A 72,089-nucleotide genomic window follows, 5' to 3' on the forward strand; every position below is an offset into this window, starting at 1 on the left:
CTGTGTCGCCTTGTTCTGTTGCTGGCTGTCTGGGAGAAGAGACCAACCCCCACCTGGCTACAGCCTCCCTTCAGGTAGTTGTAGACAGCAATGAGGTCAAATCCCCTAGAAAGACTTAAATAAAAAAAACCCAACACTTTCAAGATGCAATTAATGATGTCAGAAAACTAGCCTAGTGGTCAGTCATTATTTTACCTTAGAGAAAGCTGTACCCACAAGAGAAGAAAAGAAAAATCGCTCTTCTGGAAAAGTACAAAAGAACATTACATATGTATGTCCTTTATTTTCTTTCTGGAAGCAGTGACAGCTGAGAGTAACTTTTTTTCAGAATTTTTTGCAAGGACCTCTTATGTCTAAAATGTATGGATTTTTTTTTTTTTTGTCATCATAACTCTTAGATTATGTTCTTTTTGAGCTTTTCCTGCCTGTCAAAGAGTCAGTCTTTTTAATTTGTAGTCACAGGAGCACCTGTTGCTGATTTCCTCTGCAATATCTTCCTTTTGATTGCAGCTATGCATGGCTCTGTGAGAAGACAGGGTACAGCTGACCCCCTCTAACTAAAAATAATCTGTCTAGGTAAGAAACAAAACCCTCTCTGTATTCAGATGCATGTTTATGAGAGAAGCACTGCTAGAGATTAATTTCCTACTCACTATCTAGGATTTAGAGAGCACCAAGCAAGTTAGGCCCATGCTTCAGAGAAGTACAAAAGAGACCCCAAACTTGAAACTTATTTGGAGCGTTGGCCCTTTCCTGCTTAACTGGCTTAGGGTAAACAGTATCCTACTTGTAACACCAACTAGTAGTCATCCATACCACTCAGTAGGTCTACATTTTGCACCACAGGGAGTATTCATGTGGTTAGATTCAGACTATTTAGATCCCCTTGGCAATTTCTGAAGGTGACTTCAGACCTTAGGTGTTTCCGAAGCCTGACTCTCCATGTCCTAAAGCAAGCACTTCGCCTACTGAATATGTAAGAGCTCAGTTCACCCAGCATGTAAGACTAGTTCAAAGTTGTTGTGTCCCAGGAACAATCACATCTTTCAGATGATGCTAAAGACAGTCCAAGGAGTGCCTGTCCAAGGTAGGCATATGAAGCTGCATGTGACAAACCTCTCCCCTTCTGCACCCAGAGGCGCAGAGCACACCTTAGCATTCACATATGAGTGGAGAAACAAACACAGGAAAAAGACTCAGGACACGTTTGAGGAGAAAACACTGCCTAGGAAATTCTGTGCATGTGCTAGTCAGATCAAATACCTGTACCATTTGTAAATCCAATGCTTTATTCCATTGGAACACGCCCAAGGGATTGAAGCGTGCTGTGAGGCCTGTTAAATCCATGCTGACACAGTAACGTTGTGAAGTGATGCAACTTCTACTGCTAAAATGTCTTGCTGAAATGGCTCGATTAGCTACATCATGGGGACAGATGAGATGTCACACGTGTGTTACATCATAGCACCACGTCATACGAAGTGGTACTAGGCCAGTCCACAGAGTGGGAGATGTGGCAGAACAGGCCTTTAGTATTACACTAAAGTGTTAGTGAAATGCTGAGCCACAAAAATCAGTAAAGCTGAGGCACAGATGATGTACACAAACATATAGACCAGTGCCTGCATCTAATCCAGCCTTGATGAAATATTAAGCAATATCCTCCTGATATTTATGTCCTAACAGCCTGGGAAACTCAAGACAGAAATACAAAAGATGTAGCTGAGCAAGACAATGTTGTTGAAGCACAAAAACCAGAATCAGCTACCACATTAGACCTAGCAGTAGCACCAGAACTGCTAAGAGGAAAAGTGTTATCCCCTGTGGCAATTATAAGAATTCTAGGAAAGGCAGAGAGAAAAGGTCTCACAGGAGAAAATACTGAAGAAGGCAAGAAGCTGGTCCATCTGAGGAGATAACTGCATAGGGAGCTCAGGTTAGTGGAATCAAAGCATAAGAACTTCAGTGCTAATTCAGGCTCCTCTGTATTTTTTTACTTCCCACATACAGGTGCAACCTTCCGTGCTATTAAGGGACATTATTCTCTGGCACCTGAGAAAACATAAAATTCTCTTATTTGGGCAAATAGCAGTCAGGCTAACAAAGTTTCTGGTGTTATAGTGTTATCATAGCACAAGCCTCACACTGCCAGGTGACTCTTAACTAATCCCTCTAACTAATCCCATCATGCGGACTACCCTAGGTGATCCTGTCTTGGCAGGGAGGTTGGACTCGATGATCTCTGGAAGTCCCTTCCAACCTCTGAAGTTCTGTGATTCTGTGATTTCTAATGTAAGTGGCTGTCATTATATGAAGGAAATCACAGAGGTTTTAGTAGGTGTATACAAGTTTACCTTGGATGAATCTGTTCACTTATTAGCTACTGTAAACTGTGCTCAGAGCCCATCTATAACAAGTCCTGAGAAGCTGATGGCCATGCTTGCCGTAACCATACGCTATTGGCAAACTAATTCATTTAAAAAAGCATCTCACATGTCTTTATGATCATGGCTGTGCCTCTTGCAACTTAAACTCTGTATCCTGCCAAAAAAATAAAACAATGCTACAGCTTCCATCTGGTTTTGCATGGAAACATTTGGCAAACTGTTGTTATTTCACAGAAAATACTCTCCTGTACTATTATCTGTGTCCACTTAATCTAGCAGCTTTTTAAAGCAGAATTCCATTTGCATTTCTAATAATTCTGATGTCAGTTTGACAGATATGATAGCTCTGTTACTAATCAAAAAATGCAACTCAACTTGCCCAAAGATCAGTAGATTCCATTATTATAAGTTGCAGAGCTGTCCGTTTGGTTTGGTACGCTTATCTCCCTTCCATCGTCTGCTGTTGGCTGAAGTCAAGACACTGAATATTTGACTAACCAAACTGATTGTGGGAGCACACATTTGTGTGATATATGTCAGGGATAAAATATCATAAGTCAGTTCCCATCCTCTAATTGTTGGAGTGTATTTTGTGCAGCTCTGCACTTTCAGAAATGGTTCTAAGAAACAGAATGGTACCTGAGGTCAGTCAATGGGGAAGACATTATAGTTTGCTGTTGTCATAATAGGCAGAAACACTCAGGACACAGTTCTGGCCCAAGACTCTGTCTGTTTCTATTATTTTCATAAAGATATGGCCAGTGATTTGGTCCTCTGTATTGTGTGCAGAATAAGGAGATAGAGTGCAGGAGGAGGAATTGGTTTACGGCTTTCTCCCTCCAGAATCCACCACATCATCAGCAATGAGAAAAAAATGGATTTGGGGTACATTCAGAATATAAGTCCATGAAACTCAGAATAAGGTAGCTTTCATGGCATCTATTTCCAGCATCATGTAACAGCTGCAAGCATGGGCATCCTGTTGCCTCAGACATTTTTGCACTGAGAAAGGAAGAGCATCTCTGTCAAAGCTCTGCTCAGATCACGGAGCAAGGAGAGGCATGCATTCTCTGTCAACCCTATGCAGACTTCAAGGAGGCTGCATGTTAGAAGTTAATGTTCTCTCAAGCATATGGTGCAAATTAACCATCCTGTGCCTGATGCCCAACCAACAGAACAACTAGGTGTGTGATGACCCCATTTGGTGATCTGATCTCACAGGAGATCCAGGCAGTGAGACTAGACAGGACTAACTCCCATTCCCAAATGTGTGTAGCCCAAAGCTACTAGCGAATGTTCAAGCTGAAACTAGTTCTTCCTGTGTGTAGTGTAAATCAACAGGGGAAGGTCTAAAATGATCTGTAACACAGAATTTATTATTTCAGTCTTTTATCTTTCTAGTTCCCTAAGGTAAAGGAATAATTGCAGATAATTACTTCAGAGATTTTTATCTAGTGCATACTGTGAATCTACATGACAGGTATTCCTCATTAGCCAGCAAGCACAGCTATTTTTAATTCCTAACTAGTCTAATTCTCTCTTTCAAAATAAAATAGCTCACTACTGACTCCACAATTCTTTTTACTACTGGCAGGGTACCAAGAAAACTTATGTGGATTAAATGCCCGTACTCAGCAAAATTGCAAACACACTCCAGTAAATATGATCTGCAAAATAACATTAAAACGTAATTAATCTGTTCATATCGAAGCTTTAGAATTAAGAAAACAAGGACAAAAGTCTATTGTATTTCTGATTCCTGAAGGCAGGTAAAGTATTGTATTTATTTATGTCTTTTCTATTTATGTCCCAGGCATTCAGATAATTTTGGGAAATTTCATAGAATCATGGAATCAACCAGGTTGGAAGAGACTTCCAAGATCATCCACTCCAACCTAGCACCCAGCCCTAGCCAGTCAACTAGACCATGGCACTAAGTGCCTCAGCCAGGCTTTGCTTGAACACCTCCAGGGATGGCGACTCCGCCACCTCCCTGGGCAGCCCATTCCAATGCCAATCACTCTCTCTGGCAACAACTTCCTCCTAACATCCATTCTAGACCTCCCCTGGCACAACTTGAGACTGTGTCCCCTTGTTCTGTTGCTGGTTGTCTGGGAGCAGAGACGAACCCCACCTGGCTACAGCCTCCCTTCAGATAGTTGTAGACAGCACTGAGTCACGCCTGAGCCTCCTCTTCTCCAGGCTAAACAACCCCAGCTCCCTCAGCCTCTCCTTTTTTAAACTTTGTCTCAAAAAAAAGGGTAACTTTTTGAAAAGGTATTTTCATCTAGAACTGAATTAAATCCATGTAACAGTTAATAATTTCTGTAGAGCTGTTTTGGATGACTAAGAAATGTTCACTTCAAAATCTTGAAGTGTGCGTAACTGTTTCTGACCACAGTTGTTTCACTGCAAAATAACTCCTTCCCTTCTTGAGTATCAAAGTTGCTCTCAATTTTTCCTTCACATCTCTGTGATGATATGGTGTTAAAATTAAAATAGCCTTACACAATAAGGAAATGTAAATCCTACAGACCTATAAATAGGCACCTATGCACTTTTCCATATTTTTAAAACTGATTTATGACTGACGGTGAATGTTCTTTCTCAGACTAAAAGGTCTCCCAGAATTTCTAAGACCAAGATAATAAATAAAGCATAAACTGAGCTGCAACTAAATTTTCGTACAAAGCACAGAAGCGTGCTCCTTCCAGAATGATCCTCTTGCTAATATTTGTGTTTAGAATACCTTTGTAGTCTTTTCCAGCTACCCAAAATCTAGGTTTTGATATTCAATTTTCATAGAATCACTAAGGCTGTAAAAGACTTTTAAGATCATGGAGTCCAACGATAATCCAACTACCATGACAAGTAAACCATGTCCTGAAGTGCTATATCTGCAGGGTTATTGAACACCTCCAGGGATGGTGACTCCATCGTCTTAGACACATTTAAACACAAAATGCAGTGAGTGTTCCTGTTGTGCACACACACCCATCTTTAAGGTTACATGACAATTTTTCTTTTCTTAGCTGTTTTCAAAAGCACCTCAGGTAATCTGGGAAAGGGCAAAATGGCATCCAGGAATTCAATGAGCAAATCAAAAGCCTCGCATGCTATTTCAGATGAAGAGCTCAAAAGATTTAGGGAACTCCTAACTGTGTGGTGACAATACAGCTGGATTAATGGTAGTGGCTCAGGAAACTCCAGCAAGTATATGGCCTTTTAATTTCAAGGGTGATGTGAGAAGATGCTAAAGCATTTACAGATGCACTGGCAATTTATTATTGTATTGACACTGAGTTCCTGAAGTGCATAGTGCATGTGTGTGTGTATATGTATGTACCCAATGGCACATATCTTTCCCTATGCATGCAAATACACATAGACACAAATGAAAAAGAATATACTGTCTAGGCACACACACAGCTCTCTGAAAAATCACAAGAAGCTCTTCTACTCCTAGTTGACACTCCTGGTAAAGAATGATCTAACATGTGTTATCTTCCACTATGCATTGGACCATGTTTATATCTATTAGACCAAGGTCCAGTTAAACATTTGAGCCAGAAACAATGGCTGGTTTGCTTTACACAGTTTTGCTTTTGATTTTTGGGAGCATTTTGGGTAAGGAATCATGTAATCTCCCATGTTTTACTTCACTATAAGCATTTCTGAGCTCAAGGCTAACTTTTAAACAGATTCAGGACTTAAGTATTCTTTTAGACAGCATGATTTTGCAGCTGATGTTGGCACATACCCAAGCAGCAGGACCTACAGCCCCCTTAGGGCATTCCTTCTTGCTGTGTGACTAGTATTGTGGTTTAAGAAGACTAAGCTTGATAAATAACCAGATGCACAACTCTTGCTTCTTTCACTTGCAAATAAAATCTAACACCTCATTCCACACAGGATAGGCAACAGAGCAAGCAGATAGGTGTTAATTTCTGTGGCCTAATTGAACACATATTGATTCATTAACTGATGTACCCCACCACCTTGCAGAGGTCTGTCCACTGCTTAATGTTACTGATTTCTGGAGTACTGTATAGGCTAGAATTTCAAGCTAAATAATTGCTGATAGTATGCAAGCTACTTTTTTTTTTCCAGCCAAGGAGACTCTTCACAACTTAATCTGCCCAAGACTGCAACAGCAGAAAAATTAGATTGAAACAATGTATGATGCAGCCAGGAGGAGTTCCAGATGTTTTTCCTCAATATTTCAAAGTACTTTAAGTGTGTTTTCTCAGATGCTGTGTGCTGATAAACCAGTGTATTTAACCAAGATGACAAATTTCTCCTTGAGTGGCACCATTTTTTTATTTGTAACAATAACATACATGCATAGGATATTGATGCAACAAAGCAGACTAGTAACTTCCCATACAACTGTCTCATGGAAGACCCCCCAAAAAATTGATTAAAACCCACTTCCTTAGAGCTGTTAATATGTTGACAACACCTGATGCCAAAATGTTTCTTTTTCTCTTAGTCTGATAGGAGTTCTTGAAGCAGGCTGGACATGGTTAAAAAGACATTGAAGGTAGGCACACATAAGAGATTGTCACTTGTATTTTTCAATGCCTTAGAGACAGAAAGGCACTGAAATCAGTATATACCTTTCACATGATCCACTCTGGAAGTAAAACAAAAAGAATTTTCTTACTTTCTATATATAAATAGTGACAGGTAGATAACCAAATAATATTTGGCCTATGGACTATACAAAGCACTTGGACTGCTCAGCTGTCTAGTTGAGATTTAATCAGCCATAGTTGAAAACATAATGCATTACAAGGATATCTGGTGGCAGTGACTGGAAAGAAACGAGGAGGAAATGAGAAAGCAGATGAAATGCAGAGTTAACGGGAAACATACTGAATCACATTTCATTTCAAATTTAATTTCACTCTGTGCTGAGAGAAACCAAGATGTATCCTCTAGCTGTAAACAACTGGGATTCCAATATAGCAGAGATGTCCCAACTTTGGCATGTGTTTTTACCAGGGGGATCATATTTAGAGAGCAATATGCAATTTCAGAGTTCTTACAGCCCTGTTGTGAAATTCCTAACACACTTCACACTTCAGTTCCACATTTGTCTCATTCTTTTCAAAAGGAACCTATGCCCTTCTTTTCAGTGATTTGTAGGCCACCATCACAAGTCCACAGTAAAAGAAATGGGACCTACAAATATCTGAAGGGGGCCTACAAAAAAGCTGGGGAGGAACTTTTCAAGATATCAGGGAGTGACAGGACTAGGGGGAATGGAGCAAAGCTGGAGGTGGGGAGATTCAGACTGGATGTGAGGAGGAAGTTCTTCAACATGAGTGGTGAGAGGCTGGAATGGGTTGCCCAGGGAGGTGGTTGAGGCTCCATCCCTGGATGTCTTTAAGGCCAGGCTGGATGAGGGTAGGGCATCCCTGCCCGTGGCAGGGGGGTTGGAACTAAATGATCCTTGTGGTCCCTTCCAACCCTGACTGATTCTAAAAACATTACATTCATGACAAATCACAGTCTGACCCTTCAGAGGAGGCTATGGAAGCTCTAGATAAGATATATTTACAGCCTCTTTAGGCAGCAGGTGAACACCTTGTAGCTAATTTGTCCTTTGGTTAAACACATGGCAAAAAACAGCTGATTCCATTTTCTCAGCAAATTAGAAAATAAGAATCAACATACACATTGTAATGTCTGAAACTCTCCACATGTTAATATTATGTTACAGCAAAATAAAAAGTATTGCTTTAAAGCACTGACAAATATCCCCGTCCCCAAGAGTGACAAAAATTACTAATAGAGTACATCAGTAACACAGTATTAACAACAAAAATGTTGTAGTCAACATCAATGCTCCTACACCAACTTTAATGTAGTGCTGAGCCAAGAGGAAGAAACCATCTGACACAGGTGGCACCTCATGAAATCTAAAACCTTCAGGTTATACCTAGTAAGTAAATGTAAATTTAAATATGATTTCTGCTTACTTCATCTTTCACATTTGGTCTACATGCTACATGCCTAAGAGGAAAAAGCAAAAGTTTTTCTTTTATTATACAATTGTGACGTTGAATAATTTTTGCAAAGTCTCCCTGACTTCTGATTTTGCTTGTCATAGAATCAACCAGGTTGGAAGAGACCTCCAAGATCATCCACTCCAACCTAGCACCCAGCCCTAGCCAGTCAACTAGACCATGGCACTAAGTGCCCCATTCAGTCTTTTCTTGAACACCTCCAGGGACAATGACTCCACCACCTCACTGTGCAGCCCAATCCAATGCCAATCACTCTCTCTGTGAAGAACTTCCTCCTAACATCCATACTAGACCTCCCCTGGCACAACTTGAGACTGTGTCCTTTAATTCTGTTACCGGTTGTCTGGGAGAAGAGACGAACCCACCTGGCTACAGCCTCCCTTCAGGTACTGTAGACAGCAATGAGGTCACGCCTGAGCCTCCTCTTCTCCAGGCTAAACAACCCCAGCTTATATTTGTTCTTCATTTATCGATCTGACTGTGTCTTTATATAAGCTGTTACTGAAGTTAGTTTTGCTAATAAGTAAATTAATGACTAACAAATTGTTAGTGTGAGTCAGTTCTCTGAATTTACTCTCTTCTGAGATAAGGATCTGACAAACTGAAATACAGCATTCCCAAGCACATAAACTGCCAGCATTTCGAGAGATTATCTGTTAGCAGGAATAAAGGTATCCCCTAGGACTTCTATTTGAAACAAGCAATTTCCACAGCTTTCAGAGCAAAACACTATTTTTTTTCCCTCCATTATGACAGCAGTGATGGATTTTATTGTGGAAGTGAGCCGATTCAACAGATGACAATGGTCTCAGCCATCTACCTACTCCCCCAGAGCGAAGCCGCACAGCTCACAGGTACGTAGGAAATGGTTATGCACACCACTTATTTTCCATCATTAAAGACAGACCTGAAAGCAAAGTCCAGAAATCAATCACTTCAGGTTAATCTTAAGAAAAAAATTAGAGACTATTCCATGTTGTTCCAGCCAACAGCAGAATGATGTACTAAAATTTCTCCTTAGTTTCAGCCTCTTAATGTGAGCACCATGTAACACAATAGCATATCTTACTTCTCATCTCACATAAACTCAAAATCTTGCCTGACAAAAATGTTACAATTTATTTCTATTTTTTTTCTGTATTATTTTATACATTTCCATTCAATATTGTAGATAAATCAGTAGCAGCTTAAGGCTTGGTATTTTGAAAAACCATTTTTCTGTATTGCATATTTCTTCTGCATTAACAATCAAACTTTTACTGCTGGTTGAGTTTATCTAAAGCTATTTTTAAAATATTTTTCCTCCTACTTATGAAAAAAATGATGCTATCGTTGGACACAGCATTTGCTGGTAAGATACATGCTCACATCATCATAAAACATCTGACTGGTAGATTAGGTGCCAGTGAAAGGAGATATAGTGTTTATGTATAAAATTTAACTGTTGAGTGTTGCAAGGAATAATCAGATCTTAATATTTTAAATTAAAGGAGTTTAGGACCACCAATTAGCCTTCTGCTGTTACACTGAACATAAGGATTACATTTCTCCTTTTAATACTTCATCTGACCCTTGGCTTTGTCATTAGGAAATTACAGAAAAATGGAAATAATTGCTTGTTTTATAAGATGCTGGATGTATTTCTATAACTCGTTATCATCATTTCACTGGCAAAGTGTATTCCTGAACTGGAACTCTTGTGCCCACAGTGTCAATAAAAGTGAACCCCTCAATTCAAGAGAGATGTTGAGGTGATGGAAGGTGTCCAGAGAAGGGTGACAAAGCTGGTGAAAGGCCTGGGACATAAACCCTATGAGGAGAGGATGAGGGAGCTGGAGTTGTTTACCCTAGAGAAGAGAAGGCTCAGGGATGACCTCAGTGCTGTCTACAACTATCTGAAGGGAGGTTGTAGCCAGGTGGGGGGTGGCCTCTTCTCCCAGGCAACAAGCAATAGAACAAGGGGACACAGTCTCAAGATGGGCCAGGGCAAGTATAGGCTGGATGTTAGGAGGAAGTTCTTCCCAGAGAGAGTGATTGGCATTGGAATGGGCTGCCCAGGGAGGTGGTGGAGGCACCACCCCTGGAGGTGTTCAAGCAAAGCCTGAATGAGGCACTTAGTGCCATGGTCTATTTGACTGGGTAGGGCTGGGTGCTAGGTTGGAGTGGATGATCTTGGAAGTCTCTTCCAACCTGGTTGATTCTATGACAATTCTATGACCTCCCAACACAGTGAAATAATCTCAGACACAGCCTTTTTTCTCTTTCTAAGATACATAAAAACGAGACTTTGCAAAACTGAAAAATAGGTCTTATAAAGTTGCATTAAAAGCACTTGAAATCTCCCTCTTTAAAGTATTGATATAACTTCAGGTGAATGGAAACAGTTAAGCCAATTTGTCCTTGGGAGAACAGGAGGCTGCAAAGAGGCTGACACACCCTTTCGCAGCAGGGGATACTTTTTGCAGCCTTCTAGATTTTCTTTCCTGACAGCATTTTGAAGCTCTATGTCCAAGAAGTTCACAGCAGATGTGACTGGCTGCAGTCAGAGCTGTGCTACCTGCTGCATGCAGCAGAGAAAGATGGAGAGGTTCTGAGATACCCCCATCACTCTTCTGTCACCACTTTACTAAGCTGATGTCCCTGGGGTCATGCTTCCTTGTCTACTTGACCATGACAAATAAACTGCAGATCAGGTAATTTGGGATTGCACGTTAGCAGATACAGCTTAAACATCGTTAGCAATCCTTGTCTCACTTCACACTGCCAGGGTTTTGTCCCCATTTCGCCAGGAACACTCTGCACATACTCTGTGGGTGCACTGCTAGTTGCTTGCAGAAGTACTGTACATTACAAGAAGCACACATTTTGTTCCGCCGGCAAGCATTTGTAAGTCCATCCGTGCAAAGTTGCCAGAAGTTTAGCAAAACTATGTATTCATTTGAACTTCGTGTTCCTCCAGCCTTTGTTGGACAAAAAAGCATGGCCAATGCTATGCTCCAGCTGCAGGGAGCTTTATTCTCAAAATATGAGAGGCTGACTAAAGGACTATCTATACATAGTCCAGAAAACTGAACATAGAGGATTGCAGATTCTCACATCTAATAAAACATGACGGCACAAATACTTTACAGAAGCTTCAAGTCAAAAGCACAACATAACAAAGGGTACAGTGGTCTAAAAGTACCAGCAGCTTCCAACACACACTCCCTTCTTTGGTGATGACAAATTTATTTCCAACAGAAGCAGGCATTTCTGTGCATCCTGGTTCCCTTCACAGCTTCCACTTGTTGGTCCTCAGATGACCAAAAACCTTCAACACACCCTTATTATTAGGCCATAATACTAATCATATTCTTCAAGCCCATTAGTTAAAAAATATCTGTTTAAACCTCCATTTAAGACTCATCTATTAAAAAAGGAAAGAAGACTTGGGAAGAGACATAGGTGCTTTGTGAATGTCATAGAACGTAAACTCAGGGAACTGGAGACTTTTCTTACTTCAATTAAACAAAATGACAACAACAAAAATTTCAAGGTACTTTAAATCAAATAAGCTAATCCAGAACGATCTCATGAGGTGCCTGAGGACTGGAGGAGAGTCAATGTCACTGCAGTCTTCAAAAAGGGCAAGAAAGAGGTTCCAGGGAACTACAGACCAGGGAGCCTCACCTCCATCCCCAGAAAAAAAGATGGAGCAGCTCCTGTTGGAGGGTATCTCAAGGCATTTGGAAGAAAAGGAGTTTATCAGGAGTAGTCAGCATGGATTTACCAAGGGGAAGTCATGCTTAACTAACCTGATAGCATTTTGTGATACCATAACTGGGTAGATTCAGGGAAAACAGTGGATGTAGTCCATCTTGACCTTATCAAGGCCTTTGACACCATCTCCCATGACATCTTAGTGAGCAAGCTGAGGAAGTGTGGGATGGAAGAGCAGACAGTGAGGTGGGTTAGGAACTGGTTGCAAGATAGAGGTCAGAGGGTGGTGATCAAGGGTGCCAGGTCCAGCTGGAGAGCTGTGACTAGTGGGACCCCCTAAGGATCAGTGCTGGGGCCAGTCTTGTTCAACATCAGTGACCCTGAAGAGGGCACAGAGTGACTGCTCAGCAAGTTTGATGATGACACCAAGCTGAGAGGCTTGGCTGATAGAGCTGCAGGCTGTGCAGCCATCCAGAGACACCTGCACAGACTGGCGAATTGGGCACAGAGGAACCAGATGAAGTTCAACAGGGACAAGTGCAGAGTCCTGCACCTGGGGAGAAATAATAAACTGCACCAGTACAGGCTGGGAGGTGATCTGCTGGAAAGCAGTCCTGTGGAGAGGGACCTGAGGGTCTTGGTGGATAACAAGTTAACCATGGCACAGCAATGTGCCCCTGTGAACATGAAGGCCAACAAGATCCTGTTGTTAGGAAGAGTGTGTCCAGCAGATCAAGAGAGGTTCTTCTCCCCCTCTACTCTGCCCTGGTGAGACCTCATCTTGAATACTGTGTCCAGTTTTGGGCTCCCCAGTTCAAGAGGGACAGGAGGACCCTGCAGAGGGTCCAGCAGAGGACTATGAGGATGATGAGGGGACAGGAGGGCATGGCTTATGAGGAGAGGCTGAGGGACCTGGGGCTTTTTAGTCTGGAGAAAAGAAGACTCAGAGAGGAATTGATAAATAAGTATCTGAAGACTGGCCAGGAGCAGGGGAACAGGGTCTGCTCACTTGCTCCCTGGGAAAGGACAAGGAGCAATGGGTGTAAGTTGCAGCACAAGAAGTTCCACCTCAACACAAGGGGGAACCTCTTTACTGTAAGGGTCACAGAGCACTGGAACAGGCTCCCCAGAGAGGTCGTGAAGTCTCCTTCTCTGGAGCCTTTCAAGGCCTGTCTGGATGTGTTCCTCTCTGATCTGTGTTAGATAGTATTGTCCTGCTCTGGCAGGGGGGTTGGACTCAATGATCTCCTTGGGTCCCTTCCAACCCCTAACATTCTGTGATCCTGTGATGCTGCCAGCAGTGTGCTGGTGGGAAGGAGGCTGTGTGGAGGGGAGGTGAGCACCACACCCTGTGCTCCATCAGCTCAAATTGCAAAAGAATCAGCTAGTTCTGCCCCCAGTGCAGAGCACTTGGAACTAGATGATCCTTGAGGTCCCTTCCAGCTCAGACAATTCTGTGGTCTTATATTAGAGAATCATCAAGCTCCTACCCTACCTAACCGGGGGGCCACCAGGCCCCCCGGCCTTTAGATCCCCACCACCAGTCACCCAGTGTGCACCACGAGGACTCACCAGTGATGATGGGAGGAGGATCCCTCTGCCCAGATGGGCAAGCTTGGGGCTTGCCTTTCCTGGGGCTGTTTATAAAGGGCAGAGTGCAGAGAGGTCTAAGTGGTCACACCTGGGGTGGGAGGAGACTCCAACAGAGCCCAGGTGCTGTGTGTTTAGGGGCTGGAAAGGGGCAAAATGGGTGGGTGGGGTGGAAAGGGGGCAGGTACAGTGTTCTAGTGTCATCTGGTATAGGTGGTCCTGTTCTGGCAGGGGGATTGGACTTGATGATCCTTCAAGGTCCCTTCCACCCCCTAACATTCTATGATTCTGTGATTCACTTTCCCTTCTCCCTATTCTCCCACTTTTGGAGTTTTATGTCAAAATCTTGAGAATAGGACACGAGGTCTCTGAAAGAAGTGTACAAGGTACCACTGGACCATACTCCTCTCTGACCAAAACTGCAATAAATCCTGGACTTGGCAAAGTGGCTGACAAAATGTCTACTTTTCAGTGAGAAAGATGCATCTTCTAAATGTGTCCTAAAAAAGCTGGAACATCTCTCAGTGATTTTTGTACTTCCTAAGCTAATGCATAATCTATTGACTGGAAAGAACTGGGCATAATGAATGGAACAAACTACTGCAACCCCATTTCCAAATCTCTGCCTGCCCTTTGGCTGCCAGCAATAGCACTTCTTTCTCAGTTCATAAAGACCTGGGAGATTCATTCTCCTTCCAGCATCTGTCCCCCTGCTTCTTGCAGGAGCAATACATCTGCAAGAAGATATTCAAAAGCCAGGATGGAGATTATGCATTTCTGATTGCTCACTTACCCTGGGGAGTAAAGCTGGTGGGGTTTGCAGAAAGGGTCTTCTGAGGAGCAGAAGTTTATTCTGGAGTATAGGAGGGTGAGGGTCTTATGGATTTCTACAACTACCTGAAAGGAGATTGTAGCAAGATGAATAATCAGTCTCTTCTCCCTAGTAACAATTGATAAGAGGAAATAGCTTCAAGTTGCACTAGCAGAACCCTCTATTGGAAACCTCTTCACTGAAAGCATTATGAAACACTGGAATAGGCTCCTCAGGGAGGTGGTTGAATCGCTGTCCCTGGATGTGTTTAAAAGATTAATAGATATGGTGTTAAGAGTTTAGTACCAGAATTGGTAGAGTTAGATAAGAGATAGGCTCGGAGATCTTAAAGGTCTTTTCCAGTTTAAGTTATTCTAGGCTCAATGAATAAGCACCATGTCAGTCACCTCCATGCAAACTTAGCATGAGGGCAATGTTATAAAGTGTTTCAAGGTCACCTAAGTATTGCTCAGAATCTTTGAGGCCTTTGTATTAACAATGAGATATGATGGCAATCAAAATTTATTAACTGCCCTTAGTCATAAACTGATCATTTTTACTACCTTACTTTCTTCTCTTTAGTAAGATTTGCTATGATCTAGCACACTGAAGAAATCACAGGCAGGTGAGATGCAATGTCTGTGCTGGAAAACCTTGTGGAAAGCAGAGGAAATCTGCCTATCAGAGAGACACTGAAGAGACAATTGGCACTGTGGCATCAATGCTTTTGGACTCTCCCATAGATTTGGAGAGAGTGAGACATCAGAGACACAAATTCAGGTATTCAAGCCTTCCAAGATAACTTGGTGATAGCTCATCTGTACTATAATTTCTGCTAAGCATTGGTAATTCATCTAAATGCAAAGCAGATGAGAATAAGGAATCTTTGCAAGTATAAAGACATCGTAATCTCACTGCAGCTCAGCCATGATGGGCAGGAACAAAACCAAATCCTGATGGACAACTGCTTAAAGTCTATCCTTTGCAGCCTGGTTTTCCTTTCACAGCCCATAATCTAGTTCTTCTCACCAAAACATTCTAGCCTGCTTCAAACTAGCACAATGGTTCAGACTATTCTGTCTTGAGAGCTTTCACCCCAAAGATACTTGGTAGCAATATAACAGAACATGTTCAGCAATATGGGAATGGTAAAAGAATTCCCAAAAGCCTAAGAGGCAAACCTGCATATAGCATATCAGTGGAACTCCTGAGATAGGAAAAGATTTTAATGATCTTTGAGCATCTTACTTCTTCCAACAATATGGAAACAATGTTGTCCTTCATTCAACAGTCCCTATCACAGCCAAGTATATCCAGCACTGGACAAAAAATCTGTAGAAAGGTACACAGTGAAAGCAATTAAATTTCTACTTATCACAATATTTTCTTGAGTATTTCTCTCTGACAAGCCAAAGAGATTTATTTCAAACAGGAACTGCTTCCAGAAAAGCAAAGAAGCCAATGTTATTAGTTCAAATGACAGTCAAGGTAAAATTAATGTTAAAAGTAATTCCCATCATTTTTTTTCTCCAACGGATTACAACACTTCTGGTATGGTAAAGTATACACCAAATAATGATCTGAACATCAGCTCCTCGAACTAGCAGCTCTGTGTTGCCTTACACTGTCAGGGCATAGACTTGTGCCTTGTCACACAATTTGCACTAACTCCTGCTTCTCAGAATTACTGGTGAAATGTTTACTGACTCATATGAAACACCTACAAGCCAAGGTCCCAGAAGGGTCCTCCAAGTGGCACAAGGCACTATAATAAATGATTATTCCTCTAAGTAAGAACAATTAACTTTTCCTGAGTTAAAGGCTTAATCAACATGTGTCCTTGAGCCAGAAGTCTTACTCCATAGGCTTAAATAACAGAGGATAAACTGCTGTGAATGTGGTTCTCTGGAGAAAACCCTACTAGTTTCATCACTAGGGCTGAGCAATGAGACTTGGCTACAAAGCAGAGGCATGGGGTCATTTGTCACTGTGACTTTCAGATATGGTTGCTGATTCATTGTCTTTCACAGCCAGGCATCCAGATTGCTTGGCACTGATGCCTTACACACCAGCAAAGTTTTACACGGGTGTACTGGCCATGCAGACCTGCTAGGAGATCCATGCTTCAGCTGCTCACAAGACACACAGAAATCACAGGCTGCTCTTAGTTGAAGGAAGTTACACCTATACAAATTCTAGCAACATTTAAACACTTGCATGAAGTGTAATTCCTTTAGGAAATGTAGGGTTTAAAATATCAGTAGATAATGTGCAGAGAGCACAATAAGAGGCCACCTATTAGACACCTATCACATTAGATGCTACTTATCTGCCTAGACATAAAAGATGTCTGGGCATATGCTTTAAACATGATACAACAGTATCAACATCAGCATGAACAATACAAAACTGCTTATTTTCACAACAGTACAAACTTTTATGACTGCTTTCATGCAGTGTGTTTCAAATATGCCCTGGCCTGAGTAGTTTGATTTTTTATTATTATTATTGTTAGAAAAACTAAAACATTGTGGAACTTCTGATGACTTATATTCCTTTCTCAATGCCATAATTCTCTCCTGTAGACCTGCTTCCTATTTCCTAGCAGATGATCTTCCTCATATACTCCTCAGAGTACAGCAGCAGAATAAAACTTCTAGAAATATATTTTAAATGACAAATTTAAAATGAAGGGTTTGGGGTTTTTTTTCATAGACAATTTGAGAAACTAAATGCAACAGCATGGTACAAAAGCTGAGAGGTTATTGGAAGTAAAACATTATATTGATAAAGTATGAAATATTGCAAAAGATATAATATTAAATAAATTATTTCAATACAGAACATGACTCACTCTGTAACTCATGATGGGACATAAAAATGTTTTCAACAAGCTGTTACTGAACTATGCAGAACAGGAAGATTTAAGGCTGATTTACAAGTGGTGATGCCTTGAGAAGCCAAACTGGCTCCCTGCTTCCACTGCTGACATGGATGGAGTACACAAGTTGACTCAAAGGACCTTCCAAAAGCCAAAGTCTGGGATCCAGTTCCCTGGGCAGAAAGACTGCAACAAGGCAAAAAGACTGCAACCCAACTTCAGTGTGGTATTTCTTCTCTGCTCCTCCTTGACAGGTGGCATTGAGGATTACCGTGGAAGGAAAGATCATGGAGAATGATACCCACACCCATATTAGTTTATTATACATGTGATTTTTCTTCATTGCTTGAGAAACACAAGTTACATTGTAGTAGGTTAGGAGCTTTCACACACACACTATTGAAATTTCCCAGACTAGCTCAGATGGCTTGGAAGATGAAGCTCTATTTACAGCACAGCAAATTTTACAAGCATATATGCACAATATATTTACAAGCATTTGTAATTATATACAAATTAGAAATAATACAGAAATCCAAACTCCCTTCTGGACAAATAAAGCCGCCCAGAAGGGCTCAAAGCTACCCTCTCTTTACCCCTCTACTTTCCCAGACAGACAAACAAAGCAACCAGCAAAGCTTACACTGTTTTCTGTTCGCCAAGATTAGTAGAAAACAGAGTGGAGTGAGGAGGAAGCTAATAGATCCAGCATCACAGACCAGAGTGGGACAAATTGTTGACATTTTGGCTTTTTATCCCTCTTGGCAAACCAATGAATAATAGACTTCATCATTATTTTATTTTTACAACCAGTGATCTAATTTATCTCATTAAAATACTCCAATTAGCCTCAAACCATCTCACAGAATCACAGAATCAACCAGGCTGGAAGAGATCTAAACCTTTCCCCAGCTTTGTTACCCTTCTCTGCACATGCTCCAACATTTGCTTCAGGACAGCCTTCCAGTCAATCTACCCCAAGGTTGTAGTGTTGCATGGAGTTGTTGCCACACTAGTGCAGGATCTAGCATTTGGCCTTACTGAACCTCATACAATTTGCCTCTGCCCATACAGCCAGCCTGTCCAGGTCCCTTTTTAGAGTCTTTCTACTCTCAAGCAGATCTTCACTCCCACTCAGCTTGGAGTCTTCTGCAAACTTACTGAAGGTACATTTGATCCCCTCCTTAAGATCATTGATAAAGTTATTACAGAGACTATATTTCCTCTATTAAAAATATTAAAGATAATTTCTTCTTTGAACTGTTAGCAGATGATGAAAGCTAAACATGAAGGAACAGGGATAACACCCTTTGCAATACAGTATTGACTACTTCAGCCTGTCCCAGTCACCCAGAATGTTAAACTACATTTTATGCTTCCTTCAGATGTCAAAACCTTTTCAAATCTTTCTCATCAATGACTACAAAGGTAAGTCAAATTTCCAAGCTACATCTGTAGAATTCTAGAAATTCACAAGCCTATCAAAGATCTAATTTCTATGTCTGACATAAAAATACATCCGTCTTTATAAATGGATGAAAAAAGAAGGGCACTCCACTTATTGGTAGTCTCATATATATTTAAAAGGTTAAGAAAACAAGTACATTGTGTGACATGTTGATTTTCAGTTTTTCAGTTTTGCCTTTGGCATAATTTTGTGTCCTGATTGTATTTCCAGTACTAACCAGTTGCTTTCTGCAAAGGAACAAATCAATTACTGACAGTGACCACAGCTTGACGCATGGAAAAATGGATCTTTTCACTTCCAAGATTTAATCTCAATGTTGAGTATCTGTATGTTTTTCAATACATACAGGTTCCCTGGATTAATACAGGAAAGAAGAAATACATGCTATTGCATAGCTGTTTCATACACAAAACATGCATTATTAATATTAAATACAGAGTTCAGGAAAGAAATATAGACATTTAAAGGGGAAATATAGACATTTAAAGGGAAATTACATGTTTTTTTTCTGTTAGTAGTAGTAGTAGTAATATAGTTTGTAATAGCATGTGATTTTTGAGTAAGGCAAATAAACACCTACATTTTTAAAAAACAGACACAGAAACAAACCATCGAAAGATGCAGATTCAATCCTAAACAGGAGAGGCCATAACTGCATGTATAGAGCTCTTCCCTAACTTCCCATGAACTATATCCGTATCACTGTGACCAGAAATCACAGGATCACTCACTGCAACTTTTAGAATCACAGAATCACAGAATGTTAGGGGCTGGAAGGGACTTCAGAAGATCAGCTCGTCCAACCCACCTGCCACAACCACCTATAGCAGATCACACTGCATCGCCTCCAGCCACGTCTTGAATATCTCCAGAAAGGGAGATTCCACAGCTCTCTGAGAAGCCTGTTTCAAGCCTGTTCCTTTTTAGTTTTAAGAGAAGCTAACTGGGAAAGCTGTTTCCAAAATATGTTGGGTTTTGTTTTTGGAAATATTTATGATTAATACATCTCAGCAGAAAAAAAAAGAAAGAAATTCTGAAAGTGAGAGAGTTCAAGAGTCAAAGCTTTTTGTACTTTAGGAAAGTGCTCTGTGCTTTAGCTGACAAAGAGAGCCAGGGAGAGCTGGTGGGTTTTGCATGTGTTGCAGGTCAGTGACTATTGTTATTCTGGAAACTGCTCCCAGGGTCGTGGCACATAAAGTGAAATTCCAGATTTGCTGGAATTTGCTGCTTGTTCTGGATGTTTGGTTGTCCTGTTGATTTGAACTGACTCTTGCTTGGCCTTCTCTGTGGGTGTCCCTCAGAAGATGACCGTCACACCTAGTGTTAGCAGTCCAGATGTTAGGCAGTTCTCCAGGCTCCTTTTCAGCAGAAGAATAGGAGCAGGACTCCAGAAGGTGAATCATCTCCTACAGCAGATACTTATCTCCCGTTAGAATGAACTGCCATTAGCACATATTTCTCTCCCAGCCTGGCCTTTGACTAGAGTGGAGGCCTCGGTTAGCAGCAGCAGAGTAGCTGTGGCTGTGTAGATTTAAAGATTTAGACACAGCAAAGCTTGTTTAATCCTAAAAGCAAACTTGCTAGACCACCCTGTCTGAACCCTGTCCTTGGAAGGCAAAAGGGAAGAAATCGCATCACTGAATCACAGAACTGAACTGGTTGGATCAAGGAGTCCAACCTATCACCTAACCTTCCTAGTTAGCTAAACTATGGCACTAAGTGCCTCATGCAGCCTCCTCTTAAACACCTCCAGGGATGGGGACTCCACCACCTCCCTGGGCAGCTCATTCTAATGAGCAATCACTCTTTCCATGAAGAACTTTTTACTAGCATCCAGCCTAAACTGCCCTGGCACAGCTTCAGACTCTGTGCTTTTGTTCTGTCACTGGGTGCCTGGCAGAAGAGACCAACCCCACCTGGCTATGACCTCTTTTAATGTAGTCGTAGACAGCAATAAGGTCTCCCCTGAGCCTCCTCTTCTCCAGGCTGAACTCCAGCTCCCTCAGCCTCTGCTTTTAGGGCTGTGCTCCAGCTCCCTCACCAGCTTTGTCGCCCTCCTCTGGACACATTCCAGTATCTCAACATCTCTCTTGAATTGAGTCGCCCCGAACTGGACACAGTGCACACAGCGCACGCAGTTGGCTTATGTTCAGATTGCTGTTGACCAGTACACCCAGGTCACTTTCTGCCTGGCTGCTCTCCAGCCACTCTGTCCCCAGCCTGTAGTGTTGCATGGGCAAGGTGCTTGGGCAAGGTGCAGAACCTGGCACCTGACAGGTACCTAGCAGCTTCAAGGCACAAAAGCACATAGTATTCTTAATCTCAGTGGGACTGTGTTCAGATCGAAAGGTTTACAGATTCTCTACCTGTAGCATTGTTTGCATGAACATCTGTATATGCTTGCTGTGAACGAAGAACCCAAGAGCACAGCTTAGCTATGATCTAACATAAAGGTTAGAAAAACAACACCTTCAAAGTAGGGAAACAATGCTCAGCCAGTCACTTGCCCACTTAAACACTACACTCTCCTCACTGAAATAATTCAGTCATGAAATAACATTTTCAAAACACTACAAAAAAAGCAAAGCTAATATGCAGCAATGATGAAAGCCATTCACTACATCCTTCATTTTTCTGTGCCTAAATTGGTGAAAAATATTTTCCTATACTGACCTTAAAATTATATGCTAAACTTAATATGGCATAATTTTCTTTCAGGTAAACATCATCCATAAGTTTACGAAGTGTGAAAATGTTTCAAAGCTCCAGTTTGGGTCGGGGAGAAGTACATGGAAGAAAAAGTGAGGAAAGCAAATATTATTTCAAAACATTTTTGTTTAGTCAAAAAATATATATACTTTTAATTAAATGTTTCCAGATCATTTTCTGCAGGTTTAATCTGATGCCTGGGAGGACTAAAATGGCCCTGATCTCAGTCTACTTGTATGGAGTGCCAGTGAAAAGGACCATTTGTCAAAACAAAATCTATTGATTTTACAGGGCAAGATGTCTGTAGCAATCATTACCTTAACGAACAGGTTGGAGAGGAGAGGAGAGGAGAGGAGAGGAGAGGAGAGGAGAGGAGAGGAGAGGAGAGGAGAGGAGAGGAGAGGAGAGGAGAGGAGAGGAGAGGAGAGGAGAGGAGAGGAGAGGAGAGGAGAGAGAAGAGAAGAGAAGAGAAGAGAAGAGAAGAGAAGAGAAGAGAAGAGAAGAGAAGAGAAGAGAAGAGAAGAGAAGAGAAGAGAAGAGAAGAGAAGAGAAGAGAAGAGAAGAGAAGAGAAGAGAAGAGAAGAGAAGAAAGAAAAGAAAAGAAAGAAAGAGAAAGAAAGAGAAAGAAAGAGAAAGAAAGAGAAAGAAAGAGAAAGAAAGAGAAAGAAAAAGAAAAGAGGAAAGAAAAGGGCGTTTATTTATATGCTCTTTTACTTGGGAAAAAAAATTACATGAAAGCATTAAGTTATTTGACAGAGTCACATCAGAACCCAGTACTTTGTGAGTGGTTTAAGATGAAGATCATGAATATACGCGAATTACGACAGCATATAATTTCACCAAATGATGTATAATTATTTATGTATGCAATACCTGCATTAGTTACTTTGTCTTTGTTTTTCATTTCATTAAAGAAAACCACTTTGGCTTTGCACATTTATCTTCTAGATGTCTAACCCAAGGTAAGTTTTTTAAGAGAAAATTAATGCTTTTGCTTTTTTCCAGCTCTCATACTTCCAAATGTTGACCATCTGCTGGTACATTTGTTTTGATTTAGTAGCTGGAATTTACTCCACCTGCTTATCTTTTCTTTTTAACAAAGCAGTAAAGCATAAAAATCCGTGCAAACTCTCTAGAAGATGCCTGGGAAAGATATTTCTGAAACTCCTTCTCTCTCTGTCTTACATTTTCTTGGTCAGCATAAAGAATATTATATTACTATTATTTATATTACAAACATTGTAGTGAAGCCACTGTGATCACCATGAAAATCTTCTGTGATGTAAATGATACTAAAGGAAGGGAAAAAATGGGGGGAAATGGAACTATATATATAAATGTAAATGTCATTATTTTTCAGACTATTTAAATATTGCACATCAAACAAGGAATTTCAGTTTCATCCATGTTTTAACATGTCCGCATGCTAAGCCTACTCTGAGGACTAGTGCTACCCATGAGGGTAGGCTGTGTCTAGGATAAAGTACACTCTCATTCTGCTGGAGTGTTGCCTGTGTAAGCAAAGGGTATCAGAGAGGGCCAGTGGCCTCAGATGGGTAAATTAAGACCATCACATTAAGTTTTCAGCTACATGCCAGAGTGTGTCAGTATAGCGTGAGTTTGTGCTTTTAGAACTGCTGTTAAAGCTATATGTTCTTGATTTTTTTAGTATGGTCCTGACAACTCTCTTCTCTCAAGAAGTAGAATTTTCCCATTTAGTTCCTGCATCTTATTGTCTTGTAATCTATGCCCTCACATATTTTGGCTTGTCCTTCTCCTCCCTGAAATGTCTGAAGGATTTCTACAGTTAGTCAGGAATTTTGCAATTTCAAAGAATTTATACTTCTAACACCATATACCATACAACAACAGAAAACTTCATGACTCTTAACTGATTAAAACATGACAAGCAATTCAATGAAACCTTAATAAAAAGATATGTGGCAGCTCATGGCTTGGACAGATTCACTCTGATGTGGGTCAAGAACTGGTTGGAGGGCCAGGCCCAGAGAGTGGTGGTGAATAATGCCACATCCAGTTGGCAACCATTCACTAGCAGTGTCCCCCCCAAGGATCAGTGCTGGGCCCAGTCCTGTTCAGCATCTTTATTGATGATCTGGACGAGGGGATTGAGTCCAGCATCAGTAAGTTTGCAGATGACACCAAGCTAGGAGCAGGTGTCCATCTGCTGCAGGGACTGAATTTTTAAAAAAAGCTATTCCCTTTTGCTTCTATTAGGTCAGTTAAGATGACAATTACCAATCAGCAAAAAAATTCCATGAGGTTCTGGGAAAGATTGAAAGCAGATTGCTAGTAGAGAGACATACACCAGTAAGCCCCTCCACACAAAGCTACCTGAATACACACAACTGATTATAATTTGATTATTCCATTCCAGCATCATTAGAAGAGTTTGAAAACAAGCTCTGATGACAGAAATGCTGTGAAATCAATGAAAAACTTGTTAAAGTAGAAGCAAAGCTATATGATGTTAGGACACAGGGACTATGCCTCCGCTATCTTTGTGAGATTCACGTCTTCACTGTACAGTCATAACATATGTAAGCAAAACCTTAGAATAGTGAAAAAGCTCACACCTCTAGTACCAAAGTTCGGCTTAGATGCCACAGATCTATTAATAGTGCTGTTAAAACTTAGGGAGGCTGTCTGTACTGTCTAAAGCACTGCTCTCAGAGTTGACAAGGTCAGCTAAAATTCCCGTGTGAATTCAGCAACTGCAATTGCAAGGGCCAAATTCCTCTGGACACTTCTAAGGTACCCTGGCATGAGAAAGCGATAAAAGAGCCACAAAGCTCATCTTATCTCCTTCAAACCTGAAAACACTCTTTGAAAGTTTTTTTCACCTTGTTGTGTTCCCTTTCATTTGACCACCAGCCAAATCACTCGATAATCTCAACAGCTCCTACTAAGGTTAAGTGGATTTACGTCACTGCTTTCCCCAGAGGAAACCAGATCATAGCGGGTTGCTAACATGCTTTCTACAGCTGATGATCAGGTCACATACAATGAAAAACTTCTGAATTTTATTCTGATTTCTCCCCTTCCTCATTTGAACTCTCTACTGAATTTATAGTGTTTTCTTTCAGTAATAACAAACATCTGTGACAGTGGAGAAGCCAAAACAAACCCAGTCAAGGAAATTCTATGTAGTTATGCTACACGAGTTTTATTCACAGGTTTAGATTTCCTGTTAAAAGGGGTACAAAATACCTTCCTGCTCTAGATTTGTGTTTTACTAAAAGTAAGATATAGATTATCAATTGATTACCATATTCTTAAGACACTTTTTTCACTCTAATTCTCCTGGAATAAAAACCAATTGTGCAGCTTTCAAGTTATAACAAGGGGATCAATGATTATTGTGTGAAATGTTTTCCTTTACCGTCATGATGAAAACCAGCTGGTGCTGGTAGGTAACCCATTATAGGCAATTCAGTCATCAACCCTTATTTAGGGCAAGTGTTGACCTGACCTCAGACAAAATCATTATTATTTCCTTTGTTGTTCCTCTCACTCTCCTTCCCTATGTTTACTTATGATATGCAAATTGTACATGAAAAGAAAAATCCAAGGTAATTTACTCCTTTCCAGCTGCAGCTCTTGGAGTTGACAGGAAGTCATAAGAAGTGATGTTACAATTAAGCCTTTTTTATTATGCTACTTCTGCAACATAATGTGGACTTAAGAAGAGGAAGAGAACAATGGCTTGTACACCTATTTAATTTCTTCAGAATCATGCATATGCCTTTCCTTCTCTTATGCTTTTAACCACTTCAGTCGTATTTGTCTCTGACAAAAACTTGAGTTTTTAAACATTTCTCATGTATCCAAGTAAGAGACCCGGGTACTTTTGTAGCCTTTTAAGAAGTCACTGAAGCATCCAAACAAACCATTTAATACTATATTCCTATTTATTGGTAATAAATTGATTTTAGATTATAAAAAATAGCACAACAAACTAAAATAAAAGCAATAAAAGTATCTCTGATAGTATCATCTCCTTAACTGTCATAATTTAATAAAAATCACATATTCATTAAAAAAAAAGAACATGTATACAATTCTAAAATCTATAGCTTAAATTTTTGGTATATTTTTAATGAAAAATATCTTTGTTTTTATCAAGATTCATAAATATCAAAATATAATAGCAGATGATAATCTACGTTGTGTTACTCCATGAGTATATTGTGTCTAAGGGCTGACAAGTCACTGTTAGGTACCTTTCATTTCAAGCCATTCTCTGATCCTATGATTCATCTAAGGGTTGTTCCAGTGAGTTTTTACAGCCATTGAAGTATCCAGCTTTATCATCCAAAACAGTACAAATATATTAACTTGATATGGTTTATTTTTTCTTCCTTGGAAATGGTTCACTACGACATTCTCTTAAACACTTAGAAATCTCACTCAAGTGTTATCTGATAAATGTAGCCTTTCCATGCATTGTGTCATCAGAACCTCTTGCTTTGCCCTCAGTCTTTGCCAACGTTTTGCCTGCCAATGAGATATGGTAACAAATGTGACTCAAACAAGAGGCTCCACATGCTTTCCTTCCTAACTCAAAAAGAGCTCTTATTTTTATGCTGGGAGCCAATTATTCAGAGACTTTCTGAAGCTGATATGGGATTTTAGATTTGGTAATGAGACACCATCAGAAGCAAACTAGGGAGGGCGACTCATAATAAAGATTTCGTTTGGAATCTCATCTAACTAATGCCAAGTGACAAAAACCCAAGAACTAACAGATTTCTAAGGATCTTGAGTTAAAGATAGAAAATCCTTTATTACTACATGCTATAGGAATCGATACTTTAAATTGCTCTCAAATACTATGAGAGTGTTGGAACAAAGGAGTTGGTTTATAATCTATGATAGTGAGTTTATGTGCTAATGAACAGTAACATTAAGAGGATACACACATTTTCACTCAAAGATTATTTTTTCTTGTTAAAAGAACAATATTTCTCCTGGTTAGGATGACCTGGAAAAGCTCCCCTGGCATAAGGCCAGCACTGACTGCTCACTAAAGTTAATAAAGAAGTGATTACACAAGAGAGAAAGAAAGCTGAGGACTCTGACTCTGCTTCAGTATTGGTCGGTTTTCAAACAAACAAATTAAGAGATATCATTCTATCCTGTGCTCACAGGAAGACATGTGTGGATTATGTAAACCAGAAAACCCACATGTTCCAGAATATGAGCCAATTTGCCCCAAGTGGAAGGAGACAAACTCTCCCTTTGAAGAAAGAATTTTAAGGAAAAAAAATTATGAATTTCTCTACCTTTAAAGCCTCTTAAGATGAATGCTGGAATGATTAAAAGAAAAAGAAAAAAAAAGCACCGTTCCCACCTGCTGTTACTTGTTCCTGCAGATCCAGCTACTGTTGGTTGAGCAGGTACAAAGAAGAGCTGCAGCAATACTTGTAACAAACATTAATAACAAAACAAAACAAAACAAACCCCTATGCTTTTTAAATTGTCACTGCATATTATCCAGAATAGTAGCCACCTGTTGTGAAAGGGTTTCAGCTCATATTTTGAGTCAAAGTTCTTTCCTATGGACATAAATGCATTCCTGTACTTGAGTAAAACACAGAGTCTTACCCAATATAGCAGAGATCAACTTTCAAGAATGAAGGTCATGGAAAGCACCTCATAGCTCTACTTTGTTCACAGAGCACTGAACAGACTAGCAGGCACGTTAAGACCAAAAGTAGAGGTTTTTGTAACGCTGGACATAAAATACCATATCTGCTGCAATTCAATCTGACTAAATACATTTTTGGAATCTGTAACTAAATGCCAGCAATAAATGTAGCTCTCTCATTATTAACCTTACCTTTGATGTATGAAGTGATTGAATTTGGGAGAAGAGCTTAATAAACTTATGAGCTGCTATATTGATATGCAATTATTTTTCCACATTCTGAAGTTATTAATTATTTGCTACAGTATACTGAAGTGACTTCTAGACAATCAACATAAAAGAATATTTCCTCTCTCATGAACATATATAAACATATTTACTGAGTAATTACATGATTCTCAGAAAGCACTTTGTATATCTCTACCACTATAATCAATGCTCTGGAAAACATACTGCTCAGACTGATGGATTTAGAAAACAAATACAAGCTTCAGCATAATACACAATTTAAAATGGTTATTTTTGAAACCTGTATAGAGGGAAGAATTGCTCCATGAAAGAAATAATCATTTTGTTTCAAGGAACTGCTAGAAGAATCTAAAATTATATGACAGTTAAATGTATTTATAGAATTAGTATGTGAAACTTTCGTTTCAGTGGATATCTCTTTCATTTTATGCACTTTTGAATAAAATTCACATTGAAACTGGACTTTTGTCTGAAAAAAAACCCAACAAACAAACAAAAAAAAATCAGATCTAAAAGGTTCATGCTGTATCCTTTCTGAATTTGAGACAGATTAATAAAGATTTATATAGAGAACATCCTCAATATCCTAAAATAAAAACTCTTCAGATAAGGTTTTAAATTAGATGATTGGAAAAAAAGTTACTAGCACTCCCCACAGCTTCCCCCCATACCTCCCCAGGCAATTCTGGACTGAGCTGCTACACAACTGTCTAATTCATTTTTTCCCTATAAAATCTAAAGGACAAGAATTCATACATTCACTCCATCTCCCTTTGACTCCTGAGTTTATAGTTACCATAAAGTGAGAAAAGAGGTAACCTGGAAACTTATATCCTACCTGGAGTGATTCTCTTCAGATCCTATCTCATCATTTATGTTGAAAATAATCTGAATCTCTATGATTCATTTTCAATTTAATTTCCTAGTTCTAACTCAAAATCTTCAATGCCTTCACATGGCTGTTGTCTTTTTGAAGCTACAGAGACAAATTTTGCATTAATATGATATTTGCACAGATGACTGTGAGTTAAAACCCATCTGGAGTTGTCACACCATTCTCACAGATTTCTCAAATCTCATCCGCTCTCTGCATAAATATTAATTAGTAGGATGCTTGATCTTAACCACTTCCTCCTACATTTTTTACCAGCTTTGCTACATCTGTGCCAAAAAAATCTTCACCTGAGTTCAAATTATCCCCGAATGTTTAAGATAATTTAAACAGTAAGTATATTGAACAATGGAAACTCATTTTTGCTGACAGCTTGTCTTGCTCATTTCAGTTGCAAAAAGTTCCCTCTCTCAGCAATGCCGTAGACATGCTACAGTTCTGACAATTTCCATAGTTTACAGAGATGCTGCACATCTAGTTGGTCTAGTTGATTGTATAGGAATGGGTGCTAGGTTGGACTGGATGATCTTGGGGGTCTCTTCCAACCTGGTTGGTTCTATGATTCTATATGGAAAATCACAGAGTCACAGAGTCACAGAATGTTAGAGGTTAGAAGGGATCTTCAGAGATCATCAAGTCCAACCCTCCTGCCAAAAGCAGAATCACCTAGGGTAGTCTGCACAGGCACGCATCCAGGTGGGTTTTGAAAGTCTCCAGAGAAGGAGACTCCACAATCTCCCTGGGCAGCCTGTTCCAGTGCTCTGCCACCCTTATTGTGAAGAAGTTTCTCCTCACATTGAGTTGAAACCTTCTATGTTCCAGTTTGTATCCATTGTTACTTGTCTTATTACTGTACACCACTGAAAGGAGATTGGTCCCCGCCACTTGACACCCATCCCTCAGATATTTATACACATTGGTGAGATCTCCTCTCAGTCTTCTTGAGACCAAACAGCCCCAGGTTTCTCAGTCTCACTTCATAGGGGAGATGCTCAAGTCCCCCAGTCATCCTAATGGCTCTCCATTGACCTTTTTCAGCAGATCCCTCCCTGCTCCAGAATGGAGATCCATCTGTAGAGTTTTTTAAATAAATGCTAACAAAGCAATTGAAACCAGATTGCATACATGTACAACTATGTAAATACTACAGAAGTGTCAAAGAACAATCTAACAGACTAGCAGCTGTCCTCTAGTCCTCAACTCATTACTCAGTTACTCCTGCACATCTTAGTAAAGTCCATCAACTAGACTATTTCTTACTAAAGGCCATTAAAAACCCAGAAGAAAGTCACAGAAGATAGAACCTTTTATTAGAAGTGACTGTGATCACATTAAATGAGAAAGAGCCTGGTGTTTTAAATGGCTGCTTTCTCTGCTTAGTTTCTATGTTTATCTCAGATTTTGATGTGCTATGGGAAGGTAATTACCTTAAATGGTGAAAATGTTGCAAAAGAATCTCTTACTTAAGTATATCCCTACTACAAAAGAAAATAATGTATAGCATTTAAAGAACATCTAAAATCCAGACGATTTCAAATCATTAAATGTCCAGGTTATAAGTTTAAAAGTTTGGACCAAAACACATGGGGAAAGAAAAAAAAGGAAGAAAAAAAAAGAAAATGACAGTCAGTCAAAGATCACTGAAACTACTACGTGGTTAGTAGTTCATTCAATGAATTTTTTCCTTCTAAAACATAGTGGTTATCCAACACATCACTGCCTAAACTAAAATAGTTAACTTCTTTGGTTAGCTCAGTTCATCACAAACAGAAAACTTAATGAAAACCAGGTTGACTTCTCATTTAATTTCTGTGCAGAAAAGGACTTAGCACAAGGGAGATACTGACCATACTGCTTATCAAGAGTTTTGTCCTAAACCCAAGACCAATAAACATGAAAGGTTTAATGATATACAGCCTAATTTTGCCTAGTTAGAGTCTAGCAGCAAATTAAATAGTCTCCTATAGGGTTATATATAAGTTCCACATATTTGACATGTGGCTACTGAGAATGTAATGTTTTCCAGGCCTCTAGAATTAAAACCAGCAGATTCAACCTTTTCTGCATGAATGGTAGCAACCGTGGTAGCCTATGGGGACTCCAGGAAGTCTCAGAGAAAGGGGACAAGTTTTCCAACACATCCATAAGGTTTTCATAGTTTTCAGCAGGATGCACAAGCTAAAACTGCTAATATTTCATCGTGGAACAGTGGCTGACGCAATTTCAGTGGGACTGGGAATGAAATAGGTTTCAAGTGGTGATGTGCCAAATGCCCCCTGGAGCACATCACTGAGGTTGATGGAATTTTGTGGTTTTCTTGCAGTTTGCTTTTAAATGAGAGTAAATTAGAACCATGGCTCCTCTGAAGAAATTTGGCACTACAAGGCATGTAATGGAAGCTATATTATGTACTTGAAGCTCTCTGTGAAAGGTAGGCTTTTAATGTTTGATAGTTGAGCTCGATGTTCATTAGCATGCCAGTGGGTATTTTTATTGGGCACGTCTCTGCAGTTTGTCTGAAACAGAACATGTGTGTAGATTTTTATTAGAGAAACAGAAGTGGTTGAATAATGGTGCTTCAAATACGCTGAAGTCATTGCATGGCCCCCACACACTCGTCCAAGACATGAATGGCCCTGTGGTTACAGTATTAATTTGAGATCTTGAAATTGTTCCACAAACTTCTTGTGTGTCTGTGAGGAAACCATTGACACTCTGGGTTTTCATTTCCACCACTAAAGTAGGGATAATGTTTCCTTCTCCCACCTGTTTCATTTTGACTGTCCATGTGCTTCCAAAGAATGTAGCCTGAAAATATTTAGGTTTCTTGGAAGATGGTGCTGTTTAGACATACAGAATCGTAGAATCATAGAATCAACCAGATTGGAAGAGACTTCCAAGATCATCCAGTCCAACCTAGCACCCAGCCCTATCCAGTCAACTAGACCATGGCACTAAGTGCCTCATTCAGGCTTTTCTTGAACACCTCCAGGGACAGTGACTCCATCACCTCCCTGGGCAGCCCATTCCAATGGCAAATCACTCTCTCTGGGAAGAACTTCCTCCTAACATCCAGCCTATACTTCTCCTGGCACAACTTGAGACTGTGTCCCCAGAAATATCTCTCTATTGAACTGGCAAAGGAAGGAGGATAAATTATCAGGTGTTTTCAGTGGAGGAGGAACTGATACACACTGTAATTAAGAACTTGAATTTCAAAAAATCTTCAAGTCAAATCTTTGCTTTTGTGCCGTGTTTAGCTTCTCACAAATTGGTCATAATTTCTGGGATGAACGTTGGTAGTATGCTTAGCACCAGCCTGGGAGCAACAGTCCATTCCTGAAAGCAAGGCCTGTGGGTTCACAGCCAAAGAAACATAGGACAACAGACCTGGATTAGGGTTGAATGACAGGAAGAGTTCTCAAACATTGTTTTTCATTCCTGTATGCTGTCCAGTTTCTTGCTGCTGAATGGGCAGAAAATTCATAGGGAGGAAATATTCTGGGGAAAGCCACTCTTTTAGGATTGCTGGCCTGACCATAACCCAAAAGGACCAAAGTAGGGGGGGCTTTGGTGTCTTTTTTTTAGTCTTTTTCCCAGATTTGTGACTCTGCAAATTCAACACATGAGGCTTGTGTAAGGATCAGGGTCCAAGGTCTGAGAAGTGCTAAGCACATCCAAATCCCCCTCAAGTTAATGGGGTGTCATAGGTTTTTGTTTAAGAGCGAAACAGGCAGAGATTTTCTGACTTTATTCCTTTTCTGAGGAAAAAGGTCAGTAAAATAACAACGCTCTCACCGGGTTGGAGAAGGAAATACAGAAGGGTTGTATTCAAAAATCTGCAAGAAAAGGTAGGGCATACATGAATCCTTAACACCTAGTGCAGGTAAAGGATACATGAGAATTCCCCCAAAACGTTTCCTCCAAGCAAACTTAAACCACCAAAACCCCAGGGCTCATTTTCTCCCATCCCCCATTGCCTCCCAGTGAGACCCAAGCAGGCCAGATTCACTACAGTGCACAGCCTTGAAGGCCACAGCCTACAGGACCAGTTACCAGATAAGGATCTCTCTGGAGAGCTGGAAAGGCAGGAAGAGAAGAGAACAAAGTGGCCCTGCTGCCTATGTTTAAAGTGTTTGTGGGATGTTAGGATTGAATAACATAGATACCTAGGGGTGACCAGTTCATCCCCTGGGATGCATCTTGGTCTCTGTAGTGTTTTTGGGAATCTGGGATAACCTGGAACCCCCCAGACCACAACATGGGAGCTGCAACTGTCCCCAGCAACGGCAAGAATAAAGGTAATGTAAGAGTTGGAAGCTCAGGATCTTGTTCAAATCAGGCTGAATCTCTAAATTCTTCACAACAGTCCTGTTGCTAAGTCATAGCTTTTCCTGTGCTTTTGTAGTCTTCATTAAGAACTTCTGTTTCCTAGCAACAAAATCCACAACTCATTGAGAAAATGATCCTCTTTTTCACATTTCAGTGCTCTAGAAGCCCTGCAAGTTCAGCACTGAGCTTTGTCAAAACACCAAGTAAGGCCTGTGGAAAGATTGCCACTGACTTTGCAGAGGCTCAGGTTAAGTCATATGGTTTGCCAGATTTTTATGCTCCAGATCCTGAGCTGTTGATAATTTGCATCTCTTTATTAACAGTAACACCAGCTGAATACCTTGCCCTCTCTTTTATATTATGTCCTATACATCTCAATTTTAGCAGAATTTATCAGCCAAGACCATAATTTTTAGAATAGGCATTTTGTTTCAATAGACTACATGTTAAGAACAACTTCTTGAGTGTTAACCATAAACTACTTTCAGAAATTATCTTTGTTTTGAGCTACTCTGTGGACAACAAAGAGCTCTGCTCTCGTTTTCTTTCTTTCCACTGTTTAGCCCATGAGAGGTACACAGGTCTGTCAGGCTTTAAAGCACCAGAAGTGTGTTCTTTACATAATTTCAGGCGATTTCACTGATACATTGATTTCTATTTCAGACTTTTATTCCATGTCAAATGTGCATTCTTACAGTCAGCCTGAATTGACCAAATTGTTCCACAATACTTCCATTCACAGAGACAACTGGGAGTTTCAACCATTGTGCAGCAGACTTCACCCTTGAACAACTAATAAAATATTCATTGTCCACAATATTTTGGCCTTTTGGGGACAAACACACCTCAAAATATTCAGAGATTTGGATTGGCTTGTGCACTGAAGAATGTGTTTTTGGGTGTTCTACTGAACTGTTTTTACTCCCTAACTGAACAGTCTTAGTGAAAGATTTGGCCTAGAAGGAAAGTAATGTTTTCCCTAATTCCCAGTGTTTGCCTATATCTGACATGCTAGCACAAGAAGTGCAGCAATACTTCAAGAACATAATCTTGGCAGCATTTTCAGCACATCCCAATGTATTTGTATTTTCTCATACCCAGCAAATATGAATATTGGATTAAAAGTAGTGGTTGATGATGTTTACATGCCATGCTGATTTGCAGCTTCTTTTTTTTTTTCACTTTTAGGGTTTGTTCTAATTCATCATGAATGACCTGATAGGTCTCTACACTTTGTAAAATACTGAGTGTAATCATGAACAAGATATTTTAACTATTCATAGGTGTGTTGGTCTCAGTTATGACAGATCCAGAACATCATGTGTATACAACACAAATATAAAAATATGAACTAGTCATGGAGAACTTGGGAAGGAGCTCAGGTCTTAAAGTAACACAGTGAAAAGAAACATGCAGAAATTGAACTTCATAATGTTTAGAAAATACTCTGAGGAGTGTCTCCTGGTTTTTTGTATAAGTTTATGAAGGAAAATGGCTTTTATTCAAATATGTTAACTCTCATGGCATAAGACCGGAAGAAAGTTAGAGCAAGGCACAACCAAGCTGTACACAGTTCTACCTATTAGCAAGTTAAGCAAAAATGTACATAAGTAATATACTGTATTTTAAGTGCTGTTAAGATAAAGTATCCACACAAACTAAAAGAGAGCTTGCGTATCACTCCAGTTTTATGGACTTAGAAACATACATGAAAAGCAACTGTGCTCTAAAGCAAGAATCCCATTCATCCCAGTGAAGTTTAAAATATATCTTATCATTAAAATTATATCTACCATTCAAAAGTCAAATTTTACATTTGAACACAAGTCAAGCTGTGCATGCTAAAATTAGAAACATTTTCATGTTAGTGTGAAAATAGACTGTGTAACTGTGTAGCTAGAGGACATTTAGAAAGCCCAGCTGGAATAGCAGGCTCTTGCATACAATAGTATTAACATAGAACACAACAAATAAAACCATGGCCACAGCCAAGTCACCACTTATGCTGAGACAGGAAGCATCATAAATGAATGTTACATAAAAATCACATAAGATTTCTTTGATCTGTTAACAAGAGAACTAAACAAGCTGATGGGTATTCTCCAAATAACTTTTCACTCTTGGATTGTTTTTTTAGATGACTGAATTCCTTCCCAAAAAGAACAAAGATGGGTCCTCTGGGAGAAGAGACCTGAAGGCCAGAGATAATCGCTCTCTACTATTGTTAGATGATGTTCAAGGTTAAGAGTTTTGCAGGGCTAAAGACCAAGACCATTTAGTTTATTTCCATTACATGACTTCATATGAATAGCAATACAAGCGTTGTATAAGCAGGAATACAGGAAAATAGTGCCTTCCTTAGTTATGTGAATTTTAGTTGATTTTTCTACACTGTAGGAGTAACACCCTTCATTCTTCATCCAAAAATCCAAGTTTTACGATTAGATATCTGGTTAGAACTTTGTGTCCTACACAACATCAGTCACAATAACTAACGCAGTAGGCTGAAAATGTCTTTCTTTGGCCTTAACAGAGTGTCAAAGAGTGTCATTAGGTGGCAAAACAGCTGTCAGGTCCATGCAGAGAGGCTTCTCGTGCTGGCTTTGGCCAGCTGTGCAGACCAGGACCCTCAAATATGTGACGAACAGCTCAGAAAATGGTGAATCATTTGAAGGGGGATGGGGAAGGCCAGACTTCTCTTAATTAGAAAAGAGGTTTGCAACTCCATGGGATCTGACAAGATCCATCTGCAGGTCCTAAGGGAACTGGCAGATGATGTTGCTAAGACACGTTCCATCATATGTGAAAAGCCATGGCAAACTGGTGAAGTTCCCACTGACTGGAAAAGGGAAAGATAACTGTCATTTCCAAATGGGAAAAAAGAAAGACCCTGGGAACTACAAACCAGTCAATCTAACATCTATGCTCAGTAATATCATGGAGCATATGCTTCTGGAAATTATGCTAAGGCATATGAAAAACAGGGAGGTGATTGGTGGTGGCCAACATGGCTTCACCCAAGGCAAATCGCACCTGACTTATTTGATGGAATTCTATGATGGGGCAACAGCATTAGTGGATAAGGGAAGAGCAATTGATGTCATTTACCTGGACTTGTGCAAAACACTGACACTGTTCCCCTGATGCTTTGGTCTCTAAATTGAAAAGACATCTGATGAAAGACAGCTGATGAGTGGAACACTCAGTGGGTAAGGAATTGGCTTGACAGTTGAACTCAAAGGCTGATGGTCAATGGATCAATATCTAAGTGGAAACCAATAATGAGTTGTGTTCCTCAGAGGTCACTACTGGGACCAGTGCTGTTTTACATCTTTGTTGGTGACATGGACAGTGGGATTAAGTACACTCTTAGCCAGTTTGCTGACAACACCAAGATGCGTGGTGTGGTCAGTATCCTGGAGGGAAGGAGTGCTGTCCAGATGGACGTTGATAGGCCTGAGAGGTGGGCCAATGCCAATCTCATGAAGTTCAAGAAAGCCAAGTGCAGTCCTGAAAAGAAAGAGTTGAGAGTGATGGTCAATGAGAAACTCAATGTGAGCCAGCAATGTGTGCTTAGTAGAAAGTGTCCCTGCCTGTGGTAGCAAGGTTGAAACTAGATCAGAGTCACAGAATGTTAGAGGTTGGAAGGGACCTCAAAAGATCAGCAAGACAAATCCCCTTAACAAAGCAGGAACATCTAGGGCAAGCTTCATAGGGTTGCATCCAGGCAAGGTTTGAAAGCCTTCAGAGAAGACTTCACAATCTCAGCGCAGCCTGTTCCACTGCTCCATGACCCTCACCACAGAGAAGTGTCTCTTCATGTTGGGCTGGAACCTCCTGTGCTGTCCTTAAAGTCCATTATGACCCAAATCATTCTATGATTCCATGAAAAACAGAATATACCAAAATGCCTGTGCTTTGACCTAGCAGCAAATACCATCCCAGAGTTCCAGGAGATGACCATGAAGAAAGGTTGCTCACACAATGGAAGGTGCTTGCAAGAGGCACTTCAAATAGAGAACAGTCACCTTATTATCCATTTGTTTGGTTGCCATTTTTCAACACATATTTTGTACACTAGAAGTGGGCAATTTTTTCTAGAATATATCCCAAAATAAAGCTTTGTTTTTTTGGGTTTTTTTTTACCAAGGTGTGGAACAAAAGTTGCTGGTGTGGGGAGAATAAAAAAAAACAAACCACTTTTAGTACACATTAATTGTGAAGGAATATCTAAATCATAAAATCAACGTTATCAAAGCCTGGAGAACTGTCAGGCAGGACATCTAAAAGTCACATTCAAATTAATTATATTAGCCTTATTTGTTTTTTCTCTTATGTTCATACTTACATGTTTACAATTAGCTAGCAATATAAGGAATAAGGGCAATTAGTTGACATACGCTATTGTTCTTTTGGTGGCTTTCTCTTGAACATAAATTGCCAAAGCAACTATGCTCAAAAAAACAAAACTTGAGCTCTGTGGTCCTCTTAAGATCATCTGCAGGATTTTAATGGGGCTGAAATATGTATACCTTTGCTTGCTTAGGTCTAAATATAGCGCATTGTATTGTTGTTAAAAATAGGCATCTTTATTACTCACGTACTCAGTAGAATGGCGACACACTGTCTGTTCTTGCACACGGAATGAGTCGTTCCTTCTAGCAACCATCAACTTGGGAAGAAAATAAACCTGAGGTAACTGTTTACAATGATTGCGGTAAGCGCTTCGCGGCTCCTGTTTATTTCCGCATCAGGAAGAATGTTCCGTCTGCTTCAGGTACAAAGGGATTCCTCAGAAAGGATAAAACTTCAGCACTGGAATAATGTGCCATTTATAATGAAATGTACAATTGGAAAATACTGCCAGAACCTCAGCTCCTGTAACTCTCCTCAGTCACTGGAATGATGCCAATGTGCAGTAGTTAGGGATATGGTCCCAATGATATAAAATGCTACATGATAAAATAAGATGCAGTATTGTTGACTGTGTCTTTCTTGCTGTGTGTCTAATAACCACTAATATTTCCAGGAGTTCTTACCCACTGCTCCATAGAAATATGAAAGTGTTTTATTGCTCAAAGTACTACTTTTGAGGGTGGCCTTCCCTTTAGGTAGAAGCATTTTCAAACAGCCAGGAGAAACTTGTGCTAGAGTCAATAGAAGTTAAATGTTTACAGCTAACATCAGAACTGACAGCTTTACATAGGTTTTTATCTTATATTTTTGTAAAATGAAGTCTTGAAAATATTGTGACCCTAAAAGAAAAATTAGAAAGGACTGTGAATATTCTTAATAGGTAATCCCTCCATTTTACCTCACAGAAATGAAAAATGCTTGCATTAAATTAGCCTGGAAATATATCTTCCAGCAATAAAATTAGATGACAAGTCAGAAACTTAATGCAGTAGTAGGGAAGACATCCTTTGTCTTTCATAATCACAGAATTCACCAGGTTGGAAAAGACCTGCAAGATCATCAAGTTGAACCTGTCACCCAACACCTTCTAATTGACTAAATCATGGCATTAAGTGCCTCATCCAGTCTCCTTTCAAACACCTCCAGGGATGGTGACTCCACCACCTCCCCAAGCAGCCCATTCCAATGGCAAACCACTCTTTCCATGAAGAATTTCTTCCTAACATCCAGCCTAAACCTGCCCTGGTGCAGCTTGAGACTGTGTCCCCTTGTTCTGTTGCTGGCTGCCTGGGAGAAGAGACTGACTCCCATCTGGCTATGACCTCCCTTCAGGTAGTTGTAGAGAGCAATAAGGTCTCTCCCCTGAGCCTCCTCTTCTCCAGGCTGCACACCCCAAGCTCCCTCAGCCTCTCCTCACAGTGCTGTGTTCCAGGCCCCTCACCAGCTTTGTCGCCCTTCTCTGAACACATTCCAGTATCTCAACATCTCTCTTGAATTGAGGAGCCCAGAACTAGACACAGCACTCAAGGTGTGGCCTGAGTAAGAGGAATTCCTGGAAATATACTTTTCTATTATTACACACTCAAATGGCATCTTCCAGGGCAATAATATATATAAAAGTAATTCACCAGCCTTGTTGCCCTTCTCTGGACACATTTGAGCATCTCAATATCTTTAAGTTGAGGGGCCAAATCCACACTCCCCACGCTAGAGGACATGCCATTCACTACAAAAGATTGGTGATGTCAAGTATTTGATGGAAGCAAACATTACAAACCCAGTAGCCCAAGAACATTTTCCTGCAAATCAGAAACACTTAACTATAAGTAATGTGCTGAGAGAAAGCAAACTCGGGGGTGGGTGTTGTGGAGCAGTGGTAGAATTCTCGCCTGCCATGTGGGAAACTGTGCTAGTTAGAAGCAAGCTGGAATGTTTTGGCAAAAGAACTAGATAACGGGCAGTGAAATGAAAACAATTGATGTCAACTTCTCTCACAGTCTCGCTGAGAGCTCTGGGAAGAAGAAGTAAACTTTCTCCATTTTGTCTCTTTTTCTGCCTTTGCCTTCAGACCTGGTCACATCTCATTAACCTTGCTCCCTAACTTCTTGGCTGCACCTCTCTTCTTCCTGAGAAATGGGGTAAGGTTGAGAGGGCCGGGGGAGGTGTTGGGGTGGTTTGAGAGCCCCTCCTGGGGACTCAAGTTTCTGGGAGGGGAGTTGTGCTTTTGTATTGTTTAACCTTTGTATATTTCTGTGTATAATTGTATATAACTGTATATATTGTAAATAGCTGCTTGTAAATTCTGCTAGCTGTAAATAAATTGCTTCATCTATATTCCCAGGGTCCGTCTGAGTTAGCTGGGGCAAATACAAAGAGTGGGGGGGCGGGTAAGAGCCCAAACCATCACAGAAACCCAGGTTCAATTCCCCAGAGGGGGGGGATGTGTTGGTGGCACAGGTTCAAGTCCTGGCCAATGCACCTAAGAAGGAGAGAAGTCTCCGTTTGGAAAAAGCGCCAAGAATTGATGTCCCGGGTTGGGGGAGGTGCCCCCCGGGGAGAAGTCGACTCAGCACAACACAAAACCCATCCTATAAAAAGTCAGACCCTGATTGCCCCTTCCACACTGCCTAAACAGCTCTGCTCTACCACCACCATTTTCATCCCTGCCCCAGAGCCTGGGACAAGACCATCAAACAGCTAAAATATTCCAACCTGGTTGATTCTATGATCTCACCTTCCTAAAGCAGTCCTTGCTCCCCTCTGTCCTTACCTCTCACTCTGCCTGAAGAGTTCTTCTCCACCACCCTTCTTGCAGTCATCTCAGTGCCTGAGGGGAGAGGCTCAAACAGCTAAAACACCCTACAAAAGAAATCAGCTCCAGCAAAGACACACACCCAGCACCAGTGCATAACAAAGTCGGATGTTGCAATGGTTGCTGAGCCTAACCCTAACAGCCGGGGGGCCAACGAGGCCCCCCGGCCTTTGAAATCCTCCACCAATTCACCCGGTGCACACCATGGGCACTCACCAGGGACGCCAGGCAGAGGATCCCTTGGCCCACAATGGGCCGAACTTGGAGCTTCTGCCTTTTCTGGGGCTGAATATAAAGGGCAGTGGGTAGGGAGGGCAAAGGGGCTACACCTGGGGTGGGAGGAGACTCCAATAGCCAGCTAATAGCAAACGGCATCACCTGGTGGCATCTGATGAGTTACCATAGGAAACTAATTAAATGGTGATTAATTAATTACAAGCATAACAGATGATAGCAATGTCTGTAATCAAAGGTGATTACTTTATGCCCAGATCAAATAGCACAATGAAGATATGTATTTGAACAAATGATGCTGGCTAAAGCACACTAATTTATCTGCTGAAGGGGGCAAGGCAGTGACTGACAAAATATCCTCTGTGTTAAAAGAGGAGGTGTTCAAAAAGAGCCTGGCTGAGGCACCTAGTGCCATGGTCTAGTTGATTGGACAGGGCTGGGTGATAGGTTGGACTGGATGATCTTTGAGGTCTCTTCCAACCTGGTTGATTCTATGATTCTATGAACATTACTTGAGAGTTCCACCAGAGACCATCTGGATTTGATATCTCCACAATATATCTTAGTCCAACAGAACAGCCATTTGACTTGAAGCTACATAGACAGTTAATATCAATTCAAATACACTGTCACTAGCAGACATTATACCACTGAATCTGCCTCTACTTAGCATAACTAAAAGAATCCAGGGACTGTCAGCTTCTAAAATATTTTTTTCTTTTCATTACTGATAATTAATCTGAAAGATTTCAAGCAACAAGTTGTTTATTTAGCTCTTGATCTTTAGAAAAGTAGCATCATTTTATATTGTTTTTAAATTTCTCTTTGGCTAGTGTTGTTTAGAGAGTTAATGAAGTAAATTATAACATGACTTTTAGGCCTAACAAACCTTCACTTTGCAAGCAATTATGCTTACGTAAAAATGCCTGCAGGATTGGAGCCTAGAGTATCTAGCCAATATTTTTTCCTTTGTAGCTAAAGCTTGGAAAACAGTCCATTTATCTCCAGATAAATGCTTAATTTAAGCAAATTATTCTTGGCCAGATTTTTGTGCCTAATGCTAAGCAATACTCAAATACTTGAGTTTACTCTTAAAGAAATCACGCAAGAAAAACTTACATGAAATACAAGAATTTTTTGTTAAATACAGGCAAGCACAAAAAAAAGTATATACAGATATTGTGGACAAATGTATTGAAGAAATGGTTTGCTAGCACAGTGCTTCATCATAGGATCATAGAATCAACCAGGTTGGAAGCGACACCAAGATCATCCAGTCCAACCTAGCACCCAGCCCTGTCCAGTCATCTAGACCATGGCACTAAGTGCCTCATCCAGGCTTTGCTTGAACATCTCCAGGGACAGTGACTCGATCACCTCCCTGGGCAGCCCATTCCAATGGCAAATCACTCTCTCTGGGAAGAACTTCCTCCTATAATCCAGTTTATACCTCCCCTGGCACAACTTGAGACTGTCCTATTAGCCCTGTAGTGTGTGCAATGTATAAACTGAAAAGCAAGTATCTGATTTTGGGTTCAGTCTTCAATGATTATATTGTTAAGCCCTAAAAATGTTTTCTGCCACATGTGCTGATGAGATTTAAATACTTATAACCCTTATATTCAGTTAGTTCAAAGCAATGTAGTCCACCAGCAAAAATTACCTTGTGCTTAGAGATCAAACCAGATTTTGCTGTTGTTGTGCTGTGTGCTGGTTTGAGCCTAGCTGGGATATTTTTGTGAGAGGAATTAGAGTATAGACTGTGAAAAGGAGACAATGGTGATGTCTACTTCACTCATAGGCTTGCTGAGATTTATTAAAAACAAGAACATAAACATAGACAACAGAGGTTGCTCTCTGGCTTTGGGCTGCACTTCTCTCTCTAACCTGCCATCTGTCTAACTAACCCTTCTACTTCCTAACCCCCATGGCTGATCCTCCAAACTCACCTTGAATGTAAGGCAAAGTCTGGGATAAGGTAGAGGGGTGGAAGGGAAGTGGAAGGGTGGTTGGGAGCCCTTCTTGGGGACTCTGGTGTCTGGGAGGGCTGTTGTGTTTCTGTATTACTTTTTAACTTGTATATTTCTGTATATAGCTGTATGTATTGCAAATATCTGCTTGTATATTTTGCTAAGCTGTAAATATAAAGTTTCATTCTTTAATTTCCAGATCTGCTGGAGTCTAGCCTGGGTGATTTTCTGAAGGGGGGGGGGGTGGGGGGGGGTGGGGGAAGTGTAAACACCCAAACCATCACATGCTGTATGCTCTGGTACACAAAAATCAGCAACTACCTTTTGACGTTATTAAAGTACTTTTGTGTTTTGTAGTGGGAAATCAGGTAGGTGATTAGAAGTGAGATTATTTATGCTGGAAATGTACCACCTAGCAGTGTTTTCAGCTTTTTTAAGTGGATGAAGTGAAGTATCTGTAGGGAGCCAGATGCAAAAAATACTCCATAGGGCAGAGCATAGAGGTGAGGGGTTAAAGGGTTAATCGTTATTGCTACATACTGGGACTGATAGTTTTGGTGCTGTGTTGTGATCGTGCCTGCCTCCCTTGATGCCAGAGCCTATTTAAATACAACAAGAAAAGACACTGACAAACACAAAGTGCTTGGATTTTCCCACATGAGCCAGAATCTCCTGCCAAAGGACTGCAGAGGAAGGAAGGGGTAGGAAGCTGGAGGAGGGGTAGGGATAATTATATGGTAAATATTCTTTTGCCAGCATTAGTCTTGAAGTTCCAGGATATATGCTGGATTAACAAAGTGATAGGCAAAATTTTGAGATACAGAGAACAGCTCCCACATGAGAGGGAAAAAACAGATGACAACTGCATGGCAGCAAGTATTCTGCATCCCAGTAATAGTATTTCTGCAGGACAGAGGGGTCTTAGCAATTCCTGAGTCCAGGAGTGCTTTTTCCCCATATAATCTGTATTTATTATCAATTTAGCACCAAGGTGAATCCACACAACTGAAACTTTTGCCTGTTAAACAAGTGCATGCATGGGAATACAAGGACATTGTCCACATAGCCAGCCAAGGCTACATCACTCCCCTAGAGCACCTGCAACTGTATGAAAAGGAGAAGGTGGGTTATTTTTTTCATTTCTAACAAGAAGCCAACTTCTCAGTGTCTATTTTTCACAAGATTCTCTGGTAATCACAGAGTGATCACCTGATAGTCAAGCAACTCCCACAGAGGCAGGCAAATCTATAAACATCACCATGCACAACCTAGTACTGTCTCTGCTGGGGTTCTTCCCTTCATCTTCCCAGAAAGGCTGTTCTGCCCTTTTGCCACTGCTAGTTATAGCTTTTCCATGGTCCAGGATGTGTAAGAACAGAGGCTGTGTGCTAGACACTGTCAGGGTAAGGAAGGAACAAATACTTTATTTTCTCAAAATAAGCAAACCTTACAACTTCAATAATTTCCCTCCAGCTCCAGAGTTTATTTGAAACACACGAACTGACTAACAGAAACTCCTCTAATCAGACTTGGTTGCCGCTATTTGGAGGGAATTGTGATTTTACTCTTCAGTTTAGTCCCAGACATGACCCTCTGCCCTTGTCATGGACAATGAGAGAACAGTCTATTCTGTAACTTTAATCATAGAATCAGTCAGGGTTGGAAAGGACCACAAGGATCATCCAGTTCCAGCTCTCCTGTCATGGGCAAGGACACCCTACCCTAGATCAGGCTGGACAGAGCCTCATCCAGCCTGGCCTTAAACACCTCCAGGGATGGAGCCTCAACCACCTCCCTGGGCAACCCATTCCAGGCTCTCAGCACTCTCATGCTGAAGAACTTCCTCTTCATGTCCAGTCTGAACCTATCCATCTCCAGCTTCGTTCCACTCCCCCTAGTCTTGTCACTGCCTGATAGCCTGAGAAGTCCCTCCCCAGTTTTTTTTTGTATGCCCCCTTCAGGAAGGCCACAATAAGGTGACTTCAGAGCCTACTCTTCTCCAGACTGAACAGCCCCAACTCTCTCAGTCTGTCCTCATAGGAGAGGTGCTCCAGAGCTCTGATCATCCTTGTGGCCCTACTCTGGACAGCTCCAGCAAGTCCACCTCCCTCTTGTAATAGGAGCTCCAGAACTGAATGCAGTACTCCAGGTGGGGTCTCACCAGAGTGGAGTAGAGGGGGAGAATCGCCTCCCTCAACCTGCTGGCCACACTTCTCCTGATGCAGCCCAGGATCTGGTTGGCCCTCTGGACTTCAAGTGCACACTGCTGGCTCATGTTGAGCTTCTTCTCATCCACCAGCACCCTCAAGTCCCTCTCCTCTTTGCTAATGACACATTTCTGCTCATTCCATTTGTCCTTTCTGTGGGATTCTCTCTAAAACTCCTTAGGAATATATAAATGTCTTCAATACACAAATACTGTGAAGATTTTATGGCCTAGTACAAAATTTATCTCAGGCAGAGCTTTTTGTATTCACATGAGACGAGAAAAGGTTACTGATACTTAACCACTTTGCAGTGGTAAAACATGATTTGCTGGATCAGAGAATATTTCATCTCCAAAGAAGACCAAGTAATTCTGAAAGCTGCTCTACAGAGTTTAATTTGATAATGAATCAGGAGGATAATGTTCCTAATGAATTTAGGCTAAGTCTGGAATTTCTCTTTGACATAAATACTCCCACAGACCTTTGAATGAAAAGGAAATAGGGGTCACACAAACAGGACTTTCTCATTAAGCACTAAAGATCTCTCCCATTTTATTCATGCTGAACAGAGTTAATCTAATAGCAGTATTGTTCATGTCATGTGAAGTGAATCACAGAACTGTCAGGGTTGGAAAGAACCTCAAGGATCACCTAGTTTGAACCCCCTGCCATGGCCAGGGACACTTTCCAGGTGCCCAGAGCCACATGCAGTCTGGCCTTAAACGCATCCAGGGATAGGACTTCCACCACCTCCCTGGGCAACCTGTTTCAGTGTTTTACCACCCTTATGGTGAAAAACTTCTTCCTAACATCCAGTCTGAAACGACCCTCTTCTAGCTTGGGTCCACTCTCCCTAGTCCTGTCACTATCTGACATACTATAAAGTCCCTCCCCAGCTTTCTTGTAGGCCCCCTTCAGATATTGGAAAGCCACAATAAGGTCTCCTCAGAGCCTTCTCTTTTCCAAACTGAACAACCCCAACTCTCTCAGCCTGTCCTCATAGAAGAGGTGCTCCACCCTCTGATTATCCTCATAGCCCTTCTCTGGACATGTTCCAACACATCCATATCCTTGTAACAGGGATTCCAGAACTGGACACAGCACTCTAGGTGTGGCCCCATGAGAATGGTGTAGAAGGAAAGAATCACCTCCCGTGACCTGCTGGCCCACATCTCTTGATGCAGCCCAGGATATGGTTGGCTTTCTGGACTGCAAGTGTACACTGATGCCTCATATTGAGCTTGTCATCTACCAGCATCTCCAAGTCCTTTTCTTCCAGGCTGCTCTCAAGCCAGTCACTACCCAGTCTATATCAGTGCCTGAGACTGTCCCAGCCCAGATGCAGGACCCTGCACTTGGTATTGTTGAATCTCGTAATTTTGGCATGGGTCCACCTCTTCCACCTGTCAAAGTCCCTCTGTATGGATCCCTTCCCTCCAGTGTGTCAGCTGCGCTACACAGATTGATGTTGTCGGTGAACTTGCTGAGGGTGCATTCAGTGCCACTGCCATGTCACCGGCAAAGATGTTAAACAAGACTGGTCCCAGTATTGATCCTTGAGGGACTCCACTTGTCATTGACCTACACCTGGATATGGACTTATTGACAGCCACTCTTTGGGTGCAGCAGTCAAGCCAGTTCTTTATCCACTGACGTCAATGTTATATAGGTGTAAGAGATTCTAAAAGCTAACTCTTACCATTATCATAATCAGTGATCAGGAAAGCATCACTTTGCATGTTGATAGTACTACCATTGCTTCGATGTTGTGCATCCATCAAAGCAATGGCAGTAATGTCAGGCACCAGCAGAGAACACTGCTGCTATAAGACAAGGGCAATCCTGCACACACTAAGAACCAGGAAGAAAGCAGATATTAAAATGGATGAAACAGTAGAAGAGGGATTTTTGCTTCTTCTAAGATGCTTATGCAGTCTATTTGCTTTTGCTAAGCTGCCAGGGTAACAGAATTGTTCATATCAGAAGAAAAACAACTGAGCACATATAAGAGAAAAAACAAATCTGTGGAATTGTGATTGCTGCTGAGTGCTTTATTCCTCTGGATCAGCACCAGTATATGGAAGATCTAGTACCACAGCAGAAAGCCATGGAAACTCCCTAAAAATTAACACAAGATAAAATCTACTAATTAGAACTTGAAATAAATTGTGTGGACTTGTAAATGCAAAAATCCAGACAGAAGTCTATGAAGAGAGAGTAAAAGGCCAACCTCCTCTGATGTTTTCATTCAAATGGTGCCCTAGAGCTCGAGTGAGATACTGCTCAGCTTGCATGTGGATAGGCAGAGCTGACCTACAGACAAGTGGCAAAGGTAGGCACTTTGCAAACTACTTTACGGTGTTCTAAAACACTTTGAGGTAATATACAATTATGACACGGGGATAACTGTAACACTCACTGACCCCTCAAAGCCAGCTGCACATTCTGGACTTCCTGCTGAAATTCCACAGAATTAAACATACTAGTTCTGCATTAGATCACAGTCATGCCTATCAGTGGTTTTTGGCTGAACAAGCAGGCTGTTGCTATTGTACTGACTACACTTTAAGCCACAGAAGAAATGAACATGCAAGCACACACAATACCTCATCAAAATATATACCCCTAGGCATATATTAGGTGCACTGTTCAGTCAAAGCGACACAAAGCTTGCTGTTTAGATGACATTGGCACTTATATTCTGGTCCTTCATTGCTGAATAGAACCTATAACTGAAAATCAGATAATTTCTCAGCATAGTGCATCCTATGCCAGGCTATTCTATTTATCATGACCTAGAGAAGAAGAAAAAAACAGAGACAGACAAAAGAAAGACTTCTTTTGTAGTTAAAAGTTCAGGAAATGTTTTTCCCAATGCAAGCAGATTGTGCTGGTAGCTGAGAAGCTAAAGAATAGCCCATCATTAAGATAAGTTTTTCCTCTTTTTTAATCCCTTTGCTAGCCCAGAGATAGCATGCCCCTGCAGGGCCTCACTTCTGACTGAAGAAAGCTGAGCAGCCTTCTGAGCCACAAGATGAGATAAAGCTGCAGCTATGAACAGTGAGGCAGAAGTTCTGGCATCTTTTCCTCCCACAAACCTCCATTAAAGGTCAACCAAACTACTTAGGCTGGTTATTACAGGGATGAAACAAAAGCAGTTTTGTGATATAGATGATATATGCAAATAAATACATGAAATAGAAGAGACAATTTGGGTTCCTTGAGTCCTGTTAGTGAAACACAAAAGAACAACTTTCATGCCAGACTCCATTTCTGGAACAGTTTTCAACCTTCTGACCTCAAAAACTTATAGTGCAGGAAAGGACATTTTGTTACACATTGCCTGTGCAGACTTACATAGCACTAAATTCATTCACCTCTCTTTTTAACCTTCCACCATTTCCAGGTGGTTTATTAGGTAGCAGTGTTTCAATATCTATCAATAAAGTTCATGGTGCTCTTGGAAGTTTGACAATCTATAGTGTATCTCAGTGCACACCAGAAGAAAAAGCAACAGCCCAGATCCAACTTTTAAAATCATTAGCACTACAACAGAAAACAGAAATTAGGAAAGACTTATAACCTGGTAAACTGATAAGTTTTAGAACAACAGAGATGGATTTGGTGCTGCTTTCTGCACTTTCTGAACTGAAGAATATTACTTGGAATTTGTAGGGCAGCAAGTTGGTACTGCCTCTTAGAGCATTCATATGGCTCTATTTGGAAGATGCAAAGATGAAATTACAATATGGAAAAAATACCATAGGAACTCACATATTTTTAAGTTTAAAATAAGTGTTAATGACTGGGAGGCTGTTTCCCTTCACCAACAGACAGGTACTAGACAGCTGAGAGAAGACAGAGGCGGCTGTCTCATTTCTAAGATCCTCTTGAACAACAGAACAATTCATTCTCTTTTAATTAGGGGGATATAGAAAAGCACGAAGAAGCACAGCAGCCTAATCACAGAATTATAGAATGTTAGGGGTTAGAAGTGACCTTGAAACATCATCTAGTACAATCCACCTGCCAGAACCAGACTCTTTCAGGCACTTCTCTGTCCTTCTTAAAGTGAGGGGCCCAGAACCGGACACAATATTCAAGATGTGGCCTCATCAGGGCAGAGTGGAGGAGGAGGAGAACCTTTCTCGACCTACTAACCACAGCCCTTCTAATACACCCCAGGATGCCATCAGCTTTCTTGGTCACAAGAGCACACTGCTGGCTCATGGTCAACCTTCCATCCACTAGTACCCCTAGGTCCTTTTTCCCTTCACTGTTCTCCAGCAGGTCAGTCTCTAACCTTTACTGATCCATGAGATTGTTCTTTCCCTGGTGCAAGACTCTACACGTGCCCTTGCTGAATTTCATTAAATTTCTAGCTGCCCTGCAGCGTGCTAAGAGCTACAAAGATACTGCATCCTTGTGTATGATTTTTGTTTAGGAAATCCAAGTGACAAAATGAGCCAATCAAATGAAAATCTCAAATATATGTTCCTTTAGGCTCCTTTAAAGGCAGCACTAAGCTGGAATAATTTTCATTTGCCTACATGATCCCATCCCTAGTGCCTATAAATCCATTTTACCCATTCTAGTATTTCATTTTATCTTATTATTCACTGTATGTATTTGGTATTGGCAGGAAGATCAGTCCTCATGGCTCACTCCAGTCTTTCACTCAGTATGGTCAAGCAGAGACTATGGGATGAGGTATTTGAGAGAATGAGAAAAATAGTAACAGAGTACAGCTTAATATAAAAAACTTTAGAGAGATGTTTACAGATTAGAGGACACAGGTCAAAGATTGTGAGGCTTGTTGGCTAAAGACATGTATCTACCAGCTAATAGCTGAAGTTTTAAGCCAGAAACAACTTTGTTTGTTTGGATAGACTCAGCCTTTGCAGTAAGAACTGAGGAACAGAGTGACAGTCACAGAAATCTCTCCTATTTTAATTTCTGTCTCTAAGGTGAAGTGCTCAAACCCCTTTGTTCCTTTTTACAGGACACCTGGGCTAGCTAGGTACTGCAAGCAAAATTTTGGCATGTTTTTCCAAGAAAATTACTCAACACTGTACTTTTTTTTTACTATTAACTTAAAAAACTGCTGTTAACATGCAAATAATGCTTTGCATCAGCTTGTTTCTCTGCTCCAGAATAACCACATAGTAATATCTGTGTCCAAAGTTCCCATGTCTGTTTTCTCTAGACAGCAGATGCTCATGCCTTCTACTGCCTTTCTTTTACTCAGTGCAAACTGCAGTGCTTCCTTACCACTCACAGCTATTAGCATCCTTGTGCATCACATACATAGGAACACCTTGAAAGCCAGTCAGGATCCCCACAGAAAAGTAAACAGATGTGGTCAGTGGTTGCCATTCCTTCCAGAGGTCTGGTGTCCCAGGTGCTAGTCACAAGAGAGAAGCACTCAATGTTTGCTGTGGAGAAACACTAATTGCTCTGATAGATACTGCTAGGTCCCACTTTAAGAGTCACCACTATGTAAACAATTAAACCACATTCCCAGGCTTGTATGTTGAGGTATTGTCCTTTTCAGCCATGCCCATGTTGCCACAAACATTGTCTGTATAAAGGTCTTGTTGGAATTTAGTGAGGCATTTTACTGACCAGGAAATATACCCAATAAGTGGGTTTTCTGTGAGATTGGGATACTCTTAAGCTGGTTTACACTTACTTCTGAGTGTGTAGGAGTCCATCTTTCATAATCCAGCTCATTAAATGATATTTTAGCCTGTTTAACAATCCAAAGTGCTCTTTTCAACAGGAAATACTTGACAAGGTCCACATCCTGCCATCATCAGCCTAGGCACTGATCTCCCACTTGAAAACAGTAGAAAGGTCTGTGTAAAATATTACCGGCAGGATATGGGTAATCACTGATCTTTTTCTCACCAGCAGTAGGAGTAGAAATATGCTGTTTTTCTCATATTTAGCAGTTATTTGGTCTGAACACATTATTTACCTGTATGTTATTATGGGTATTTGAAAAGGCTTGTTTTCTTCAAATCCCTAAAGGGGAAGAGATCCATGCCAAGTCTACCCACACATAATTATATATTTCTACAGCAGACCTGTTTTTTTAAAGAGTCCCTTGCTTTAGTGCAGGAATTGAGAAAAAATCTGTCCCCTTGCCAATACCAGGGATTTGAAAACATAAAATAAAAGAATAATTCTTTTCTAACTTCAGATCTATAAAAAATTGTTGCCCTATACAAAAACTCTGTATTCATTTACCAACTGACAACTAGAGGAGGCAAGACTGTAGTTTTGCTTCCTCAGGCCTGAGCCTCTAGTAGCACATAAATTGTAATGGAAATGCTGACAGGATAGTGCATAAGGTTAGCAAGGCTTTTATGTGGCTGTATTTCTTTAAGTGCACTCTTAGGCTATCCCTCTCAACCTTTTATTGCTTTTTGTGAAATTGCTTTATGAAAGCACTTGAACAGGCCCAAAGAGAAGAGATCAGTAACTAATCACAGTAAAATATTCAAATACAACTCATAGCCAGAAAGGTTAAAAGGGCAGAGAAAGAGAAGATCTCCCAAATCCTAATTTCAAGTCTATGGCACCAAAGTATGGTGTGATTTTAAGCTTTATTTAATGTCACTGCTTAACATGAGCTTGACAGCATTCAAGGGATGTGAGAAGTGGAGAGTTTTCTATTGCTCCCTTTCTGAGGGCATGTGTTCACTTGAAAATAATATTTTCCATTTAAAAATAGTTTTTAAATCTCAGAACTGAATGAAAAACTTGAAAATGTGTCTTCAGTAGAAAATAATCATAATTTTTTTTAAAAGGCCCTATGTCTTTTTACTAGAGGAAAGTAAAGGAGAGAACAGCTTACAGAAGTTTACAGGATTGAGGTTAACAGTGCAAAACCTATATTCAGGTCTCTGCATCCTAATGGAAGTAGAATACACAAAGGCAAGAGTGGAAGATAGGAGGAAAGGAGAAAATATGGTAGCTGAAGGAAACCTTGCTGTTTTAGTCAAGAATAGAATTATGGAATCATAGAATCATTTAGGTTGAAAAAGACCTTTAGCATAATAAAGTCCACATATAAAAGACAAACTGTTTTCTGCTGTTCTGCCTTTCCTTGTCCTTTTGCAGGAGATGGCCTGTCTAGCACAGGTAGACATCACAATGGGGGAAGAACCAATCTCTGATACAGAGAAAAGCATGTCACCTGACAAGACATGCTACTCTGCATGCGACATCAAATCATTATATATCTCATGCATCCTCTATCTTTATTAGGTGTTAAGGATTCATGTATGCCGTATCTTTCCCTGCATGTCTTTAAATACAACTTTTCTGTATTCCTCTCCAATTCAGTAAGAGAGTTATTATTTTACTGGGTTGTTCTTTTTTGTGTTTGTTTTTCTTTTTTAAAGTAATATAATCTAAGTCTTCCATGATCTTAAACAAAAAACTACAGCAATATTTTTTAAAAAAAGAAAGGCACCCTTATCCAGATTCTAGAGACTCACAAAATACCCAGCAGTGCAACAAAAATCATTGTAAAGGCCAGCCAAGAGAATCAACCTTCTGCTGTAAATGGGCTATAATTTTTACACAAGCAATTTGAAGACACTAAACCCCCTATATGTCTCTTAGCATATAGTTATCTCCTTGGAAAAATTGAATAAAGCCTGTGGGAAATAGAGAAGGAGAGATATAAGTGTTTACATCACATCACTGTCTTGTGCTTCATAGTTGAGCCCAAATACTAAGTTCACCTATATTTCTGCATACTTTATTCTTGTATGTTAGGCTACTTGATTTTCAGGTGTCTCAGTGAACTGAACTGGCACATGCTAGTTAAGAAATGGCTGGTCTGCATGACTGGAAACAGGGCATGAGAGATAGGTACTTTTTTTTTCAGGGACAGTGATGTACTAGATCTCCTCATCGAATCTGACAGAAACACCACTTAATCTCCCACAGTGCAAAATCAATTGGATTGGCAGAGAATATCTTGCTAAACCACTTCAGTTGTGTAAGATGAATCTGTGCATTTCCTCTGTAACCAAAGGAGCTTTGAATAGTCACAAATAAAGTCATTAAATTAACACCTAAGGTAAGAAAATTTAGCCAGTTTATACTTCTCCTGCCTTGCTACATTGGTAGAAGAGACACTTTTTAATCACATAGGCAGAACACTTTGAAAGTGACAGCACTTTGAACTAACGGACAGATTTATTCTGTTGAGGCTGGAACTCATGTTTACCTAACCAATGGATGTGTCAGCTAAAGATACTTATTCTTCTACAAAAGTTTCCTGCCCCTGTAAAAGAAATGACAGAGGCAGAGCACATCTCCACTACTGCAGCCACTGCCACTCTGTCAAATTACAGAAAACGTCAGCTTTCACCAGATGAGAAAAACCTATGTTTTCTTCAAGTCTCTGTTGTGAGTGAAAACTGGGAAATGGAGGCATCTGCCTGAATTCCCTCAAAAGCCGCTGATCTGGTGGCTGAAGTGACAATGCAGTATTGCACCTTGCACAAGCAGCGAGCAGAACAGTTGGCGTGTGACTCCATCGGCAGGCACAACTAATGTCTTACATATGACGTATGGCTTTTGTCTGGGCTCTAAAGCTTAGCATAATATTGTTCTTTCCCATTTACTGAAGCAGATATTGCAAGTCTCATAGACTTCAGATAAGGGTCATATTCTGGTTATTAATTTTCCAGGCTCCCTTCCCAAAACTCTCATGGTTTGCAAGAAACAACTTTGACCCAGATCACCTCTGGCTCATATCTGAGCCTTGTAGGCCTACCACTCCTCTGGAAATAATCTCAAACCCATGCCCACCTTCCTTTGTCCATTTCTCTGTGACACAATAATCCCAGTCTGCTATGTGAACTGTTAGGTTCTGCTTCAGTGTTTTGAATTTAGTGATTTTCAAATCCAAGACATCAAAAAGGGCCTTTTCTGTTGATTAAATTTTACAATGCTAAAAAAAAACAACTACTAAAAAAATCCCACAAACATAACATGGTTTGCTTGGTTTGTTTTGGAAAACATACCGAAGTCACTGTTGGGATAAAAGTAGCATCACTATGATATATCTAAGCTATAAGTTATAATGAAAAGGAGGCAACATTGCTATTTGGAGTAAATAAACCACTTAGATGATGCAAGAATTACTGTGGACTCTAAATCTCAACCTAAAAGACCCCTTATCTCTGACAAGTTGTTCTGAGGCACCAGGTCTAAAGAATCCCAAACTCACATAACTTTAGTTTCTCCTCATATGGAGGTGAAACCTTCTATGTGACAATTTGTACCCACTGCTCCTTGTCTTATTGCTGCTGACCATCAAAAAGAGAATGGCCCCATTTGCTTGACACCCACCCCTCAGACATTTGTATACATTGATCATGCCAGTGTTCAAATACTTTCACTAGTGAAAGAAAACTATTGTAGAAGACACTTCTTTTGATTATGTAAACTGACAGGAGAGTATATCCATTCTCAAGAAAACTCTGTTTCCAATCCTTCTCTTATATAGAATAACAACAACATAGGACTCAAAAAAATTGTATTCAAATGACATTTACTGATTCAGCCTGCTTCTAGGCCTACAGCCACAATACCTAATTGCCTCTATCTCCTCATGTTTTACACTGTTGTTGTGCATGTACTGTGCACCGTGCAAGAAGAAAAAAAGGTCAATTTATCTCTGCCTACTGTATCTCGACAATAAACTTCAACCTTGGGATGAAAACAAGTATGATCAAAATTACCACCACAGTGTTGCACAGGACATCACTCACAATCATGTTCACAAACCAACCCTGGAGCTCAGCTCATGAGATACTGGAGGACTTTTATCCTTTAAGTAACAGGAAGGCAGTGCTGGCCTCTCCACTAGTAACCCAGTAATACACAAAAACTGAACAACTATTCACTGTTGCCCACCCACAGAGATCCCTATCCGATTTCAGATGGATGTGTAGTGAGAGTTGTCATTTGTGTGCCATCCATAAATAAAGCTTTTCATGTTTCCTTAGTTTATCATTTCACTTTCCAAAAGAAAAATATTTCCCCATGCAGTCACTAATTACCATCATGTTCTTTCCAGGAGATGAGTGGGTTGATGATCTACATTCTGCTTCCGTTTCTTCTGTGCTGTACTGTGCTTTGCCTGGCAGGAGCTGCTTGTTTTTCTCATCTTTCAGAGAGCCACCAAGTCGATTTCTTCATGTCTTCTCTTCAGATTGAGGGGTGACAGAAAGCTGGGTTTCTATTCTGTCTTCCTTTCCTTAGAGCTCATGGGATACAAAATAAGAAGGCTAACAAAGATCTTCTTACTTCACTGTTACTCAGAACAATACCCACTCAAGGTTGCATTAAGTGTATTTAAAACAGCATCTATTTCATCCAGATGGATTTAGAGTCAATGCAAACATTCAACAAAATTATAACTATCAGACTCTTGCCTGCATCATCCATTCATCTGAATTAACATGAGCTGTTAAAAAGCACTCAGCAGAACATCCGTGTTGCAACAATTTTTTGGTTGGTTTCACCAATGTTCTTTAATGCTCTTCAAGTGAAAATGGATAGTGTTCCACTGGATGCCTCCAGCAGGCAAAATTCATGTTTTTTTTCCACAAGATTCAAGAAAAAAACAAAATCTGGAGAAAAGAAAGCACAATACAAGTAAGAAATATGAAAAGCTCAGTTTCATTCAGACTACAGTGAAGTTAAATGACACCTTTACTCTGATTTCAGTATGTTATGCCTGTATTGAGAAACTGGTGTCAGATCAAACACTAAGGAGAAAAAAAGCAAGTGTGTATTCAATACAAAATGAGGCTGAAGTCCAAATGCCATTCTTTACGGTTGTTCCAGAGGGTAGTCATGATTTCTCCTTCTGTCTTGTGGTGTTAGTGAATTCAGTCTTTATACTAGAAGTCTTGATCTAGTCATAGCATGTTCAACAGATCGGTCATAGAAAAAAGGTAGATCACAGGATCACAGGATGTTAGGGGTTGGAAGGGACCCAAGAAGATCATCAAGTCCAAACACGTGCCAGAGCAGGACAATACTATCTAACACAGATTACAGAGGAACACATCCAGACAGACCTTGAAAGTCTCCAGAGAAGGAGACACAGTATCACAGTATCACAGTATCATCAGGGTTGGAAGAGACCTCACAGATCATCAAACCGCTCTGGGAAGCCTTGAAAAATCAAGTCCAATCCCCCTGCCAGAACAGGACCACCTATACCAGATGACACTAGAACACTGTACCTGCCCCCTTTCCACCCCACCCACCCTATTTTGCTCCTTTCCCTGCTCCTAAACACACAGCACCTGGGCTCTCTTGGAGTCTCCTCCCACCCCAGGTGTGACCACTTAGACCTCTCTGCACTCTGCCCTTTATAAACAGCCCCAGGAAAGGCAAGCCTCAAGCTCGCCCATCTGGGCAGAGGGATCCTCCTCCCATCATCACTGGTGAGTCCTCATGGTGCACACTGGGTGACTGGTGGTGGGGATCTAAAGGCCGGGGGGCCTGGTGGCCCCCCGGTTAGGTAGGGTAGGAGCTTGATGATTCTCTAATATAAGACCACAGAATTGTCTGGGCTGGAAGGGACCTCAAGGATCATCTAGTTCCAAGTGCTCTGCACTGGGGGCAGAACTAGCTGATTCTTTTGCAATTTGAGCTGATGGAGCACAGGGTGTGGTGCTCACCTCCCCTCCACACAGCCTCCTTCCCACCAGCACACTGCTGGCAGCATCACAGGATCACAGAATGTTAGGGGTTGGAAGGGACCCAAGGAGATCATTGAGTCCAACCCCCCTGCCAGAGCAGGACAATACTATCTAACACAGATCAGAGAGGAACATATCCAGACAGGCCTTGAAAGTCTCCAGAGAAGGAGACTCCACGACCTCTCTGGGGAGCCTGTTCCAGTGCTCTGTGACCCTTACAGTAAAGAAGTTCCCCCTTGTGTTGAGGCAGAACCTCTTGTGCTGTAACTTGCACCCATTGCTCCTTGTCCTATCCCAGGGACCAAGTGAGCAGACCCTGTTCCCCTGCTCCTGGCCAGCCTTCAGATACTTATTTATCAATTCCTCTCTAAGTCTTTTTTTCTCCAGACTAAAAAGCCTCAGGTCACTTAGCCTTTCCTCATAAGCCATGCCCTCCTGTCCACTAATCATCCTCTGCTGGACCCTCTCCAGCAGATCCCTGTCCCTCTTGAACTGGGGAGCCCAAAACTGAACACAGTATTCAAGATGAGGTCTCACCAGGGCAGAGTAGAGGGGGAGAAGAACCTCTCGATCTGCTGGACACACTCTTCCTAACAACAGGATCTTGTTGGCCTTCATGTTCACAGGGGCACATTGCTGTGCCATGGTTAACTTGTTATCCACCAAGACCCTCAGGTCCCTCTCCACAGGACTGCTTTCCAGCAGATCACCTCCCAGCCTGTACTGGTGGAATTCATTATTCCTCCCCACGTGCAGGACTCTGTACCTGTCCCTGTTGAACTTCATCTGGTTCCTCTGTGCCCAGCTCTCCAGTCTGTGCAGGTGTCTCTGGATGGCTGCACAGCCTGCAGCTGTATCAGCCAAGCCTCCCAGCTTGGTGTTGTCAGCAAAATTGCTGAGCAGTCACTCTGTGCCCTCTTCAGGGTCACTGATGTTGAACAAGACTGGCCCCAGCACTGATCCTTAGGGGGTCCCACTAGTCACAGCTCTCCAGCTGGACCTGGCACCATTGATCACCACCCTCTGACCTCTATCTTGCAACCAGTTCCTAACCCACCTCACTGTCTGCTCTTCCATCCCACACTTCCTCAGCTTGCTCTCTAAAATGTTTTGGGAGATCAGATGATTTGAGAACTTTTTTTAGCATAAATAAATGAAACTGCGTTCTGGGTGACATTGTAAGACCATATTCAGTGGCAGTCCTCATAAATTAATATTCTTTCAGTTTTTTCAGTCTGCTTGATGAGGAATTCACCTTGATGCTACTTTACTGAATACTGAACAATAATTGTAATGTAGATTCTGAAAGATGTGGATGCCAAGATTTTCATATCATCTTTTCCAAATAGTAACCTTCAAACAGAAGTCAACTAAATGGAGAACAGTTAGCAACACTTCCAGAAATTTTGTGGTAAACCCTGTGGCAAGATAGTTCATGTCACAAGGTTTATTAACTTTGTGTTAAGGTCAAGTCTCTAGAACTACTTAATGAGATACTGTGTAAAACATAATTCTCAGACAAGGAACAGTGCGGGTCATTCTGTTCTGATATAAACAGATCAGAAACTTAAACATCTCCAGTCACAAAGTACCAAGGCCATATAAACTCTGATTTAGATGAGATTTTTCTTTGTTAGTGTTGTTTAATGTGTTTTTAGATAAACATAATTAATCTAGCTCTTACAGAGCACAGACATTTCTACACAGAAATTTCTTGAGGGATACCCTTCACACTGTTTCTGTAGGGGGGGGAAAAAAATCTTAGAATCATAGAATGTACTTGGTTAGAAGGAACCTTTAAATGCCATCTAGTCCAACCCTCCTGCAGTAAGCAGGATCATCCACAGCTAGATCTGTTTGCTCAGAACCCCATCAAACCTGACCTTCATTGTCTTCAGGGATGAAGCATCCACCTCCTGCCTGGGCAACCTGTTCCAATATTCCTGCACTCTCATATTAAAGAACTTCCTGTTTTACATTACTGAAGATTATTACTGTCTTTACAATGGACTTCAAAATAGTTTTATACAAGCAAGATCATTAAAGAGCAGACATTACAAACAGTCAAAAAAATAACTTTGATTTGAAGGATTACATATTTTGTAGAGTGCTCAATAACATTTTCTGTGAAGACTTCAAATCTTGAATAGTCTTTCTGGTTTCTATTGAGATGCTAAGTACATAATAACTTGGTAATGTAACACAAAGGCTAAAGGCTCCCCCTCAGGTTTCATTTCTGCAAAATTCTCTCTGCTTTGTGCTATTTGACTGCCTCTTGCTTATTTTTCATAGATGTGGGATTAAAAGTAAAAGATCTCAAAGGCTTAAGTTTCCAAAACAAAATCCTTATTTCCTTGTCAGCCTTAATATATCTTTTTCTCACTGTCTGTCAAACTCCAGTGTCAACAGACACCTGAGTTTCATCATCCACCAGTTTGTCTATTATTACAATATCAGGTCGATGGACTGCCTCATGTATCTCTCAAGCTCATTTGTACACAAGAATTGGCTATGCTACCCAGCTGAAGTCAGCACACAGTCACAACCATAGGAGATGGAAGTGTTTTAGTCTGCAATTATAGGAAATTTCAGGTGCTTATTGTATTAGGCCCAGTAAACCAGCTTTAATGAGACAAATCTTTGTATTAGGACAATGTCAAAGTATAATTTTGGAAATTAAAAGCTTTCTCTAAACTTGAACACAAATCCAACCAGTACCTAGTGTTACTCTATCACCACTGTCCACAGGCTTCAGTGAGACAAAGGTTTCCTCTTCAGTCAGGACAAGATTTCCTTAATCATATCATGAATCCATCCAAAATGAATGAAAACTATAAACTGAGTGTTGCACTACAACTAAACTGTAAAACAGTTAAAATGTTAAACTATAAAAAAGGAGAGGGGCTTTTCCTCTCCACTTCCATTCTGGGGCTTCAGAAACTTCTGTTTACCATGAGCCAAGCCAAAAAGTGTCTGGCTATCAATAGGATCAGTGTCACTAAAGGCAGTACTTTTTTGTGAGGAATCATTGTCTTCCTTGTCAAAGTGCACGGGTTTTACCTGATTATTTCCTCATGCTGTACTGCAGTCCAGTTGGTTGCAAACAGCACAAATATCCCAGAAATCAATCATAATGCAACAAAAAAAACCCAAATACACAGACTAACAACGCCTTGTTTTTTTCAGTCTCAGAAGCATTATAATGCAAACACATACTATTAGTTCCCTCATGCACAAAGCCCAATAATAATTGAATCTAAACCGTATTTACTGTGCAAAGGCCTTAGCTGAGTGCAACACTGTGAGTTATCTTCCTCTCCCTCAGGTCAAAATTTAGTTTCTCAAAACACTGTTTTCAGATTCTTCTGTTCAGTGTTTTTTACAGAAACTCAGGAAGACCTCAAAAAAAATCAATGTAAAAGAAAAAGTAACATTTGAACAAAATCATATCACTAACACATTATATTTGAGCTTTTTTTTCAATCACAACAGAAATACTTTAGCCCTCAGGAGAAGAGAAGCCTTTTGAGGATAAACACATAGGTATCATAATACATATTCTGCTATCATATGGAAATAGCTTTATTCCTGTATAACTACAGGCGCATATGAAAGTCATGTTCAAGGCTATAACAATTATGTCTAACATTTACAGGTGTTTTTCTCGGCTTTGTTTTAGAATAAGATTTTCAGCTTTTTCACCACACAAATCAATTCACGTGCCTCAGTATAAGTGTGCATGTAATACTGATAAAAGCTGCATGCTGGGCTCACTTCCAAATGGGTTGTTTAAAATACCCAATATGGATTGAGGATGCAAAAACTGAGAACTATTTGCACTCAAACATATTTAACTATTTTTTTTTGCTCATAAGCATGTCATTAAACAAAAGTCTTTTGACATGACTGAACATGTAATTCAGAGTGTAGCTGTGCAATAAAGTCTGATAACAAAAGATGAAGGCAGACTTGCAGAAAAGGGGGGGAAAAAAAGGCTATTGCACTTTCTGCTCTGAAATTGGAAAAACATGTTCTAGGGAAAGACATTCTGGCTGATGAATTGGTGTACACTTCAAATCCAAGAACAGTACTGAAATTGGAGCAAAACCATAATAAAAATTTTATAAGTAGATTCTTATGACGGTGGGCTTTGCAAAACATTAGAAAAACAAGCTTCCCATGCAAACTTGTGCTGCTTCTCACGTCTCCAGCAAGAAAGGGTTGCAGGAAATTAGATAATTGATGTGGAATTTATGGACTGCCACTGGTTACATATGAACAGCAACCTAAGTTTCTTTGAGGCAAAAATCATCCTGCAAAAAACAAACTATATTCATTTGAGAAAGGAGAGGAATAGGCCTCCTGCTCCATCTTTGAAAGGTCTGTAGATAAATGAGTATTTGGGGATAAGTACAGACTTAAAACAAAATCCATAAAGTGCAAAATAATTCTCTCTCTCTACCTACCACATTGGTAAAGCTGCTCCTGTGACTAACAGTAATCTAGAAGCCATGCAAATTACTTCCAGAGTAGTCTGAAAGCCGTGCAAATTTGAAAAGTGCTATATTACTTACCAAAAACAACCCAAAAATACAAAACCCAAACCAAACAACAAATCCAAGAACAACCCAACAATAGACCAAAACAACAATAAAACTAACTAAATTTCAGAGTCTCCTCTTCTTTGTTGTATGGGGGAAAAAAAGTAAAATTTCAGAGTAAAAATATGTCTCAACTTAAAGTCACTTCTCATATACTTTATCTGTTCTGCCATTATCTTCTGTCTTATTTTCTCATTTTTCCAAATGTGACCCAATAAATCCAAACTCTCCATTGGAAGTCTTCAGTTTAGAAATCAATTGCTCTAGACACAAGCAAGGATGTGTTTTTTTTTAACTCTTCTTAAAATAGGCAAGTGCAGGATCACTTTTACCATCTTGAGTTCTGCCATTTACAGCAAAAGGCACTTTCTTGCATGTGTGCTGACCCATATGGAAGCCTGCGCTGGAATTGGGCTGGTGATTGGTTGGGTTTTTGCACCCAGGATAAAATGAAAAATGGACACTTTGTCTAGAAAACTTTAAACAAAGCAAGGGAGAATGGGAAGAGGTTCCTGCCTTGAGAGTTTCTGCCTTGAAAGAGCTCCTGCCTTGACAGAGTGCTTGACAGGACTGGTTCCTGCTGTGATAGACTTGCTGTTTTGGACCATCCCCGCTTTTGGACAGCTCCTACCTTTTTGCATGCTCTTGGTTTTACACTATCCCTGACTTTCAGAGGGTTCTCCCCACTTTTGCACCATTCTGTGCAAACTTGCAGGCTTGGCAAGCCCTGGGGTCCTTTGAGAGAGCTGCCAGCAGCACCTGGACTGGCCACTTTCGGACCATATCAGCAGCCAACTTCCTGGCTGCCTTTCAGACTGGGGAGAGTCTAGCAGTTTGGCTCTCCCCTGCCACTGCTGAGGCAGCATCATTACGCAATCATCCCACTCATGGAAAAAGTGCTCGATACATTTTCGAGTTTGGTGGCTTTGCCATTCGCCTTGGAAGTCTGCCCTGTGGACATACACTATTGGACACTGCCTGTAGCATCAGAACACTGCTTTTGAAGAGGGATCCAGCAAGGGATCACTGTTGAATACCTATTTCACCTCTGTGAGTAAAACCTGCTGTTCCCTTAACTCTCTCTGCTCAGCCCAACTGATAGTGGGGTAAAGTTTAGCCTTTTCCATTTTCTGACTTGCTAAATCTCTAAATTTGTTTCAGATTGTTGGAAATATATTCTCCAAGGAAAGCTGGTACCTACTACTTGCAGTGGCCTTTGCATCATAACTGTGTGGCAATTTTACTAGATATAAGACAGTAACAAAAAAATCCTTCATATAAAATCATCCTAGTTGTGTAACTCCTTGGCACATTTTGTGCTGCAGAGGGCAGAAATTACCCTTCTGCCTGTCTAGCACAAAAGAGATGTATGGCTCTTTTTCTCACAGCAGTTAGCAGTGTGCTACCTGCACTCCTCATCATAAAACTGTTTGGCTTGGAGAATTTTAAGGATCATTGGTGCAACAACTCTACCACAGAAAGGCACATATTCCACTAGATCAGGTTGCCAAAACCCCATCCAACCTCACTGCAAAAGCTCACAAAGATACGGCATCCACAACTTAGCTGGGAACCTATGCCAGCGGCTCATCATCCTCACCAATAAAGAATTTCTTCCTTATGGCAAATCTAAATCTACCCTCTTTCAGTTTAAAACTGTTTCCCCTTGTCCTGCTACTACAGATTCTCTTAAAGTCTCTTTCTATCTTCTTTATAATCTTCCTTTTTATTTTGAAAAGCTGCCTCAAGGTCTTCCTGAAGCCTTCTGTTCTCCAGGTTGAACAACCCCACTCTCAGCTTTTCTTCCTAGGATAAGTATTCCAGTCATCGGGGCACAGTCTAAGATGTCCGTATCTTTATCATGCTGGGGACAACAGAGCTGAAAACAATACTCCAGGTGGTATCTCACTAGGCAGAGTAGAAGGGAAGAATCACTTCTCTGACCTGCTGGCCATGCTTCTCTCTATGCAGCCTGGAATACAACTGCTTTTCTGAGTTATAGGCACACATTTGTCAGTGCACATCCAATTTTTCATTCACTAATATCCCTATGTCCTTCTCCACAAGGTTACTCTCCATCTCTTCATCTCCCAGGTCTGTATGGGTATTTGGCTCTGTTTTGCTTGCTGCCTTCTAAAGCATCAGTATATCATGTTAGGTTAGCAGCCATAATTAACTTTGAAGGACGTTGTGTCCTTTTCACTGACATTGCTACATTATTCTTTGACAATACTCTTTATAGTCATAAGGAGGTTGCAGCAACCCTTAACATAAGTCAGGCTGAACTCTTGAGTGATTGTATTTAAAAGTAATAACTGGCTAAACTGTTTCTCTTTTCTCCTTACTTCCACTCATATTAAATTCTTTCCCTTCAGCACAGCTGGTTCCAGCAAGGTATCATCCTGTTACTGGTCATGACCTGGTACAGAATTGACAAGGTACATGTAGATAAATGTACCTAGAGATCTCAGCCTACAGATTTGGAGGAGGTGATAATCCAGCACACCATACGCTGTGTTATGTGCTCTCTCCCAGTTTGTACAGTGTGTACACAAAGCAGAACTGACGTCAGGTAGGACTTACGCTGCACATGCCAGAGGGCTGCACAGCTGCATTTTCCCCAGATTAATGCACTTTGTTTTTCCAGAACATATTCCATATGGCTTAGTAATAAGTTTATTCTAACTGCCCCCTTCTGGTATGTCATGGTCAGGAGTTACAGATACACATAAAGTTTCTATCATTGTCTGTGGTGAGAAACATCCCCGGTGTAGAAATGACACTGCAGAAAGCAGCCAGCCCTCCTGTACACTTCCATTTGAGTCTGCAGACCATCTTTAGGTGTTATCCCCTTGTACTTTCTACAGGACTTACGTTATACCAGAACCTCAGGAGGGGGACAGAGTCATGTTGCAAAGCTCTGGAGTGAGGCATCTTACCATCCTCAAACAACAAAGCAAAACCAGAAGTTTGGGAGATGGGTGAAACCAGTGAGTGGTATTTAATTAAACAGTGGTAATTCCAATCAGGGTATTGGACAAGATCATGCAATGGTGTGGTTGCCTTTATTGAAACTGCCATCTCAATAGATTTTTTTTAAGTTGTGAGACAATAGGATACTTAGCAGTGCAAATACAATAGTCAGGAATCAGTACCATACAGCATCATTGCATCATCTCAATACAAGTGTCACACTGAAGTTGCACATACTCTTATTGCCAGATGTTCTTGTTTTAACTCAGCTGGCAGCTGATCCACAGCAGTCTAGGGATCAGACAGAGGGGTTTCTCCTCTCACACTAAACCCCTGTTCCTTCCTCTCTGGTGGGCAAGGAGGAAAAGGACCCTGGAGGCAGAGTCAACAGTTGAGATAAGGACAATATACCACACTATTGCAGGGATGTCAAATTACACAGAATAAACCAGAAATCCCTGCATATGCAGCAGCAGGGGAACAGACAAAACACGAAGCACCTGCAAAACTGAGGGACCAGGCAAAGGGGCACACCCTTGCCCAGAAGCTGATAGGAAAGAAAAAAAAAATACAATACAAACAACCTGTAACAGGAAACTTTACAAGCTTAGAATATACTTCAAGTGTTATAAGCTCTTCCTGTCATGCAGTGAGAATGATATTAGCATGGTGTAGAATAACAATCCATCATGCACTGTGCCACTGCCTGGGGGTCAGTATGGGAGTAACCACATGCCCCCTCTCTCATCTCTTCTAGTGAGGCCAGTCAGCTTAAACCAATATGCCATAAAACATGTTTTAGGAGAATGCAGGAAGGCAGAGAGAGTGAGAGAATTTTTTTGTTTGTTTGTTTTCAATGTCTGATTAAAAATACTCCAATTCTGGAGCCTCCATTACAAGAAGGATGTGGATGTGCTGGAGCCTGTCCAGAGAAGGGCACTGGGATGAGCAGAGGGCTGGAGCACCTCTCCTATGAGGACAGACTGAAAGAGTTGGGGCTCTTCAGTCTGGAGAAGTCTCCCAGGTGACCTTATTGTGACCTTCCAGTATCTGAAGGGGGCCTACAAAAAAGCTGAGGAGGGACTTCTCAGGATAGCAGAGAGTGACAGGACTAGGAGGAATGGAGTAAAGCTGGAGATGGGTAGGTTCAGACTGGATGTGAGGAGGAAGTTGTTCATCATGAGAGTAGTGAGACCCTAGAATGGGTTGCCCAGGAAGGTGGTTGAGGTTCCATCCCTGGAGATGTTTAAAGCCAGGCTGAACTGGGCTCTGTCCAGCCTGATCTAGGGTAGGGTGTCCCTGCCCATGGCAGAAGAGTTGGAACTGGATGATTCTTGTGATCCCTTCCAACCCTGACTGATTCTATGATTCTATTCTCCCACCAGCTTTGTTGAACTTCATGAGATTTACACTAGCCCACCTTTCAACCCTGTCACTGTCCCTCTGGACTGCATCTCTTCCCTCCAGCATGTAAAACGTGTCTTTATATCATCAATAATCCCATTGTTTATGTTACAAATAAAGATGTTAAGCAGTCTCAGCACTAGCTCTTGAAGAACACTACTCATCAATAGCCTCCACTTAGACATCAAGCCATTACCCATTATTCTTGAATGTGGTCATCAAGATAATTCCTTACCAGCCGAGTGGCTCACCCATCAAATCCAAATCTTTTCAATTTAGAGAGCAGAGTGTCAGTGTCAGATGCTTTACTGCCCTAAAGTAAACAACACTCTGAGATGCTGACAGTTGTCAAAATGACAATATTAACACTCTAGTTTAATTCTGCAGTGTGTTACACCTGTATCTGATGACAATTGTGCTATCAGTTAAAAAAAATACAGAGAATAAAAGCCACTTTTCTACCTAGCTGTGACTCCAGAGTGTTTCCCATGCTCATTATCTGACCTCATGCCCATTCCCTATCACAGTGAGAAATAATTGCTCACCATCTCTACCATCTGCAAGTAGGAAACCTCAGCATGCAAGCTGGAAGGAAAGTGCAGGACACAGTGGCAGGGTTTCTGCAGCTTTGACACAGCCTAAGAGAACAAGACACAGACTAGGAAATTAGTCATCCTAATCAATTCTTGAAAGGAAAAGAACCAAGTAGGAAGTCAGAGAAAACATTTAGACAGCTTTTCTCCCTTCACACCCCTGGCACCACCAAAAATAAAATCATAGTTGGAAAGTATTTATAGGGAAACAGGAGAGTCATAGGATTTTGGTAAGCTTTCAAATTCTTGGAGAAACTTGCTTACTGTTGGAAAATCCACCAAGAGCAACTCTCCTATAGAGGGCCCAAGATAGACCATCATCAATTTACCCAAGTGGAAAAATTTGCTTTGATTACTGCTAGCAAACACCCAATGGCCCTGTACTTCATAACATTTAAGTTTACTGTATTAGTTTACTAGCTAGATTTTACAATCAGAACACTCAAAAAGTCTCATGAAATAAAAAGGTTTGCCATTATCTCTTTTACCAAGTCTCCCTTGCCTTCTCTTCCCTCCCAGCACTGTACCAGCTGTCCCTTAGCACCTTGAAACAAAACATGCTGCACTCAGTAATAAAAACTCTTCCACAGATCACAAGTTTAAAACAATCAAAAAAACTAAGCGTACTGTGATGAATGAATTAACAGGTCATTTATCTGACTTTAGAAGCAACTATTCCAATAATTCCTTCGGAAATCAATCCATGAACTTGCTTTCAATAAACTGGAGTTCTTATGCTCAGAATAGGGAAGTAAGTCCCATTTTTGACACAGATTTTTTTTTTCCCTTCAAAAGCTGTGTTTTCCAGGAAATGTGATACTTTGCTTAAAAATATTAAAAAGAGAAATGAAAAAGAAAATTAAAACCCCACAATATCCCTACACCTTCCTCCATCTCAATGCCTTCAGATGATTGCATTATTCTATCACAAACTATAGCTGTTTTGATATGCTGTCAGAGCACATAGTTAAAGGTTGTGCTGATATTTGCACTAAACTCAAAATTAAAATCATCCCACTTACATTTTCACTATTAAATGTCTCTCACTGTTTGGCATTGTAGCTGTGAATACAGTTCACATTTTACTACTACATTAAAGCTTCTGCAAGAGGAACAATTTTTAAGTGTTCCTTTTTTCAAGTTTTGCCATTTAGCTCAAGCACCCTTGAGTTCTTTTAGTTAAATCTCTGCTTTCCAACTTTTGGCACACATGTTAACAGCTCAGGTATAAGCCACTCTGGGAAATTTTAAATGACAGTCATTCTCTATTCTTGGCATGTATGGCTGTCCAAAGAAGAGGAGATGAAGATGTTAAATTTTGTCAGGACTTCAAGCTTTTTATTTCATCTTGCATCTTTCATGCTTGTCTGATGTATGTTCTTAACCTGCACCACCATAAAAAGCTCCACCAATTGTAGTATTTTGCCTGAAAATTACCTACAAAATGCCTACACTTGATTGTTCACCACCCCGATTAAATTTTCTGTGGTTTGCTTCCTTTTATCCATGATTAGCTGGCATAAACTACTGCAAATCAATGACTAGAAAACCCCATAGGCAAGTGTTCCTGATCTCCCACCACCCTGTTCAGTACATTGACTTGCAACCACACCTCCAGGCATGACTCAGATGGACTGCATGAAGGCTTTTGTCCCAGCTCTTTCAGTTGGTAAACTAAAAAGCTGTCCTTTCATTTTGGTGATAGCAAACTCAGGTAACATTTGCATAAGCAAGCGTGCAGATTCTATGTGCTTACAAGAAAGCTAAAGAAATTGGAGATGTGCACTGTACAGACACAAAAAATGTTAAGTGTACATGAAATAAAAAAGTGTTCCTTGATTAGCAAGGTGTATGAACTGAAGCAGCACTGGATGTTATTTTAACCAGTCACTTTCTTAATTACATTGTATTGTTAGATTATACAGTTAAGCATCTCTAGTATTAATCACTACTTGTCATTCAGATGCACCTACAACTACAAAACTTGCTATTGGAAGACTACAGCTGCAGAGGTGCTGGTTGTACAAGAAGAAGCTGTACAGAACACTCTAGGTTTCTTTTTTTTTTCCATTGAGTACAATACTGTCTTAGGCTGTAGAGAGACTATTTTATCAATTCAAGTGTTTTCTAACAGTTCCAGGATCCCTACTTCATGAAGTTTTACAAACTGTTATGTCTGCTTTCTGCTGGAAAATTGTAGCACCTAACAAGTGTTATAAGACAGAACAACTTCAGGGAATGAGGCAAGCCCTACAATAGGAGGGACATGAAGCACATAAGCTATATTGACCTCAACTCAGTCTTGTCCAGATAGAAGAATGGGAGTTATTTGAAGGACAACTCCTGGGAAGCACAAGAGCAGCCCTGAAAGATACAGTTCTGACACACTTAAACTCAGTTTCTACTGAAAATGATCTATGTTGCTTCAATTAACTAACAAATAGAAATTTGGAAGTTTGGGGAGTTTCAATAAATGTCAAAATATTCCATGGTAAAGGAAAAATGAAAACTAAAGTAAAAACAGACCAAACAATGTATGACCAATTTCAGTGCTGATCATTTGATGCTGCCAGAGATTAAACTGTTCCAAAAGAAGAGATGTGCACAAGAGTTACATGATGCTTTACTTCATAAACCTGCAATGGCTGTAAATAAAACTGATCAAGTCTTGGTTGACACTAAATATAAAACAGCAACCTGGTGACCCACAGAATATCAATATTCCAGCCAGGATAAAAACAGCATTCATGTTACATCATTGACTGTCTCTGTACTAGTTACGTAGTAGAAGACTGAGCTCTGCAATATTTTTCATGTTTAGGCCTAATTGTTCAGCTGTTCTTACAAACATAACCTGTATTCATATAGGTTTTCTTCTTCTACATAGACTTAAACTCCTGCTTACAGCTGGGGTCACAAGTATGTGTTCCTGCTTCAACAAGAGGCAATAAAGCACCGGAAAAAATCCTGTAGTTGGAACTGGTGCATTACATCCACAAAATAAAAGCTCACAAGATTGCATGTCATCTTATATTAGTTCATCTTATGTTTTAACCAAAAGAAGTTATGACTTCTCTCACATTTCTCAGTTGAATATTGAGAGGAATCACACATCCTATGGAAAACAAAACTTTCCAGGCTCATAAGACCAATTGCTGTCTCAGTTTTCACATTCCTCTACATTGTCATCTCAGGCACATCTACTTGTATAATAGCAAGGAAAACTTCTATTTTTTGCAGAACAGAGATGATCATCTTTCAACCTTCTGTCAGAATTCATCCTCTCCAGAGTAAAATCTAATAGACACAGACAGCAGCTCTCCTGTTACCTTCTCTTTCAAGGCAAACACTGCCATGAAAATTTAACCTTTGTCCATCTTTAGACTTTGATCTTCCCTTAATTTCCTCCCCTCTTTTCCACTGCCTGGAGCTGGGATCAGGATCCAAAATTATCACATAACACCAACCTCCAGCTAAAGAAACCCATCAGAATGAGCTGCCTACCCCAAGCCATCAGTCAGATTTTTCTTCTATCTCTAACTGTACCAAAGACTCTTTCTTTCACTTGAGAGTTCCTTTTCTGCCACTTCTGTTCTTCAAAGCTTGGAAGTCAACTGTGATGGGTCCCATGACTGCCAACCCTCTGTCTGAGCCCCACCACTTGGGGATCAGGCTAACAAAATCCACCTGAGAACTCAGGTTCTTTTATCTGGATCAACTTACGCTATGGAATCACTGTGTTCACATCTTTAAATGTTGTTCCTTAGTGCAGGAGACGCAGCTTAGAGTCTAGTTGCATGACTAAGTTATCGTGGAGTATCAGTCATAACCTGAAGCCACCACATACACCAAAGAGTAGAGGGTGATTAGAAAAGTTAATCAACCTTCAGCATCTCTACAAAGACTGCCAAGTTTCAATGGTTGCTTTAGGCCCTGATCCAGAAAGTCTCTTAATTGTCTGTCAAACTTTAACCATATGAGTAATCTTATTAAAACCATGAAGTACTCATGCTTAGAGCGAAATACTTGCTCGAGTACTCTTTTGGATCAAGAACCCAGTGATGTGAATGTTTATGCACTAATCCATGAACCAAGATAACAAAGTCTGCTTCTTTCAGTTGTAATAAAATTGCGTAAGATGCAAATCCAGAAGCGAGTGCAATAAGGTTCACACACCCTGCAAAAAAGTACTGTTACTCATAACATGCATACTGTGCATTCCAAAAAGGGGACCTACATCATGGGTCTAATCTTGAAGATCCATAAAGTATGATCAGTCTTGTTACCAACTATTAACTCACATGAGCAAGAAGAAAGTATAATGGATCTTCTGTTCCAGGCTAGCCCCCAGTAAACATCGTATCTTAATTATCTGACTATTTTGTCTATATGAGCTTTGATTACTGACAGGATTCTGTTCTTCAGAGTGTCAGTGCTGCTATTCTTCCTGTTTTCTACTAACTAAACTTTAATTGTTCAAGAAATGCAATACTGCCATCTAGTATCCACAAGATATGACAAAAATTTCCTTTCACTAAAGCACCTCCCCTTGGCACAGACACAAGTCCATTTTACATGAGCTCTGTGGAATACAGGTTGTTGCCAGGGCTCAGAAGGGGTCTGGATGTCAGAAAGCCTCTTGGTTTGGCAGAAAGCACCAGGAGATATACAATCAGAGGTCAGAGGAGTATATTTACAAGACCTGACATGCTTATGGCTATTGTGATTGTTTCAAAGGCATCTGGATCCACAGAGCAGTTTCAGAGAGCAGCCAGCCCACAGCAAAATTCAGGCAAGGCAAACCACCAAACACCCAAAACTTCCACTCAGAGCAGTATTTCAGCAGGGAAGACTGAAATTCCCTGCCAATGCCCATCTGAAGGACCTTTACCCTTTTTTGCTCCCCTTAGAGTACTACTGACGTCAGATCTGGTACAGACATGCCGTAATAAGGTCAGTGTTAGACCACTGAATGTGCCCCAGTGCTGGCAACAATTTTGCTTTCTAGCATTCTGTGTTACTTTGCAAATGAATGTTGCATGCTCAAATGTTTCCAGTGTCTTTCTGGATGAAATTCCTAGCAGTCTGCATTGCACTGTTATTTAAAGCAAGACAGAAAACAGCTAGCACCAGATAGCCTGTGCATGTAACAACTTCACACAGTCACACATTCCTTGCAGGCAATGAACCCAGATGAATCTCAGGGCCATCTCACCTCTGTTGGCCAGACATGGGGTAGTAGGAGAACAGTGTCTACAGCCCTGTCCAGCTGCTCTTCTCTCAGCCTTCATGCCAGCTATGGTCTTGAGAAGCCTCTACAGCAGCAGAAGCAGTCAGGCCTGGAGAGGTTTCACACCATTTCACTGCCAGTCCCAGCCAGCCCAGCCCAGGTGGCCACAGGGCTGCCAGAAGCACTCCTGCACTCTGGTAACAAAGATATGGAAGAGAACTGGCTCCCATATTGAGCCCTGGGGAACACCACTTGTGACCATCTGCTGACTGGATTTAGCTCCATTGACCACCACTCTTTGAGCCCAGCCATCCATCCAGTTCCTAACACAGAAAATCATCCACTCATTCATGACATAAACATCCAGTTTGTCCAGAAGGACACTGTGGAAGACAGTGTCAAAGTCTTTAGTAAAGTCCAGGTAAACAACATTCACAGCCTTTCCTTCACCCACTAATCAGGTCACCTTGTTCTAGGAGATCAGGTTTATTAAGCAAGACCTGCCCTTCATGAACCCATGGGCCTGACCATCTGGTTGTCCTGCACATGCTGCATAACTGACTGACAGGTCCTCTTACTGGTAGATGGGCATCTCATTTGCTAATCTCCAATCAGCTGGGACCTCCCCACTTAATCAGTGCTGGTAAAGGATGGAAAGTGTCTTGGTGAGCACTTCCACCAGCTCCTTCAGTAGCCCTGGGTGTATGCTGTCCAGCTCTGTAGACTTGTGTTTGTGTAAGTGGTCCAGCAGGTTACTAACCATCTTCTCTTGGAATATGAGAGCTTCATTCTGCTCTCCATCCCTCTCCCACTCAGGGTGCTGGGTATCTAGCAAACAACTAGTCTTACTTCTACAGATTGAGACAAAGAAGGTGTCCTGGTAGGACATAAATCCTGCCAGACCAGGATTTATGTCCTGCCAGGACAGGTATGAAACTTTGAATTCATTGGCCACAACAATGATGTTAGTGCTTATTGGTCACTTTCATTTTCAAAATGTTGTTTACTCCCATTTACTCCCTTATCAGACCCCCAGGATTTAGGAGGTAGAGGGCAGCAGTACTTGCACTCCCAATCCCTTAAAAGGTCATCCTAAGGCCCTGAAGTCTCTCTTAATTGCCCTTGGACTTCTTGTCCCTTCTTCATCATTGCCTATTTGAAAGATCAACAGTGGACAG

At 40.8% G+C, this 72,089-nt stretch overlaps 1 long non-coding RNA gene across 4 annotated transcripts; it reads right to left on the reverse strand.

Annotated features, from left to right (window-relative positions):
- Positions 1-34,983: 34,983 nt before the first annotated feature.
- LOC135180121 (uncharacterized) lies at positions 34,984-40,234 on the reverse strand. Of its 4 annotated transcripts, none has more exons than XR_010304287.1 (4): positions 40,169-40,234; positions 39,911-39,967; positions 37,329-37,621; positions 34,984-36,234 (listed from the first exon to the last, which is right to left on the reverse strand). It is a non-coding gene; the product is annotated as an uncharacterized LOC135180121 (long non-coding RNA). The 4 variants fall into 4 exon arrangements; XR_010304286.1 differs by lacking the exon at positions 40,169-40,234 and having other exon boundaries at positions 34,984-35,563; positions 35,833-36,234; positions 39,911-40,157; XR_010304285.1 differs by lacking the exon at positions 40,169-40,234 and having other exon boundaries at positions 39,911-40,162.
- Between the last annotated feature and the right edge of the window lie 31,855 nt (positions 40,235-72,089).

This window comes from Pogoniulus pusillus, chromosome 12 (assembly GCF_015220805.1).
Source record: "Pogoniulus pusillus isolate bPogPus1 chromosome 12, bPogPus1.pri, whole genome shotgun sequence".
NCBI lineage: Eukaryota > Metazoa > Chordata > Aves > Piciformes > Lybiidae > Pogoniulus > Pogoniulus pusillus.